The sequence below is a fragment of the Xenopus laevis genome, chromosome 2S (assembly GCF_017654675.1).
Source record: "Xenopus laevis strain J_2021 chromosome 2S, Xenopus_laevis_v10.1, whole genome shotgun sequence".
NCBI lineage: Eukaryota > Metazoa > Chordata > Amphibia > Anura > Pipidae > Xenopus > Xenopus laevis.
Window position 1 is genome coordinate 76,136,230 of NC_054374.1, and position 72,089 is coordinate 76,208,318.

Below are 72,089 nucleotides of genomic sequence, written 5' to 3' on the forward strand. Positions count from 1 at the left end.
ATGAGTGGTGGGAGTATGTCTTCATTCTCCCACAAGAAGTGTTCATAGAACTGACAGGCTGAGTTCTGCTATAGCAGGGAAAACCCTTCCCACACAGCCTGTACATAGCAGTCTTAGGTTGCTGCCAGATGAGCAATGTATAAAGGAAAATCAATTCATACTCACCGAGATTTTCTTTTCCTGGACTGAAGCATGGCAGTGGGCACTAATGGGTTAATCCCTCTCGACACCTGAAGGACAGGAAATGAGCTAATAAATTCCATGCCTCCCCCCCTCACCTCCATTCTCCACACTGTACGAGACGAAGTTCCCCAAAATTTTTAGGGAGGGAAACATGTGCCCACTGCCATGCTTCAGTCCAGGAAAAGAAAATCTCGGTGAGTATGAATTGATTTTCCTTTTTCCTGTACTTCACATGGCAGTGGACACTAATGGGAAATACCCAAGCAATGACAAAAAAGGGTGGGTAATATAAGTTTATTTAATCAGCAAAGCAGCCTGAAGGACCGAATTTCCAAAGGAATCTCGATCAGCAGCATGAAGATCAAGCTGATAATTTTTTACAAAGGTATTGGCAGAAGACCAAACCGCTGCTCTGCAAACTTCATCGGTTGATGTCTGGGCCCGGCATGCCCAAGACGCAGCAATAGCCCTGGTAGAGTGAGCCTTAATAGATTGAGGACAAGGAACTGCACTGACCCTGTAGGCTTCTGAAATACATGATTTGATCCAGGATGAAACTGTTGATTTAGCCACCTGAGAGCCTAATCTTGGACCTGAAGATAGAATCAGTAGATTATCTGATTTTCTTATTGATTCAGTCCTTTCAAGGTAGGTTTTAACACCGCGAACAACATCCAGAGTATGCCATGATCTTTCTTCCTCTGAATTAGGATTCGGATAAAAGGCAGGTAAGGCTATTTCTTGATTGATATGGAATTCAGATATCACTTTTGGGCGAAAGTCTTGAGGTAAACGAAAAATCAATTTATTCTGACAGAAAAACATGCAGTTATGATTAATCTTCAGAGCTTGGATCTCTCCTACTCTGCGGGCTGTTGTGATAGCTAACAAAAAGGCAATCTTCCAAGAAAGGAATTTGAACGAAATTGATTCCAGAGGTTCAAAGGGAGGCTTGGTAAGGGCAAGCAATACCAAATTAAGATCCCATGGAGGAGCTTTAGATATGATCCTAGGTTTTAATTTCTTTAACGCCAAGAAGAATCTTGCCACTAATGGAGAGGATGCCCAAGCAACTCCCGAAATGGCAGAAAGAGCAGAGACTTGGTTCTTCAAAGTTGCTGGACTGAGCTCCTTCTCAAATCCGGACTGCAAAAATTCCACAATATGTTCTTCTGTAATTTCAACAGATGATCTGTTAGATAAAGAACACCATTCCAAAAATTTGTTCCAATATTTGGAGTATTTCAAAGAAGTGGCAGGCTTCCTAGAGGCCAAGAGTGTTTGAACAGTGTTAGAAGATAGACCTCTTCCCATCATCCTCTGCCTTTCAACTTCCAAACAGTCAATTTGAAGTGGCCTGGATCCGGAATAAAATAGACAATCCTGCCTTAGAAGTTGAGGCTGGATTGGGAGTCTGAACGGTCTCCTCACTGCCATCTGGAATAATTGAGGAAACCAAAACCTCCTGGGCCACCAAGGTAGAATTATCAGAACAGATGACTTCTCTTCTCTGATTTTCCTCAGACACCTGGCAATTAAAGGAAAAGGTGGAAACAGGTAAGCCAATTTGAAATTCCATTGGATACTGAAGGCATCCACCTGGTCTGCTAGGGGATCCTGATTCTTGGAACAAAATCTCGGTAACTTCCGATTGTGCCTCATAGCCATGAGATCTATCTGTGGAATCCCGAATTTCTTCACAATTAATCTGTATATTTCTGGATTCAATTCCCATTCCCCTGGATGAGGCTGGAACCTGCTCAAACGATCGGCTAGAACATTCATCACTCCTGGCACATGGACTGCAGTCAGATCCTGCAGATGAAATTCTGCCCATACAAGAATCTCCTCCGTCAACTTCATGAGTTTTATACTCCTTGTTCCTCCTTGCTTCTTTATATATTTGACAGTTGTGGAATTGTCTGATTGAATCATCACCGACTTGGACCTGATCACTTCCAGAAAGTGAATTAGTGCGAGGTGAACAGCCTTCAATTCCTTCCAATTGGAGGACTGACTTGTCTCCCATATATTCCATTTGCCCCATACTGACAGATGAAGTAGATGGGCTCCCCAACCTGAGCCACTTGCATCGGTGGTCAACCTGATCCACTGGGGGGAGAAAAGAGAAATACCTTTCTGAAGATACTGTGTCTGAAGCCACCATCTCAACCTCTCGAGAACCGGAGGACTCACCAGAATGTACTGATCGGGTGAACGTTCTTTGCGCCATTGGGTCAGAAATGACAACTGGAGAGGCCTGATGTGAGCCATGGCCCATGGAAGAGCGTCTATCGTGGCTGTTAGTTTGCCCAGGACTATTTGACAGAATAGAGCTGTAGTTATCGGAAAACTGAGAAGTTTCTGTACATGGTTTTGAACATCTAAGATTCTTTCTCGAGGGAGAAATATTCGAAAAAGAGTTGAATCGAAAGTGACTCCTAGAAAGTTGATAACTTGAGTCGGAGACAGACAAGATTTTGTTATGTTTATGAGCCAACCGTGATCCTGCAAGGACCTCAACACTAACTTGACGTCGTGTTGAATCTTTTCCAAGGAATTCGCCTTTACTAGAATGTCGTCCAGATATGAAAAGATTTCCACTTCCTGTAATCTTAGAGAAGCAATAAGGGGAGCTAGAACTTTCGTAAAAGCTCTTGGAGCAGACGCGAGACCGAATGGCAGGGCTCTGTACTGGTATTGAATCCCCATGGAATAAAACCGAAGATATTTCTGGTGACTTGCTGCGATGGGAATATGTAAATAGGCGTCTTGCAAGTCGATCTTGACCATCCAATCGCCGGGCCTTAATACTTGTGCGATTGATCTTACTGACTCCATACGAAAGGTCTTTTTTATTATGAATTGATTTAGGAACCTTAGATTTAGAATAGCTCTGAAATCTCCCGATTTTTTTCTTACAAGAAATAAAGGAGAAAAAATTCCTTTCCTTCTTTGGGTGGAAGGAACACGGATAATCACTCTCTTCACCAGAAGTTGATTCAGAATACCCTTGAGGGCAAGCAGAGCCTCCTTTGTTTTTGGAACTGCTGACTTTTGGAAGCGAGAAAAAGGAGGAATTTTTATGAATTCTATTTGGTATCCTCTTGAAATTACCTCTGATACCCAGAGGTCTGTCGTAGTTTGAGCCCAAACAGTTTTGAATTGTGAAAGCCTGGCCCCCACAGGAAACTGAAGGGCTCGCAAACCTTCAGAAGGATTTATTTCTATCAGGTTTGGAATCCTTCTTAACCTGAAAGGGCTGAGGCTTAGTCTTCCAGGATTGCCTCTGAAAATTTCTGCCTGGGCGGTAAGCTTTGACATCTTTAAATGAAGGTCTGTTACCCCTGAAAGTTGTTCTTCTCTCTTTCTTATCTTGGGGTAGAAAGGCTGATTTGCCAGCCGACGCCTGAGAGATAATATTCTCCAATTTTGGACCAAAAAGAAGATCTCCTTCAAAGGGGAGGGAGCAAAGGTTATGCTTAGATGGTGTATCAGCAAACCAATGTCTGAGCCATAGAGATCTACGAGCTGCCACCACCAGACTCATATCCTTAGCCGCCAACTTGAGGATATCCATAGAAGCTTCAGCACAAAAATCATTACTAATTGAATCTCATGAAGGGAATTTAGAATTTCCTCTCTGCTGACCTTTTGCTGTAAGGCTTCAACAACGTTATTTAACCAGATCTTATTAGCTCTAGCTAAGGAGGTAATAGCCACACACGGTTTACAAATAGATCCTGAAACACTATAGGCTTTTTTAAGGATGGAGTCCTGCCGTCTTTCCATAGGATCCTTTAGGGAGACCCCTTCATCTACAGGCAAGGTTGTTCTTCTTGCCACCCTGGTGATCGAAGCGTCAACCTTAGGGGGTAATACCCATTGTTTAACTTGATCCTCAGGAAAAGGATACATCTTTTTCATCCTTTTAGACAGAAAAAATCTTTTATCAGAAACATCCCATTCAGATTTAATTGTGGCTTTGACAACATCATGAATATGAAAGACACTGCTTTTTTTGGAAGATTTGAACATCAGGTCTGGTTGGGAAGAAGGTTCACAAGGAACATCCAAATTAAGGGTTTTCCTCATGGCCAGAATTAAAGGCTCTATGAAAGATGTATTAAACAACTCATCATCTGAATCCACTTCCCCTTCCTCTTGTGAATCAGAGGAGACACTATCGTCAGGAATGTGAACAGCTAAATCTGCTGTAGCATATGAAGTGGATGGTTGATTGGCAGAAACTTTAGCAAGTACATTATCTGTAACTTTTTCAACCATGTCAGACATAGATTTATTAAAGGAATCCTTCATCCATGACATGAAATTATTGAATTGCTCAGAAGACTGGGAGGTATTATTTTGATCAAAACAGCTCTGACAAACTTTTTTATCCTGAAGTGCAGGCAAAGAGCAGAAAATACATTCCTTTCTACAAGACTTCTCCCTCCCACGATCATCATCTCTTCTTCTATCAGAATGCCTATGATGTGGACTCCTTAAAATAAACAAAAATATTCATAATGAATACCAAACATATGAAAAGTGCAACAGCACTCAGATAGGGGGAGACCCCTTTGCAACTCACCCACTGGCAGCGGATCTAGATCGTCTAGAACTCATGGGTCAGCTAAAACATAAGCAGAATACACCCATAAGTAAAGGTAATACATACCAAACATCCCCAGTAGGCAGATTACTTACTGCAGTTGTGGAGGCAAATAGTAGCAGGCTCAGGGCATAAACAGCCAAAACAGCGTCTGGATAACAGGCAGCAAGATGGGGAACACAGACGCTGATTTAAAAACGCTGGCGCCAAAACACAGCGTGATGACGTCACCGGCGCGTATCCAAGCAACGCGTCCAGGAAGAGCTCTGCAACCGTCTTACTGCGCATGCGCCTAACGGCTTCACGTCTTACTGCAGCTATGGGCAACGAAAGGCCATTATCTCCTAATGGAGATCTCTCCTAAAGACAAGGCTCCGGAGACTTTGAGGCAAACCCCCTCTGGTGCCAGTAAAAGGTGATAAAACACTTCCTTCACTTCCTTCGTCGAGGACAGGAAAGAGAATGGAGGTGAGGGGGGGAGGCATGGAATTTATTAGCTCATTTCCTGTCCTTCAGGTGTCGAGAGGGATTAACCCATTAGTGTCCACTGCCATGTGAAGTACAGGAAAACAATATATTTTAAATGGTCAGTGTAGCAGGTCAAAGGAGATGAGTGGTATGTATAGGGCAGAGAGGGAGAGAAATGAGCAGTGGAGGGAGAAGGAAAACAACCAGGGCCGGGAGGGGGAGAGAAAACAAGTAGGGCATGCTCATCTGTAGGAGGAATGCTAATGTGAGTGGGACATCACAAACCGCCCTACCCCTCAGTGGATACAGATTCATTAAAAATTAATTGCCGGCGGCTCCTGAGCCAGATATAGAGGATCTTAGACAGGAAATGTGCAAAAGGGGTTGGTCGAGAAGTTTTCAAGCTAATATTGATATTTTTGGCCTGAAAGATATTTCAATAAAAAGGATTCCTTCTATTATACATGGTTTACCGCATTGTGAAATTATATTCTATCCACCATATGTAATAAATGCCGCTAATTTTGCCCAGGAGCAGTAACCCATAGCAACCAATAAGATGTTTGCTTTTAAACAGGTGACCAGTAAATCCTAACTGCTGATTGGTTGCTATGGGTTACTGCTCCTGGGCAAACTTAGTGCCCTTTATTACATAAACCCATATATGTTCTCTTTAAACAATGTTTACTATACTTAATGTATGGAGATACAAATGACAAAGACTCCTTATCTGGCAAACCCAGGTCCTGAACATTCTGCAGAACAGCTCCCATACCTGTACTAAATAATAAAGAACTGTTCAAAAGGTTCTTGCAGCTTACTGTATGTTTTCAGCTTATCACAGTTCTTCAGATATTCACATGGTAACAGTTTCTAATAAAATAGTACAGGGATTTGTATGGTGTTCATCTTTAAGTTAACTTTTAGTACTGTATGTTATGTATTGGCCAGTTATAAGCAACATTTCAATTGATAATTTTTTATTTGTTTTTATAGTTTTTTTTTTAATTATTTGCCATCTTCTTCTGACTCTTTCCAGCTTTCAAATGGGGGTCACTGATCCCACCTATAAAACAAATGCTCTGTAAGGCTACAAATGTATTGTTAGTGGTACTTTTAATAACTCATCTTTCTATTCAGTCTCTTTCCTATTCCAGTCTCTTATTCAAATCAAAGCATGGTTGCTAGGGTAAAATGGACCAATTTATTTGAGGTGTGTAGACCATCACCTCTAGAACAAAAGTAAATAACACTCCTCAAAAGGTGTCTATTCTGGTGTGTGGTTGTCTCTTTAATTCTCCTAACCCAGTTCAGCCAATGTGGTACTCATGTGCACCTCAAAACGTGAAGTATAATCTGATCTACCACAGGCAACAAATCTCCTAAAAATGTTTTCCCACCGGCAATAAAGTAAATCCCCTAAACTGCCAAATCCTCTCTTAAAGGAGAATTCAACAGTAAAGTAAAATATCCCCTACTGTACATAGACCCCCCCACCCCCAGCCTAGCTGCTACCCCGGGCAAATGCCCCTAAATCTTTACTTACCCCGTGTGCAGATTCTGTCCAGCATAGTTCACGGCAGCCATCTTCCGGCTCTTCCAAATGAGAGCGGAGCTTCTGCAATTTTCTTGACTTTCGGAGCATGCGCAGTTGTTGCAAAATGGAAAATTGTTCCAACTGCCCATGCACCGATACGGCACTTACTTCCATAAGATTCTATGTAGGGTACAGGGGTGGTTTTTTTGTTTTTTTTTTTAGTTGAATTCTCCTTTAACGTATTGGTTCACCTTTTGGTCAACTTTTAGTATGCTATAGAATGTCCATTTCTAAAAACGTTATAATTGGTCTTCACGGTTTATTTTTAATATTTTAAATGATTTTGTTTTTATTTGGACTCTTTCTAGCTTTCAAATGGGGGTGACTGACCCCATCTAAAAAAACGAATGCTCTGTAAGGCTACAAATGTATTATTGCTACTCTTTATTACTACTTACTTTTCTATTCAGGCCTCTCCTATTTGTATTCCAGTCTCTGATTCAAATCAATGCATGGTGCTAGGGTGATTTGGACCCTAGCAACCAGATTGCTGAAATTGCAAGCTTGAAATCTACTGAATAAAAAGCTAAATAACTGAAAACAATTGCAAATTGTGCAAAACAATCCGGCGAGCTGAAAGTTAGTCATACCAAGTAAGTAACAAAATGGATTAGCAGCTGGGCAAATGAAATCATTAGGAGAAGCCCTGACTAAAAAAAAAAAAAAAGAAAAAAAAAAAGGGAAAGTCAACAAGGCAATGTCAGACACAGGAAGCAAAACAAGGAGTTAAGAGTGTTTATAAAGTATGGATGCTTATGCTACATCCTTTCTGAACATATCTCAAGATTGTTGCAATTCTATTTGCACAACTTTCAATTGGATCAGACTAGAGTCGCCTCACAAAGATCTTTCCATGTCACATTCCAGCTATAAATATTTCTGTCTGGGTAATGATTAAACACAATTCAACACAGAATATTTAAATCTTAGTCATGTTTTGCTAAGTTCAAAACACGTACTTTATTAATGGAATATTTAGAATGAGAAGATAAAGCGGTATCTGCACAGTCACAGGTTTATGTTTTCCTTGCCCCGTCACATTCTATAAACCAAGAGTGTCAAACATGCCAATCGAAGCTGTTGTGAACAGCAACTTTTCAAAAAAGTTGTAGCTTACAACAGCAGAAAGGCTTTTTATTCGACATCTTTCTACAAAGAAATAAAATACATGGCTTTTACAATTATTTACAATGGTACACAGAAATGTACCTAAAATAAAAAACATAAAATTACAATATGGATGAATGAAGGTTTCACTTTAGTTTCTTGCAGAGCCTTCCAAGTCGACTCTGTAATTAAAAAGAAAAAACTTTTTGAGTTATATCCTTTGAGTCAACAAAAACCACACCTGCAAAATAAACACACACTCTGTAATATTGAGAAAAAATGTGTTGATTTATTCACACACAAAAGTGTGGCACTGTGGGACATATATATATATACATACATACATACATATATACATACACACACACACACAGGTATGGGACCTGTGAATGCTCGGGACCTGGGGTTTTCCGGATAAGGGATCTTTCCGTAATTTAGATCTCGGTGTCTTGAATCTTCTAAAAAATCATTTAAACATTAAACAAGTCACATGACTTGGGGCAGCTGGGAAATTGACAAAATGTCTAGCCCCATGTCAGATTTCAAGATTGAATATAAAACAATCAGTTTGCTCTTTTGAGAAATGGATTTCAGTGCAGAATTCTGCTGGAGCAGCACTATTACCTGATTCATTTTGAAAAAATTTTTTTTCCCATGACAGTATCCCTTTAAATCTTAGTTTGGATCAAGTACAAGCTACTGTTTTATTATTAAAGAGAAAAAGGAAATCACTTTTTAAATTTAAAATAATTTCATTATAATGGAGTCTATGGGAGACAGCCATCCCGTAATTCGGAACTTTCTGGATAACGGGTTTCCGGATAATGGATCCCATACCTGTACTCCGAAAGATCACCATTAATAAACTAAAACTCCACATTTATACAATCCATCAATGAATGTCCAAAAGTTTACAAGACACAAAATAGCATCAGTAGTGAAATACCTCACAAACTATAAAAACATTGTTGCTAATGCGTCATTCTCTGAGTAGGTGATTCAAAGCTACCAATCATGAAGTAGGCTACTCCCCATGGCTCCCCTTTTGTCGAGAGTGACGGTAATATAGTGGAATATGTGTGTGTGTGTGTATGTGTGTGTTCAACGTTTCGGCTCTATAGCAGGGTTTTACATATGGGCTGTTCTATGCAATATATTTTTAGAGACCTGCAATGTTCAGGGGTATAGATTCCATTTAATAATGGGTATTGAAGACAGGTCTCTGAGAACTATTCACGTAAATCAATTTGTCTGAAAGTCAACATCCCCTTTAATTAGAATTCAGCTTTTTTTTGTTTTTGCTTGCTTTCGTTTTTAAACATTACAACTTTAATACTGGAAAACCACACTTACTGAGAGGATTTTAATGTTTTCAAACGTTTGCTGGTCTAAGCGATTAATATCCAAACTATCCACCTCACTGGCCAGAAGACGAATAATCTGTGAAAGATTGAAAGAAAGCAATTCAAATATTAGGTTTGGGCTGAAGAGCTCTCATGACACAAAAAATATACAAAATATCAAATTACTTCAGTTAGGATTAAACTTTGTTTTCATGTATACAGGTGCATTTCCCTCTTGCTTATTTAGCTATCCAATCTGACATTAAGAGACAATTTCTTTTCTTTGAGTTGTAAAAGATTTATCACAACAGCTGGGCCCTTATTTGGAAAAACAGAAAGCCCTTTTTTCCCTAATAAATTCAGAAGTATTTCCCTTGCTTCCATCCACATTAGTGAAAATGAATAGTTAGGGAAAGAGATCAATATGCATGTTTACTGCTGCAAAAGTGCATTTATTCACATGCACACAGGAATAAGTATGTTTGTAGCAGTAAACATTTCCAAAACAAATGTTAGTTAAGGAAAGCTGGAATCATAAGGCTAATCACTTATTTTGTTCTGAAATTTTAATTGTCTACTTTGTAGTGTAAGTCATTATAAGACTGATGTTTGCTATACAGTCCCTTTAATAAAATATGGTTAAGTCAGGTACATTTATTTACTAACAAATAGTCCATTGGGCAGTGCTTTTAAATAAAACATGATTACCTTTCCATCTCCTGCAGGCACATTGATAAACAGCTCATCCATACCAGCCAAAGGGCTACCATTAGCAGAGAATGTATACACGGGTTCCTGCATGCATGGTGTTCGCACAGCTGGGGTTTTAAATATGCTGAAATAGTTATGAGTTAGAAATATTGTTAACAAAAACAGTTACTCAAATGTCATATTTATAAAAGCATGATTACTACAATTTTTAAAATACAAAAACATAAGGTACGAACAATGTTGTCTGCATCAAACAAAGAAACTATAACTTATTGGAGGGTGCCAGTTTGTTAGGAATACTTCAGTAAGCTACAATGCTAATCTTCTGCCCCAGGCCAAACAAACAAATGAATGGGGTATTTGGCTATCAATTTTTTCATCACCTTTGTAGTTCTTGCACAAACTTGGGCTGGGCACGTGTAGTACAGCAAGTCAATCATAAAGAAGTTTGCTTTAAACAGTTGTCCAGCTAATGCTACCTGCTGAGTGGCCACAACAGAATAGATGAGGATTTTGTGGAGGACATAATATACAATGATGCTAAAATTTGCCCTTGTCATGTTAATTTATTTACTGATTACCTGGTATCAAATCTAGTGGTAGCAGCAGGTGTATATCCCAATAAAGAGGTATTAACTTGTTTGCTTGCAGAGGGTGTTGCACGACCTCTCTTACTTGTCCTAAATATAAATTAAGGAGTGATTTTAAACATATGTAGTAACATAAGCAAACTTTTGCTCCAAACCAGAATCCCAATACAACCAATGAGCTTTTATCATTAAAAGGACACTATATTTACTATTTGTTTTTAATCTTCCATTATAACTATCTAAAATAACAAAAGATTAGTTTCCCTCTTGCTTTTGAATCCCACGCTTCTATAAAGGTGCATGAAACTTTTTCCTTGCAACCAACAACAGTGTTCATCCCAGCTTTTTAGTCACATTAGAGGAGTTAGCAAGGTATACATTCATGTTTCCTACTTTTAAATTGCAACCTTCATTCAAACAACTGCCTGGTTACTAGTGCAAATTGCACTAAATAATTCAGAAACCTCAATTAATAAAAGAAATCACATCATACTAAAAGTTAATTTACGGGTGAACAAACCCATTACGATACCCTTATTTTTCAGTTATAAATGCGCCATTCGAAGAAAATCCAGCTGTGGTACACTTTTGACCTGTACTGAAGTTCAGTTTTCGAAAGGGATGTAAACCTCCACCATCTTAAGCGTTGATCCCTACACCTTTATGAAACCTGATTAATGAAGCATCAGTACATCTACTAACATTTCACAAGGATAGCACATTTATATTTTAAACTAAAGAGGCATGACATTTGCATGCTCTATATTATACTATAAAAAACAAAGGAAAAAAAAAAAGCAGAAATAGGACAGATGTAAAATTACTACATCCTAACACAATGTATACAAAAAGTCTAACCAATACCATAGACTCCATTTCCATTCTGGAAAAAACATGTTGCATAGCAACATGTGGTGCTAGTTGTACCCACCAGAAGAACAGTTGTACAGCACTACAGTATAGCCAATAGTATAGGCAATAGGCCACTACAAGTAGTTTTATGTAAACATAATGCTGACCTTTTACTGGTGTTGTTTCCAATGGAAGCTCGAGTTTTTCTTGCAGTAGATGGTTTCTTTGCAGCAACCTTGGCCTAAAAAAAACAAAACTACCTCAGTAAAGAAGAAAAATATTAAGACATTTATGAATACCACATTGCAGTTTCACACAGTGCCTTCTCCATAACAGAAAACAGTTTTAGTATTGATTTACTTGGTCCCTGTAATGGAAAAAAGTACCTTGTATTTAAATTTAACTTGTTCTGTAGAAATGTAAGCTCAATTATTTATACCTATGGTGGGGCATACACTATGCTCTCACCAAGTTCATTACCTGCAAAAAATACATTGCACTTACCTTCGTTTTTGTTCTGATTACACTTTTCAGAGGATTTAGTTCCTCGGTTTCATCATCAGGCTTACATTTTCCCTTGTTTGCTATAAGAACAAATAAAGAACTTACTGTAATTTGTTGTACATTATCAACCCAAAAAATATTTTATCTTAATTGTGATTACTCTGTGCATGAATTTTTATTTAGCTGAAGTATTTATAGCCTGTACACCAGGCAGAATGTAGAGAGACAATAAAAGAATTTAAAACATCAATGACACTACACTATTTTTTAATGTCATGGTGAGGCAATATAAACTTCAATTTAACTATATTTAAAATTATTTAAATCGTACTCGTATTGGAAATTGCAATCAAAGCAAGCAGGCAGCATTTTTGGACACTTAAAATGGAGGACCTCATGTCCATGATAAACAGACGTAAGAAGGGGGAATGTGAGTAGTGCAGTGACATCTAAGAAGTTCAGAATGGAAAGCGAAAGTAAGTGACTGACTTAATTCTGAGGCATAGAGGTGGGGAAGGCAAAGTATCATTGACAGATGATATTCCTAAATAAGTTTTAATAAAAATAATTTGGGGTTTAAGTTTAATATGTAAATGAGTTTTATTATTATTAGAGGTATGGGACCCTTATCGAGAATGCTTGGGACCTGGGGTTTTTTTGCTAAAAAATCTTTTTAACATTAAATAAACCCAATAAGATTTTCTTGCCTCCAATAAGGAGTAATTTTATCTTATATTAGTTGGGATCAAGTAAAAGGTACTTGTTTATAGTTACAGAGAAAAATGTAATAAAGTTTAAAAATGTGATTTGTTTAAAACAAGAGTTTATGGGGCAAATTCATTAATGGGCAAATTTTTGCAAGCGAACGATCTGCCACACTTCGCCAGACAAAAAGAGATCCTCTAATGCCCTAGACATGAAACCACCCTAAAACTTTATAGCATGCCCCTCAAATCATTGGGAAAGAAATGTTAACACAAAAATCTTTAATAGTTAGAACTTCTGAAGGCAATCCCGCTTTAAAAAAATGAAAAAAAGCAAGCGTTTTTTTTTTATATTTTAAATGTTATGATTTTTCGGGATACAGGATATGTCACAGACATAATATTGATGAGGATGTAGTTTCATCTTATCGGTTAGGTAGCGATGGAAACTGTGGCAAGAGGTAAAGCTCTATAAAATTCACACTTAGTGAATTTGCGGAGTAATGATTGTTCGCCTGAGCAAAAGGGCACGAAACTGCGCTAATGACTGGTCTCTTTTGCTAGAAAATTTTTGTCTACGCCCGTTAGTAAATTGGCGATGTCCCTGCAGATGATATTTTGGCCGAATTTTCGGTAGCAACGCCCTTTAGTAAATCTATGGGAGATGTCTTCCCCTATTTCGAAGCTTACTGGATCACGGGTTCCAGATAAACGATTCCATTCCTGTACAGCTTTTATGTCTGTGTAACAAGTCCCCTTTAAGAATAAGGAAGAAAGAAATGCTAATTTTAAGCATTACTGCCTGGTGTCACTATCATTAGGGTATAGAAAAATAGAAGACTAATGTGTATATTTCACTCGTGGTTACTATATAAAGTTATGACAGCTATCTGTTAAAAGCAGTTACTGCTGCAGTATTTCCATGATCCACAGAAAATGAATCACAACCTCTAAAATTATAGAGAATATATTTACACACACAAAACAATTCACACAGCATCCATCCTGGATATTTAAAGGATATGTGCAAATGATTCTTTGAAACAGAAATGCTATTAAAGGTTACCTGAAGAATGCAGAAACAGGTTTAATTTCTGCAAAACGAAAGAAAACTTTCAAACATACATTAGGGTGGGTACATTCACCATGTTGCCATAACTTATGTACAATATCAGATTGAACACAATATACATACTGACCTTTCTTGAATGGTGTTTTGGTTACAGTAGATGTTATTTCATCCATGTCAACCTTCACCTTAAAAGAAAATAATACCAAACTTAGACAACTGGTTTGGGTCAACTCTAGATGCAGGCTTAAACTTAAACTCGAATGCTGTCCAAGGCAAATGCAGGGTTGTCCTTTCCTGATTATGTATCTATATTAAATGGCAGCACAACTATTTCACATAAGCACTTGGCTGGAAAACTCACATCAGCAAACTCTGAGAGCCATATGGGCCCAATTAATTGACATAGGAGAACAACCAATAGGGTGGCTGCTACAAAAGCCTATCAAAAGTGCAAGGGGGACATCCACGCACCCTATCCTGCACAATGTATCACAAATGTGGAAAGCCGATTACAAATAATTAGAGAACAGCAAATGGACCCCGTACTCCCCTTTGGAATAACATGCATTTTCACATTGTGGCACAGATGGGGAATATGAAAACCTGGTCTGACAGGGGTATTACAGAAATTGGGGACCATTTCTGATCAGGGTATATCCTCATTTAGAGTTCTGAGACAATTAAATGGGTTACTGGCAATATATAAGGGTTAAACAAGCTCTTATGATAACATAAATCAAAAGCTATAAAGGTACAAGAGAATAAGCGGCTTATCCTTCTTAATAGGTCATCCACCAAGGGTCTTATCTCCAGTTTATATGCTCTATTGCTGCAAGTAAGCAGAGCTGATCCACTGGAGGTTTCTTTTATCTCAAAAGAGGTTGATTCAACAAGTTTAACAAAATTTGGGGCAAATGGCCTGATAAAACCCCTCAGGCACAGTTCAATAATGATTAGTTATACCACCTAACTCACTGCTTCCGGTTATAAGCTGTATAAAGGGAAAAACCATAATAAAAAAGGCTAATTAATCAGCTCATGTATTTCCAAGGTAACATATTATATATTACTGTAAAATACACATTTAATAAGACCTGTGGCAATTAGTGCAAGGTGGATTGGTATGATTTGACTGTAAATTTCTTTTTCTGAGCACAGAGGCAATCAAAATCCCATGTGAACCACAAGGTTTTCTGATACAGTGAGGTGCTGTGAGAAGATGGGCATAATCTAAAAGTGTGGGTGCCACAGTTCTGACCTTTCATTGAAAGGCCATTTCAGTGAATTATTTGCACGTCTGATGTTCGATTGCTGTCATGCATTATTTGCATATTATGCATTAACTAATCCAGTCATGTCATGCAAACTAAGCAGTGCCCACACATAGAGGCTACCAATAGCCCTTATTTGGCACCACCTGGAACTATTTTCATTCTCTTGTTATTGTCCGACTTTTTACATTTTAATGTGGCTCACAAAAATGCTGGGGAGCCACAAAACCACAAAAAATAGAAATGAAGACCAAACTGCAAAGAATAATAAATATCCATTAATTTGATAATTAATTGGTACCAAGTACAATTATAAAAGTGATTAAGCACAAAGCTCTGCCATCATTTTATCAATAAGAAAAAAAAATGTTTCTTTAATAAATGCTATTAATTTTGGACTATAACTTAGGAGCCCATTTAAGATTACTTGTGCTTTTCGGTTGCCGAAGTTATTGTGTGTTACAAAAGCCTGTGGACAAACTTATGAACATTGCTGTTTTTCCTGCACAAAACACAGCATGATTTGTAAACTCACACATTAAAGTTGGTCAAAAAGTACAAAATCTTAAATGGGACCCCATAAAGAAAATTAAAAACCTTCAGCACAGTTAAAATGACATAGGGGTAGATTTATCAATGAGTGAAGTTAGAGATCTCCACAGTCCGCAGAATGAAATACCGCCTCTCTCCATTCATTTCTATGTGATTTTTAAAGGTGTATATATCAAATGGGGAACTTTCACCATCACCCTTTGATAAATACGCCTTTAAAAATCCCATAGAAATTATTGGAGAGGCGGTATTTCATTCTGCGGACTCTGGAGATCTCTAACTTCACTCTTTGATAAATCTAGCCCATAGAGAGATGGTGTGTACTGGCTACGGAATGGTATATAAAACTCATTACACACTCATTTACAGATTAAGGGGGTGCCTCTGCAAGGAGTCGCTATTATCAGGCCCACTTTTCTCTTTTGACAACTGTTATGTTCCCAGATGTTATGAGCTGTAAAAGTAAACAAACTCTATGGAACTGGAGGGGGTTGCATATAGCACTTTCTATATAAAATAGCAGGCAGGTATTGTTTACTAAAGAATTACATTTGTTTGTCTTCTTTGTCCAACATGACTGATTTATAAATATCTAGCCCCAAGCATAAAAAAGAAAAATGTACACTAAACATGTCACAAAAGCTTTTGTCATATACCAAATCATAACTTAGTAAAATTTGGAAGTTCAGTTTTTCACACCATAAAAGTCACATGACAGTTGGTTTGGTTCAGCTAATCACTAAAGATTTGGCAAAATTTTAGAATTCAGTGTTATAGTGGCCACTTTACTTTACATATTTCCTAGAAGAAAAAATTGCCCTGGGAAAATTAAATAACTGCTGATCCATCGTTTTATAATGCAAAAGCTTTTGTGCAGAGCATATATGATTTTGAGAAATATGTACTTTCATGGAAATAACCCATTTTCTCTGGCAGAAACCAGTAGGCTTAATTACAGATATCTTACCGTGGCAGCTGCCTCCAACGCCTTTTGACTTCCACCTTTTGCTGCAAAAAGAAAAAGGATGATTTGTTACTTATAGGTAGACAATATATTGTACTTTTTTAAATATACAAAGTCTTCTACAGTAGATGTTTACCATATCTATATTAATCTATATCCACACACACACATTAAGGGCTCTGCAAAAATGTATGTTTAATGTGATTTATTGAGTATTACTGTTCATCTGAGATCCTTGAGAATGATGAAAAGTTGGACGCACAGCGATACTCAATCAATTACACTAATCACTTTAAAACGATTAATATATATAACTAACGCACACGCATCTTGGCATGTACAACTAACTTTAAAGGGGACCCGTTGCCCAAAAAAAATATTCAAAAATCCTAATTTATCACATTAGTCAAGCAAAATGAACTTTAATTACACAGTATAAATTATTTGAATATTGTTTCCTTCAGTCTGGGAATTCATAATTATAGCAAGCAGGCAGGAGCCATTTTGTGGACACTCTTGTTTGTGCACCAGAATGGGGGACCCAATGTCCATCCCCATGCCCTGGCTACACAATTAAATGGTGAAGAGAACGGGGAATGTGTGGAGAGCAAGGACATCTAGCAAGTGCTGAATGGAAAGTGAAAGCAATTGTCTGCCCCGCCTCTATGCCTAAGAGGAGGATCAGGCAATATTTGACAGCTGAGATTTTTAAATGAGCTTACAACAGCTATGAATGCTTTATTGGATTTCATGTTTTATTTGAAAGAGAGATTTTTGTACTTACCGTTAAATCTTTTTCTCTTGTCCTATATTGGGGGACACAGGCACCGTGGGGATGAAGATCCTGCAGCTGGAGATGGACACTATGTTGCAAAATAAGACTCCTCCTCCTGCTCTGGGCTTCATCCCCTGCCTCCTCCTACAATCCTCAGTTTCAACCGAAGAAGGAGCAAAGCAGCCCAAAACAGAAGAGAAATCAAAAATAACACCCTCTGAACTAAACATTAGAAAAACCAACGTAATGGAAAAAACGTCACGGTAACCGTGAAAAAACAGTGTCAGAATAGGGAGGGAAAGCCTGTGTCCCTCAATATAGGACAAGAGAAAAAGATTTAACGGTAAGTACAAAAATCTCTCTTTCTCTTGACTAATTGGGGGACACAGGCACCGTGGGGACGTCCCAAAGCTCCCAAAAGGGTGGGACACTGTATGGTAGGTGTCTAACGAACCGCAGCACTGAGCACCTTCCTCCCAAAAGCAGCATCGGCTGAAGCATGCGTGTGGAGCCTGTAGAAGCGAGTGAAGGTATGAAGGGATGCCCATGTGGCCGCTTTACAGATCTGATCCGCTGAAGCTTGGTGACGGAAAGCCTACGAAGTGCTGAGGGAGCGAGTGGAGTGAGCCCTAACCTTGATCGGAGGATCCTTGCCCTTGACAGCGTATGCTCTGGAAATGACGGACCGGATCCACTTGGCTAAAGTCGCCTTGGCGGCCTTGGTGCCCCGTTTGGGGCCATCAGGGAGAATGAAGAGCGCATCAGTCCTACGAACATGCTCTGTGGCTTTCAGATAGAATGAAACGGCTCGAACAACATCCAGAGTGTGGAGCTTGTGCTCAATCGGGCCTTTGGGATTTGGACACAGTGAAGGGACAACAATGTCCTGGTTCAAGTGGAACGCAGATACCACCTTAGGCAAAAAGTCTGGAGTAGGTCGAAGCACCACTTTGTCCATGTGAACGACTGTGAAAGGCGATTTGCAGGAGAGAGCCGCAAGCTCCGAAACTCTCCTAGCGGACGTGATCGCCAACAGGAACAACACCTTCTCAGTGAGGGTAGACAGAGGAAGCTGATCGAGTGGTTCGAAGGGTTCCTCTTGCAAGGCTGAAAGCACCAAATTGAGGTTCCACGGGGGCACAGGGCAGCGATACGGAGGGATGATACGAGTCGCACCTTGAAGAAAAGTCTGGATCTTAGGGTCAAGAGCCAGCTTGCATTGCAGGAGAATAGACAAGGCCGAAACCTGCACCTTGAGGGAGCTGAGGGCTAAGCCCTTTGAAAGACCATCCTGCAAGAAGGAGAGGACCTCCTTGACTCGCGCCTTTTGAGGATTAACGGCTCCGTGCTCACACCATGATATGAAGGTTCTCCCAACACGGTGGTAGATTCTTGCGGAGACAGGCTTACGTGCTCGCAGCATGGTGGGATTTGCATCCGGGGGTGCTCCTGAATCCCGCAGAATCAAGGCCTCAAGAGCCACGCCGTTAAAGCCCAGAGATGAGAATTCGGGTGGACAACCGGACCCTGAGTGAGGAGGTCTGTCCGTTGAGGAAGATGTAAGGGTCTGTCCGCGGCCATGGCGATGAGATCTGCGAACCAAGCCCTGCGGGGCCAGAAGGGCGCCACCAATACGGTCAGGGTTCCCTCTCTTTTTATCTTTTTTATCACCTTTGGTAGGAGTGCCAGAGGGGGGAATATGTAAACTCTGGAGAAGCTCCACGGAATCACTAGGGCGTCTACTGCGTGAGCCAAGGGGTCGAGGCTCCTGCTGACGAAGTACGGAACCTGCCGGTTGGATCTGGACGCCAGAAGGTCGATGTCTGGCAGGCCCCACCTTGCCACAATGAGTTGGAACACTTCGTGGTGGAGGCGCCACTCCCCGTGATCGATCGTTTCTCTGCTCAGGTAGTCTGCCAACCAATTGTCCACCCCGGGTATGTGGACGGCCTAGATGGCGGGGACGTCGTTCTCCGCCCAAGTCAGAATCTCCTGAGCCTCCCTGAGGGCCGCAAGACTTCTGGTGCCGCCTTGATGGGTTATGTAGGCCACGGCCGTCACGTTGTCGGACTGGATTCGCACGGGGTGACCCTGGAGTACAGTCGCCGTGTGTTCCAGGGAGTAGCGTATAGCTCTGAGCTCCAGAAGGTTGATGGGTAACCTCTGTTCCTCCAGAGTCCAGAGACCCTGTACTGTGGTTTGGTCTATGACACCTCCCCACCCGCGAAGACTGGCATCTGTGGTGAGAATCTTCCAGTGATGGGGGGGAAAGGGTTTTCCCCCCGTCGTCCGAATTGGTTGAAGCCACCAATGAAGAGAGAAAAGCACACGACTTGGAATGGAGATCTTGCGATCGAGGTTGACTCGGTCCCTGCGCTGGTGTAGCAGGATGGTGCGTTGAAGTGGTCTGGTGTGGGATTGAGCATACGGGATGGCCGGGAAGGATGCCACCACCGTGCCCAAAGTCTGCATCGCTGATCGAAGGGTAACCTTGTTGGATCCCATGAGATATCTGATCCGAGTCTGGAGGGTCCGGATCTTGTCCTGCGGCAGAAATGCTCTCCCCTGTCTGGAGTCCAGTATCAGGCCGAGGTACTGTATTGATTGAGTCGGGTGGAGGTTCGACTTGTTGAAGTTGATCGTCCAGCCCAGAGATGTCAGGGTCTGGAGAACTTGAGATGTGTGCAGATGAGCCAGAGAGGCGGACTGACCCTTGACGAGGAGATCGTCTAAATAGGGAATGACGGTGGTGCCCTTGAGTCGGAGTTCTTCCAATGCTGCCGCCATGACCTTGGTGAAGGTGCGTGGGGCTGACGAAAGGCCGAATGGCAGCGCCACGAACTGCCAATGACTTCCGTCCACAAAGAATCTGAGGAAGCTGTGGTGAGCTGGATGATGGGTATATGGAGATATGCGTCCTTGATGTCTATCACTGTCATGAACTCGTTCTCCCCCATGGAAGTAAGGACTGATGGTATTGACTCCATTTTGAAATGGCACCGTTTGACGAACGGGTTGAGATCCTTCAGGCCTAGGACAGGTCTGAGCGAGCCGTCTTGTTTGGGAACCATGAAGAGGTTGGAATAGTAGCCCCTTCCCTTGGAGTGTGATGGGACAGGTTGAATGGTGCCCTCCATGGCCAGGTCTTGTATGACGGAAAGGAATTTGGTTCTGTCTGGATACAAAAAATCTGTGAGGGGGCGTGTGTAAAAAGTCTATCAAAAGTCCTTGGGGAACCACCCGAAGGACCCACTGGTCCCGAATTTTGTTGTGCCAAACCTCTCGAAAGGATTTGAGTCGGCCTCCTAAGGGAATCCCTTCGGGAGGGGGCACACCTTCATGCGGTGTGGGGTTTATCTTGTGAAAGCTTGGAGGTGGGCTTGGAGGAAGACCAGGGTTGTCTTTGTTTGCCTTGAAATCGGGAGCGAAAGTTGGAGGTGGACTTATCAGATTGCGTCTTCGACCTTTGTCCTTGTCTGAAGGGCCGAAAAAAAGGGGTCTCCTTTTGAAGGGGGGTCTCTTGGGTCTGGTTTGGGGAAGTAGCGTGCTCTTTCCCCCAGTCGCTTGAGAAATGATTTTATCCAGTTCGGCCCCGAAGAGGAGTTTACCTTGAAAGGGAATGCTGACTAGAGAGCGTTTGGAGGTTAGGTCAGCGGACCATGACTTTAGCCACAAATATCTGCGAGCGGCTACGGAGTGGGCGGAAGCTTGAGCCACCATCCTTACCGCGTCTAGTGCTGCATCCCCGATGTAGGTAGTAGCGTCTGCTATCTTGGAAAGGATGTTGTCGGAAGTTGGATCTTCGGATCCTATGAGCTGTGCCGCCTGTTCCACCCAGACCTCCATGGCCTTAGCCACCCAGGCGATAGCAAAGATGGGCCGGAAGGCCGAGCCCGAGGCGGTGAAGGAGGACTTGCAGAAACCCTCAAGGCGCTTGTCGATGGGATCTTTGAAAGCGGCCGCGTCGGGAACAGGGATGGTGGTATTCCTGGATAATCTGGAAACTGGAGGATCCACCGCAGGAGGTGAAGACCAGAGATCAATGCATTCCTTAGGAAAAGGATATGTCTGGGTGAAACGTTTGGAAAGTTGCACTCTGTGATCAGGGTTTTTCCATTGGGACTTGATGATTTCGTCAAGCTGTTCGTATGCAGGGAAAAGGCATGAGCTTTTCTTGTGACGCTTAAAGATGTTCTTTGCTGGCTCGATAGAGGGAGAATCTTCCTCAATGTTTAGCGTGTTAAGTACTGCTTGAATAAGGCCTTCCACTTCCCCTTGAGTTATGGGAGTGTCTATGTCAGGATCAGGGAGTTCATGGTCGGAGTCCTCGTCTGACGGGACTTGACCTTCCTCTTCAGATGGAGAAGAAGTTCTCCGGGGGAGTCCGGAGGTGAAAGGATTGGGCGTTTTGATTTCCCTGGGTGGTGGGAGAATGAGAAGGTTGGGATAAGTGCTCGAGCACCTTGTCTAGGGTCTCGGGGATGCGGGCCAAATGTTGGATGCCTGCAAGTGAGACGGAAATAGCCCTAAGGAGATCAGGGTCCGAAGTACTAGCCTGAGGTAGAGGAGGTAATTCGGAGTTTCTGCGGTCCCACACAAAGATTCAGACGAGGCTGAAGAAAATTTTGTTTTACAATTTAAGCAGGCTAAAAAGGAGACCTGCGGGTGAGTTAGAGCTGAGGACTTGGAGGTCCTGGGCTCATCTGTCTTGTTAGCCATATTGCTCCTTATTGGAAACTGTAGGAGTAATAGGAAAAGATCCAATAAACAGTGTAAAAACTTTTTTTTTTTTTAAAAAATATGAGGCAGGGGAATCGACCTCCTAGCCGAAGCAGAGGTATGGCTGTGGGCAATTCTCCAGGCAGGTGTGGTCTGTGGAGAAAACAACAGAAGTATGAATGGTAGCCCAGGGGGTCCATTTACCCTGTAATGTAGTAGCCCTTAGTAAGCAGTCATAATATGTAAGCATAGTCATCCACATACACGTAGCCATAATCAGAAGGTATAGAAGGGGTATAAATATGTATTACGTACCCTATCTATCTATACCATATATATGTATATATATAATATCCAGGGAAGTACAATTTTGTGCAGAGCCTCAGACTCAAGCCCAGATCCCAACACACCAGATACCTCAGTGTATGTAAGGGAAAGCCAGAATACGTCAACGGGCTAATAAAGGTATATAATAAGTCTCCCAGCAAAAGAGGGATATTCAATGCGCTGTTGGAAGAAGCGCGCAGCAGTAATGGAATGGCAGCGTGCGTAATGGAGGAGCGGAGATATATTTAGAACCGGCTCTCCGTGTGCCTAGAAGAACTGGGTGCTACCTGGTCGCAGAGGAATCCGGAGCAGACTGTGCAGAGAGAAGGTCCGGGTGCGTCTGGCGGGAAAGAACCGGAAGAGGAAGCGCATGGGGTGGAAGGGAGATGGAACGCTAGTGTGTTCCACCAGAGAAAAAAGGCGCGCGTCCTGCAAGGAGAGAGATGGCGGGAGGGCGGGGCAGGGAGGGAAGGATGGTGGAACGCAATGCGTTCCACCAGGAGAATGGCGGTAAAGGCCAGAAAAAAGGAGCAGCGCATAAAGTAAAAGCGTCGCATTCCACAGCGAGGGTGACAGAGTATAATGAATAAATGAAATTACTCACCTACTAGAAATCAGCCAGCTGAGTTGTGCCCAGTAAATGATGCCCCCTGTGAATAAGAGACACACATATAAATATATATATATGCACAGGTGTGAAATATATATGTATATGTGAGCTATTATGCTGTTATACACCCGGGTGGGTATATATCGCTGATGCAGACCTCCGTAGAGCGGGAAAGCAGCGTAGGGGGTGAGGAGCCAGCCTGCAGACCTCCGGAGAGCGGGAAGGCTAAAGGGCAGTTATTAAGTAGCTGGAGAGGCGCTTGAGTGAATCAGTGGCCCCTTGGTGTGGCGTGATCTTAGACCTGAGGCCCTGATCAGTGCTCCAGCCACTAGACTTGAAAAAGCGCGTCGTCTCCTTCTGAGGACACTAAAAGAAACTGAGGATTGTAGGAGGAGGCAGGGAATGAAGCCCAGAGCAGGAGGAGGAGTCTTATTTTGCAACATAGTGTCCATCTCCAGCTGCAGGATCTTCATCCCCACGGTGCCTGTGTCCCCCAATTAGGCAAGAGAAAAAGACTTTTATTATACAGATTTTTGTGTCTGGTTGACAGGTTTGCTTTAAACACCTAAGTCAATAGATCAGATGGGATAAACGGACATTAAATCACAAACAGAATTTTTTCTTTTTTTCTACACACTAGTTAAGCTTTAGTTCTCCTTTAAAGAAGACAAAGAAGTAGCTGTTGTACATTATGTTTTGGTATTCTGTACAAGCCCAAGTTAACCACTGCCGTTTAGTAAAGATCTGTGCCCCTGTCCGGGTGCTGGAAACTATGGTAAATAGAAAAACATAGTACTACACTCAATGGGAATACTTGTGAAAAATCAGATGTAAAGCAAACTGTAACCAACTGCAACCCTCCCGAAGTGAAAATGGGCAAGTACAGTAGACAAGCAAATGTGACTGTGTTTAGAAAAAAAACTAATACCAGTGCACAACAGAAAAAAAAAAACTTACAAAACAAAAGTAGCAAAATAAAGTGCCTGTGCTGTTTGAACATTGTTCATAAAAATGTATCCAGAATGAAAGTCCTGTTAACTCCCACATATTCTTTAGCCTTCAGAATGGGTGACCGCTAAGTGCATCAGGTTTTAGAAGATTAATAAAACCCAAATTTGTGAACACACCGCTGTTTTATAAGCATTCCAGAGATTTTAGTGCAATATATCTCTGAGATACTTATAAACAGCGATGTGTTCACCAGATCTTAAAAATAAATTGTGATTTTTTTTTGTTCACAAGTATTTCTGTTGAGTGCGATACTATGTCATTGTAACTAGCATCAGGGTTCTTCAGACAGACATTTAATAAATTGCAAAGAAATAATAAAAGTTTAAATTATATGAACTTTTATGCAAGGCTCGTTTCAGATAAGTAGGCTATTTACTCAACATTTTGTGCTGTGGTTCTGCAAAATGCCTTCCAAGTGAGGCACTGCATGTCTAGTGTTATCAGTGTTTAGTATTCCATGAACACACAGCCATACACAGAAAGCAGAATAATTATTATTTGTGGTACCCTAAAGTTAAACCATACAGTATACAAAAAGGGGAACCATAGTACTAGATGTAAATCCCTAAGCTAAAATGTATTTCATAGGGCACAGAGAATAACAGTGGTAGGTGCTGAGACACAGAGTAGCGAAGATATTTTTTTTGGCAAAGCATGCATAAATAAAATGTACAGTATAAAGAGCCTTACCAATATAATCCAGCCAGCTCATTTCTCTTATAGCCATAGGTAACTTGATTATTTCAATATTGTACTGGCTATCCACTTCTTTAAGTATATTTATAACACTTGCCTTCATTTCTTCCGTGATAATCTTGACTAAAAGGAAAAGAAAAGGGTCATGTTACTTCCGAGCACATTGTATAACTTTAAATATGTATATATATTCATATAATCCTGCTAGAAATACTCTTTTAAAAATAAAAAAAAATAACTTGCTAAAATATTGTACAAATAATAGTTTTTCAATATCGGTGTTCCATTAAAATACTTTCAAAAAGCCATTGAGCACTGTAAATCACACAATTGGAGCATCAATAATAGTATCGAATATGCCATTTCTACATAGGGTTTACCATAAAAGGCTATTAAAGAGTACCTTGGCTGTCAAAATCCTTGATGAATGAAGCCAGTTTTTCATTTTTTACTGAGCGATTTTTAGGTTTGCGATTGTTCTTCTTTTTCCCGGGTGCCATGATGAAAAGGTGAAATCTTGAAAATGTTTGACAGAAACAATCATATTTATATTCACAATTCAGTGTCAATAAAATCAGTCAAAACATGCCAAGACTGGCAATCTGTGGGTTCTAGCAAATGCCAAAGAGGTTGTTGTAAGATGCCACAGTCACTATATAGGAGGCTGGTGGAGGTTATTTGGGCCTCTGTGTACCTGCCAGGGCCCATTTTGAATGCCAATCCAGACCTGATCATAAGGATTGTTTAATTTTTAAATGTCTGCAAAAAAAAAAAGTGAGTTGTTCCAGTCGAACTTAAAGGGGAACTATCGTGAAAATGAAAGTTTAATATAAGCTTCAGCATATTGAAATAAGAAGTGTTCTAAATAGAATTGAACATTCTGTACAGTTTCTGAAATAACCAAGTTTATCTTCACTATCCCTTTATCAGCATCTGTTTTTCATCATTCTCTCTTCATGCAGGAGTTGGGTGTCAGATATTCATTGACAGTTAGATCCAATATCACTTTTAGGGGGGGGGGCTCCTTTTGCCTAGAAGATGTATTAGAGCTCACTCTATTAAAATCACCAGAAATCTGGCCTCTCTACATGCAGAATTTGTGCAAAAGGCAGTTATTTTTTTAGATTTTGTTTGTACTGGAATCAGTTGTTTTGAGTGAGCTCTAATACATCTGTAAGGAAAAGAGCCCTCCCCATAAGATATATTGGATGTCAATGAATATCTGACACTCAACTCCTGAATGAAGAGAAACAGATGCTGAGAGAGGGATAGTGAAGATAACCTTCATTATTTCAGAAACAATGCAGAATATTTAATTGTATTTAGTAAGTGTATTATTTCAGTATGATGAACGTTATATTAAATTTTCATTTTCGTGATAGTTCCTCTTCAATCCAAAGATGGCCATACACGGGCAGATTGTAGTTGCCCCTTCAAACAGATTGGGGCGCTCATCTGACTGTATCTTCGATAGATACCGGATAGAAAAAGTCGATCTCAAGAGAAAAGATGTAAGAAAAAAAGAACACTTCCTGATAAATGTCAGTAGATTGTGGAACGATTACGTTTTACAATAACTATGAATGCAAAATACTTCTAGAGATCAGGCCCGGACTGGCAATCTGTGGGTTCTGGCAAATGCCAGAGGAGTTGCCATAAGATGCCATAGAAGTCAGTATTTAGTGGGCTGATCAGGAGCTGATTGGGCCTCTCTGTACTTGTAATACCTGGGCCTATTTTGACTCCCAGTCCAGACCTGCTAGAGACCTAATACGACAGCTCACACGCAGAGGAGAATTCAGGCAAATACAGACATCATTACTCCTAACGTGTGTTATGGCTGCTGCCAAATCCACTCTATTGACTTCCTGTGTGGAAAGGGAGACGTCACGAGACTGTGTTCTTTTCATACAATTTACACTTGGTTTTTAGTAGTGAGTATAATGTAATGGTATATTTTCCTCACAAGCTCCATACAGGAGATGCACAACAACCAACGCGTCTCCCATAGTGCCGTACGTGTGCGACAAAGCGACGTTATATTCTAAATATATTCTATACACGGTGCGTCCCTCAAAATATAACGGCGCCCAGTCCCCCTACATGTATTTTTAATTCGTTTTTGTCATTAAGCGCACCATATAATTCCCACTCACCTCCGCTTTCCAACCTCACCGGCTACGGTACAGATTCAAACTAAAAGCCGCCTTCCGGCGGCAACCAATGGAGAACTAGTATGATGTCACGTGAGTGACACAATCCCGGTGACGCTGACCAATTGCTATCGGATATTCCCAGACATAGCTCAACAGAAATAAAAGGCGTGTCCGGTCATAGAGTGGGCGTTGACGTTGTGTTGTAAGTTCATTAGCTTCGTTCCATGCATTTCCGGTAGTGCAGCTAGTAGTAGCCTTGGCAACGGTACATAGCAACGCAGACGCAGAGTCGCTCGGCTGACTTGTGAGACACCTGTGCTTCGCTCAACATGATTCCCCCGGCTGATTCGCTGCTGAAACACGATAACCCGGTGCTCATAAGCAAGAATACAGAAAGAAAATCCCCCAAAGTGAGCAACTAAGTACCCTATTTTTTTTTCTGTAAACAAAACTCAATTTACTTGCATGTTGGGAGGCAAAAGGGCAGCAATTTCTAAACATGTAATGCAGGATTGCCCATACTTTACTAATGCGAGTTCTACTTTTAAAGATGATGTGATTATGATCTATACCCTTAAGGGTAAGGGCATACGGGGAGATTCAGCAGTATGTCACTTGCGACGCTTCGTTTTCCGCAGTCGCCCAAAGTTTCCTCGTGAGGGCGACTTCGGAAAACGAAGCCCCGCGAGTGCCATATCGCTGCCGTTTTTCATTATAGCCGGCGGGGAGGTAGGGGAAGGCTGATCGGGGAGATTGTCGCCCAGAAGAAGAGGCGATTAGTTGCCAGGCGACTGAATCTCCCTGTGTGCCCTTACCCTAATAGCATTGTTAGCATTATATTCCATGGAAAATGTTACTTAATATACTGATTAATGGGAAAATATATATTGCTATATTTAACAAACAACTATTTTTGATGTGACCTTATAATAAATATCTGAATGAAAAGCATGAAACAGGAGGATGATTTAGACAAAATGTTTGTGGACAGTGTCTTGAGATCTACTGATCACCAGCTAAAGGTCTACTGGTAGATCCCGATATACCTTTTGGGCACCCGAGATATAATGCCTTCTCGCGTCTTTATTGCTTTAATGATACATAGTTAGATGGGGTTCAAAAAATACCAAATTCCATCAAGGACTTACCCCTATATACACTTACGTAAACTATATATACTCATACACTAACTATAGATTTTAGTATCACAATAGCCTTGGATATTATGTGTGTCCAAGAATTCATCCAAGCACTTCTTAAAGGTATTAACAGAATCAGCCATCACAATGTGTGTGGGTTTCTCTCTAAACTCTACCTTTAGAAGCCTCCAGTTTCACAACAATTCACTGTGTTTCTGCCAGCCTCTAAATATTCCTGGTCTGGACCCTGAAACCGACCAGAAAAACTATAGCCGTTAAATGGGTAGTTCACCTTTAACTTAACTTTTAGTATGAAATAGCAATTGGTCTATATATTTTTGTGTGTTGTTTTAATTAACTTTTTTTATTCAGCAGCTCTCCACTTTGTAATCTCAGCAGACATGTGGTTGCTAAGGTCCAATTTGCCCTAGCAACCAGAAAGTGACTTGAATAAGAGGCTAGAGTTATACATTGTTGGGTGGCCTGAATAGAAAGATGAGTGCTAAAAAGTAGCAAACTAGCATTGTAGCCATAAAGAACAGTATTTAAAGGAAGAGTTCAGTGTGTAAATGGATAGCCTGTGCAAAATAAAAAATGTTTCTAATATAGTTAGTTAGCCAAAAATGTAATGTATAAAGGCTGGAGTGACTGGATGTCTAATATAATAGCCAGAACACTACTTCTCAGCTCTATATCTCTGAGCTAGTCAGCGACTTGAAGGGGGGGCCACATGGGACATATCTGTTCAGTGAGTTTGCAATTGATCCTCAGCATTCAGCTCAGATTCAAAAGCAACAGATATGACCCATGTGCCCCCCCCTCAAGTCTCTGATTGGTTACTGCCTGGTAACCAGGGTAACCAGTCAGTGTAAACCAAGAGAGTAGAAAAGCAGGAAGTAGTGTTCTGGCTATTATGTTAGACATCCAGTCACTCCAGCCTTTATACATTACATTTTTGCCTAACTAACTATATTAGAAATATTTTTTTTTTAATTTGCACAGCCTATCTATTTACCTAGTTTTTATTTTTATACTGAACAATTCCTTTAATGCAATATGTAATAATTTAGCAGCTGGGGTCACTTCAATTTGAGACCTGAAAAGAGGATGATAAGGCCATTCTATAACATACTAAAAGTTTACTTAATGAACCATCCATTTATGAAGTATTATTGGGGGGGGGGAGAACCTATAAAAGCTTACCCCCAACATAAGCAGTAGGAATTCATCATAGGAAGGAACCTATGAGCCCATGTTGCAACTGGACCCCTAAGATCTCAAAGCAGCTGTAGATCCTGCACCCCACATTTTAAAGTCACTGGTTGCTCCAATCCACACATCTTATTTTTCATTTTATTCTTAATGGCAGGTCCTGTGTCCACTCATTTTTACCTAAACCTCTGTTTGTGTATTGCTGTACTCTTAAACTTCTAATAAGGAAATAATGTATTATTTGTGCCTGTAGGCCTCCATTGGTCCCTTGCTGTTGCAGACACATCCCTTACACCCACTAGAGATACAGTATGTCCTTGGATCATGTTGATATCAAGTTTCTCTGTTTCATTTTCTAATTGTATTTCATTTAATCGTAAACCATTTGGGGAAGCCAAGCCTTTTACTCTAAATTACACCTGCCCAACTGAAAGTCACTTACCCAGAACCAATATGGTAGAATTCAAAAATACTAAAATGTCTTCCATTAAAATAGAATTACCAGATCACTTGAAATTTAGGGGCATGTCTAAAAAATCCCTCTAGATGGGTGCAGTGCAGCATGCATTAATTAGATGCATAACTTACATTAAATCTATATGTAAGCCTTGACTGGCAGTCTACATAGTCTGGCAAGTGCCAGAGGGATGCTTTAAGGTAGCAGCTCTTTTTATTAGACTTATGGGAACTGTTTGGGCCTTGCTGTTAATGAACACCAGGGTATACCTTGAATTTAAGCCCAGGCAAGCCTATTTACCTAGCAGTTAAATAAAAATCTAACCTTATGTCATAAAATATGGGATAAGTTTGTAATAAATTAGATCGTTTCTAGAACTATAAAGTAGTAATTAGTCATCTCTTTAGTTATATCCCCCTTTTGTCTTATAATTGCTAAATTTAGATTCATAAAATTAAGATTTCAATATACACTACTATTCATGTATAAGGACATTCAAAATCTTATGTGACTGTCAAACAGCCAGCCAAATGACCTGCATTTCTTTTTAGTCTCGTCCTCTGAAAGTCAGCAGTCCTCAGACAGTTTTAACAGCTCCCGTCCCACCACCACCTAAACCAAAGACACCTCTCTTAGATGCAACCAAACCAGCTGAAGAGATTTTGAATGCAATTCTTCCACCTCGGTAAGTTATATTTCAGTTTGCAAAGTAACATCATTGCATTTGTACTTGATATACAAATAGAATAAATAGACCATAAATCAGCACATATTGGGTACACAGGCTTATTTCTGGCATGGTTATTGGTTTTCCACTCACCTCCTGAAGGTATAGTGCAGGGGTGTCCAAACTTTTTGCAAGGAGGGCCAGATTTGGTGAGGTGAAAATGTGTGGGGGCCGACTATTCAGCCTGACATCCATTCCGAGGTAGCTAGCTTGTGATCAGGATCATTCACTCCTGCACAGGGCAGCACTCAGCACACTACAATGAAGGATAAGAACCAATCAGCAGCTAGGCTGACCTGATAAGGAACTGAAGCCTGTCTTTGCTTGTGTGACTGCAAGACTGTGATTGACTATCCCCCCTCCTACTGTGCTTCTGGCAAGGACCGTTAGGACATTCCACCCTTCATTTGAAACAAGGACTAGAGAGGATCTATGGGGAGATCCAATAAAGGGACCACTTTTAAAGACTTTTAGTACCATATATTATTCATTACTACCTACAATATTAGTGAGTGGGTTAATTTATCCTATATGTCTCCTTTAATCTCCGCTGTTAGAATTCTCCACATCCAAGAGAGAACAGACTCCTCTACTGCTGAAGTCTGCCTTCCCATAAAACAAAGTATAACTTAAAAACTACTTCTCATAAACTTCAAAGTCCTTCATTCCTCTGCTTCTTACTACATCTCTGCTCTTGTCCCTTCATACATTCCTCAGCAACTCATCCGCTCCAAAGTAACTGTTCGGTCTCACCCACCACCCACTATATTAAATTTTTCTGCCTTGCTGCTCCTTACATTTGAAATGCCATACCAGATTTCCTCTGGATAGAACCTTCCCTCAGTCTCTTCAAAAATAAACTCAAAACACTAATTTTAGAAGCACTCTCATAACATTTGACCCAGTTTTAATTTTAATACAGTAACAATCATTGTGAACTTTAATATGTAATATCCTACTCTTTCTGCATACATATTTGTATAGACTCCTGTTGATCTTACACTTCCTATTCTCTATAAGGTCATATTCACCTATAGTACACATCATCATCTATCTAATTTATCAATGGGGTACCCCATTTGATATTTAATTAATGATAAATAAAGTATTTGCTGTAAAGAGTCATCACACAGTTATATTACTGTACATGTTTATGTTTACCTGTAATTACACAAGATGTAATAATGCGCAATTAGTTAAAAACCTATAATTATTATGTAGAGAATGGGTAGAGAACAATCAGCTATGGATCCAACAGGTGTCCAGCACACCCAGCACCCGGATGGATGTCGTCCACTTACAGGAAGAGCTGGATATGAAGTTGCAGCAGCGACAGGCGCGGGAGACTGGAATCTGCCCAGTCCGGAGAGAGCTTTATTCACAGTGCTTCGGTAACTTTGTTTGCAAATGCTAGTGCCAGTTTCCTACTTTGTTCCCAATAAAACAGAAGACACCTTGAAATAAATTATTGACTGCATGCTATTACTTATGCTTCACTTTAATCCCAAATATATTTTAGAAATTGTGCCCAGCAGCACTGCTTTGCTATAACCAAAATACCAATTGTTCATAAAATACAATTTGATTTTAAGCTGTGCATTAGAAAAGCAGTATAAAGCAATGTGGACTCAATTGTTCCATAATATAATATACAATTAAAGTGATTCTGTCATGATTTTTATGGTGTAGTTTTTATTCTAAAATTTTACTGTTTACACTGCAAATAATTCAGTGTACCATATAAAATTTCATTTCTAACCCAACAAGTGTAGTTTTTTTAGTTGTAATATTGGTGTGGAGGCAGCCATCTCAAGTAATTTTGCCTGGTCATGTGCTTTCAGAAAAAAACAGTGCTGCACCATGGAACTGCTTTCTGACAGGCTTTTGTTTTTCCTACTCAATGTAGCTGATGTAACTGCTGGGGGGGGGGATGATATCACTCCAACTTGCAGTGCAGCAGTAAAGAGTGACTGAAGTTTATCAGAGCACAAGTCATATGACTGGGGTACCAGGGAAACTGACAATATGTCTAGCCCCATGTTCAAAATTAAATTTTAAAAATCAGTTTGCTCTTTTGAAAAATGGATTTCAGTGCAGAAGTCTACTGGAGCAGCACTATTAAATGATGCATTTTTAAAAAATAATTTTTCCCATGACCGTATCCCTTTAAGCAAAATTTGCGAAAGCTTAATCTGCCCAATAACATTAAAGCTTTAATTTTTCTCACTTTTTACCTTATTCACAATGAAGTCAATTATACTGAAAAAGTAGTCTACCTTGTGATTACCTTTTGGTATGCTATAACAATGATTTTGTAAAACAATATGTAATTGGTCTTATTTTTTTTTTCACTTAAAAAAAAATTGAAATAAAAAAAACCCCCTGCAAATTCTCTCATATTTCTGTAGATATTGTTTAAAGTTAGTTTTAAGGGAAATCTCCTTTCATATTACTTTTTAAATGTTAAACTATTGATGGCAAAACTAAATGAAATGCTGCTTAGTATTGTATAAACTGGGCAAACATTTTATTCTCATTTTGGTGCAACTTTTTCTCCACCATCACAAACGCAATCTTGGCAGATGAACTCATCAGACAGGTGACTATTAACTGCGCAGAGAGGGGATTACTCCTGCTTCGAGTCCGTGATGAAATACATATGACCATCTCTGCCTATCAAACCCTCTACGAAAGTAGTGTTGCTTTTGGCATGAGGAAAGCTTTGCAAGCAGAACAGGGAAAATCAGACATGGAAAAGAGAGTAAGTTCTTTCTAAACTGTATTTATTTAGTACATTGCCATGTGCACATAATATGTATTGTGTAGTCTTCTCAAACTTCTTTCCTAGTGCTTTGCAACAACTGCTAGATAATAAGGACAACTTCTTCATTATTAAACACAACTGCTGCATAACAGCTTTTTGTGTACATTGATGGAATAAAACGTGGTTTAATTAAACTGGGGAATAGTTTTGCTTTTACAGATCTTATTTGCTTATTACTGCACTGTCAAATCTAGTTCCAAATTGTGCTATCTCCTATTGCTATCGTTTCTAGCGAGAAGCATTATAAAAATAACCCGATAATAAAATCACCCACACAGTAATAAAAAGGGAGTTATTACTCCATTTCTTGTGGCAGAGGGGCAGACAAATATATTTCATGGTGGTGTTCTAATTTGCCGTTATCTGATATATAATTACTATTAGAATTATTATACTTTATGTAGTACATACAGTGATTTACAGAGAATCTACATCATTCAGATCAGTCCTTGTCATAGTGGAGCTAAAAAACCAAAGGTCCTTTCCATGCAAACACATTCACTAGGATCGATTTTATCAAGTGCCAGTAAACATCTGTATGTTTAATGTGTGATGGAACCTAGGGTTTTATTTATCAAAATCCAAAAATATCTCATTTATTTCTGAAATATACTTCCCACCAAATCCGCACGAGTAACTTACCAGTACATTTTCCCAACAAATTATTTCACAAAACTCAGGATATCTTTGGGACTTCTCCCATTGACTTTTATATACAACCTCGGCAGATCTGAGATACTGGAATTTCGGATTCTCACTTTTTCAATCCTTGGGGCATAATAATTTAAAAAAAAAAAATTCCCACAAAAATTTTTTTTGGCATTCAGACTTAAATAAATAACCCCACTAGTATATTGGTCGGAGTGGAACACAGGATTTCAGTAATAAAGTGCTAATCCTGCACTGTGCACACTAGCAGCTTTATTTACAAATGCAATAAAATAGATGCAAATTGTGCCCATTGCTTGCATTTCTGTATAGTTGCACTAAGAACCCTCGCATCCATTCAGTCTGTTCTGATTAATTATTCCCAAGTAAGGAACCCTGGAAATATTGCCACCCTGAATGTGTCGCCAATAGAAGGTTGCATCAATTTCTGGGTCTTCCACATATATCCTTAAGAATTATATTTTCATGTACAAAGCATGATTATAAGTAGATTGCAATCAACCAGTTAATTGATCTGAATATTCTATTTTTTTGCTTGAAAAGCCAGTAGCCAAATGAGTGACATTTTATTAAAGATGGCATTTAGAAGAGATACTTGTGGCAGACATTTTTTTCAGAGCTTTATGGAAGAAGCTGGCCAGCATAAGTGAAATTTTGAACCAGTGCATTAACAAGAAAACAATCGGCCATACGCAGTGATAACTAGAGATGTCGCGAACTGTTCGCCAGCGAACTTGTTCGCGCGAACATCGGGTGTTCGCGCTCGCCGGAAGTTCGCGAACGTCGCGCGACGTTCGCCATTTTGGGTTCGCCATTGTTGGCGCTTTTTTTTGCCCTCTCACCCCAGACCAGCAGGTACATGGCAGCCAATCAGGAAGCTCTCCCCTGGACCACTCCCCTTCCCTATAAAAACCGAAGCCCTGCAGCGTTTTTTCACTCTGCCTGTGTGTGCTGAAGAGTGTAGGGAGAGAGCTGCTGCCTGTTAGTGATTTCAGGGACAGTTGAAAGTTTGCTGGCTAGTAATCGTTTTGATACTGCTCTGTTATTGGAGGGACAGAAGTCTGCAGGGGTTTGAGGGACATTTAAGCTTAGGTAGCTTTGCTGGCTAGTAATCTACCTTCTACTGCAGTGCTCTGTATGTAGCTGCAGTGGGCAGCTGTCCTGCTTCTGATCTCATCTGCTGACTGCTGCAATAACAGTAGTCCTTGTAAGGACTGCTTTTATTTATTTTTTTGTTGTTTTACTACTACTACTACTACTACTATAAGAGCCCAGTGCTATTAGTCTAGCAGTGTTGGGGAGTGGGACTGGTGTGCTAATCTGCTGCTCCTAGTAGTTCAGCAGCACCAACTTTAATTTTTTTTTTTTAATATTCATTTTTTTTTTATTTTACTTTTTTTTATTTTACTACCGCTGTAGTAGTGTATAAGTTGACCTTTTAGGCATTATTTGCCCTGTAGGCATTATTTGCACACTGTTTTCTTCAACCCGCCAGCTAGCTGTGTGACCTTGTTCACATTCTGTCTAAATATCCATAATATTACCGTCTCCAGAAAAAACACCGGAGTGACTTTTTTCAAGCAGCATTCATATATTTTACGTAATCCGTATCCACCGCTGTAGTAGTGTATACGTTGACCTTGTAGGCATTATTTGCACACTGTTTTCTTCAACCCGCCATCTAGCTGTGTGACCTTGTTCACATTCTGTCTAAATATCCATAATATTACCGTCTCCAGAAAAAACACCGGAGTGACTTTTTTCAAGCAGCCATAATATATTTTACGTAATCCGTATCCACCGCTGTAGTAGTGTATACGTTGACCTTGTAGGCATTGTTTGCCCAGTTTTTTGGCCGCAGCCACTGAAGCACAGAGGCCAGAAAAAATATGCCATATAAATGCTGAAAATAGTCATTTTTTGCCATACGTTGACTCAACGTATATGGCAAAAAATTACTATTTTCAGCATTTATATGGCATATTTTTTCTGGCAACTGTGCTTCAGTGGCTGCGACCAAAAAAACTGGGCAAACAATGCCTACAAGGTCAACGTATGGCAAAAAATGACTATTTTCAGCATTTATATGGCATATTTTTTCTGGCAACTGTGCTTCAGTGGCTGCAACCAAAAAAACTGGGCAAACAATGTCTACAAGGTCAACGTATGGCGAAAAATGACTATTTTCAGCATTTATATGGCATATTTTTTATGGCAACTGTGCTTCAGTGGCTGCGTCCAAAAAAACTGGGCAAACAATGCCTACAAGGTCAACGTATGGCAGTTGTTTAAAGAGAACAGTAGATTACTAGCCAGCAAAGCTACCTAAGCTAAAATGTCCCTCAAATCCCTGCAGACTTCTGTCCCTCCAATACAGAGCAGTATCAAGCAGATTACTAGCCAGCAAACTTACTATCATCTGTCCCTGAAATCACTAACAGCTCTCCCCCTACACTATCTCTTCCAAGCACACACAGGCAGATTTTTCAGATACATTTTTGCCCTTGATCCCCCTCTGGCATGCCACTGTCCAGGTCGTTGCACCCTTTAAACAACTTTAAAATCATTTTTCTGGCCAGAAATGTCTTTTCTAGATGTTAAAGTTCGCCTTCCCATTGAAGTCTATGGGGTTCGCGAACCGTTCGCGAACCGCTCGCATTTTTGCGCAAGTTCGCGAATATGTTCGCGAACTTTTTTTCCGACGTTCGCTACATCCCTAGTGATAACAGACTAATATACTTATACAAATGACAACTTATTTTGTTGAGCCAGAGTTTAACAAAAAAAACACCATTTTAATTAAAGATATCAGGCAAAATACACCGAAATTCAAAGAAAAACTTGTTTGCACCAAAAAGTGCACTTTTCCAGGATACCCCTGAAAAAACGCTAGTAGAACAAGAATGGGTGAAAGGAAAACTAACTGCATAAAAATGTTTTGTGTTATAATATCCAGTAGATGGCAACAGTAATGCAGCACAATAAGAGATGAATCTCATCAAGCTCTGTTACATTGTTACATTAACCACGTTTAACAGAAAAAGAGATAAAATATATATAGTGAATAAAGTACCCCCTCTTGTAAAATATAAGGATATTATAAGTTACTGAGGAGTTTCATGACCATATAAAAACACGAGGCCGAAGGCCGAGTGTTTTTATACAGGTCATGGAACTCCGAGGTAACTTCTAATATCCTCATATTTTACAACTGGGGGTACTTTATTTATTATAATACACAAATTTTAGTAAGTCATGTGACAGAAATGACATCACTACTCACCGTTTATAACTGATGACATCACTACTCACCGTTTATAAGGATATAATTTACAGGATATTCATGGCTTTTGTGTATTATATATATATATATTTTTTTTTACTTGAAAGTCTGTTTTGTATTCTAAAAACTAGTGGTGTAATGAATAATATCACATTCTTTTACACTTATGTTATTAAAAATGTTTTAAATATGTTTTGATAATAACCATAATTGGTTGTATTGTTATTGCTGCTCATTTCTATAAACCCTCTTTTTGTGTTCCTATATAAGAAATGATTTGCAATTTAGTGGATTATTTTTCTTATATCAAATGCTACCTATAATTTCTCATTCAATGTGCTAATAATTGCTGTTTCTGTGTTATTTTACAAAAACTGATCAGTAGAAAAGCAGTTTCTTCCATCAGTGAATTCTTGTGTATTAGAAAACCACTCCATAATGTACAGGTGCTTATCCTGGGGTATGGGGATATCAATCCACAAGTTTGAATAAATGATATCTGTTACATAATGTATATGACATAAGCTTGTTGCCATTTGGAAACTGTACAGCAGTCATGTGTATTAACATCATAATGATTTGTTATTCAGTTGTTTACAGGGGCATTTTCCTTTAAAGAACATGTAAAGAACTGAGCATGCTCATGAGCCAACAGCCAAAGCAAGAGTGGGTTACATTAGGAGAAAGAATCCTAAAGGATTAAGGGGATGCTGCAGCCTTACTGTTAACCTTTGAACAATCATAGTGACAGTTATATAGAGGTTTCAAAGAGGCATGTCCTTTAAGATACCTATTACTTCTATTTGTGATAGTCTGGATACACCAATGGATAAACCCATTCCCCTGAAAACAAACAGCAGGAATCCTTTTAAAGGGGTGGCTCAGCTTTAAGTTAACTTTCAGTATGTTATATTCTAGGTCAATTCTAAGCAACTTTAAATTGGTCTTCATTTTTTTTTATATATATATATATAATTTTGTATTCATTTGACAGATTTTAAATGGGGGTCACTGTCCCCATCTAAAACCATAAAAAAATAAATGACAACCAATTGCATATTGTCTCAGAATATCACTTTCTACATCATACAGGAGGCCTATTTATCAAAGTCCGAATTTATATCATTATTTTCTAAAAATGACTCCAACAAATCCACAAGGCTTTTTCGCCTTATTTATCAAAACATTTTCCTGAAAATTTCCTGTGTGGGGAAAAAACACAAAAAATTTGTGAAAAAATCGAATTGTATTGATTTTTTAGGATTTTCCACATGAAAACTCTGACTTTTTCATATATTTTGCCTGAAAATCATGAAATCTTCAGATTATTGCACGAAACCCAGCGCAGATCAAGATATCTCCGGGACTTCTCCCATTGATTTATATGCAAACTCGTCATTTCTGTAATGCTGGATTTTCGGATTCTGACTTTTTCCACCCTCGGGGTATAAAAAATACCTAAAAATTCAGGGGTTTTCTTCCACTAAAAATTTGGATCTTATAGTAAAAAACACCACAAATGTTCAGGTTTTTGGCAATCGGACTTTAATAAATAACCCCCTACAACCCCTTTAAAAGTGAAAAGTCTGTGTGAGCAGCTAGTCCAGTAAAAAGCAATAATTATGATCTTGACTTAAGCATCAGCTTTGGCATACAAGCATCCATAGTGCTGACTGCTGAGAAGCCTTTTTATGATTGGACCTTGTTGTCCAAATCTCTCTGCATTGTGTTTTGTAGATGGCAGATCTAGAGATGGAAAAGAAAGATCTAGAAAGACAAGTGAATGAACAGAAAGCCAAGTGTGAGGCTATAGAGAAACGTGAGGCAGAGAGACGCCAAGTGGAAGAGAAGAAGCATGCGGAGGAGATACAGTTCCTCAAGAGAACTAACCAGCAGCTGAAGGTAAGGAGTCCACAAGCAGATATCAAAGATGTCCAACTTACCTTCTTCCCCTTACAGTTACTGATGTATTTCTATAATTGCTGGAAGTTTGCTGAATAAACCAATGTCCACCGATCTAAATGGAAATCACTGGTGCTCTCATGTGCTTTGACTAACATACAAAGACAATCACAAAAAGGAAAAGCTGAGAAACATTACATTATTTCAGCTACAGTATAATAACATTGTGCTTACCATCTAAAGTAAAGCTTTGGACATATCAAGGAAACCTCTTAAACATATATGTTAATTTATTCAGTGTAGAAGGGTCATATTAACCATATAGACACTAGAGGGTCTGTGCCTAGGGAGGCAGCTTTAAAGGAATTGTTCTTTTGAAAAAAAAACTGGCTAAATAGTTATCCCATGCAAGATAAAAAAAAAAAAATCAATATGGTTAGTTAGCCAAAAATGTAATGTATAAAGGCTGGAGTGACTGGATGTCTAACATAATAGCCAGAACACTACTTCCTGCTTTTTAGCTTCTTTGGTTTCCACTGATTGGTTACCAGGCAGTAACCAATCAGTGACTTGAGGGAGTACCACATGTGACATAACTGTTGCTTTTGAATCTGCAAACTCATTGAGCACTTATGTCCCATGTGGCCCCCCTTAAAGTCGCTGACTGACTCAGAGATAGAGAGCTGAAAAGCAAGAAGTTGTGTTCTATTATATTAGACATCCAGTCACTCCAGCCTTTATACATTACATTTTTGTCTAACTAACTATATTAGAAACATTTTTTATAGGCTATCTATTTACGCAGTTTTTATTTTTACACTGAACAGTTCCTTTAAGGGGCAGCCATCAGAAACCTATATGGTGAATCATTTTTGGTATTTTTTTATTGAAAATTTCTTCCCCTGCTGCAGGATATATTCCCATGAAATCTGGTGGCAGAGGGGGGGGGGGGGTAGGGGGTATCGGGTCTGGGTTGAGGCGAACGTGAAGACAGAAACATGAGTGGTAAGTCGTGACTTCCACCAACGTCACACACATGCATGATGGGCAAGAAGCTTTGCTCCAGTTTGAAAACAAGCGTTTGCATCTATAAAACAACTATAGATGTCTAAGTGGCAATCTCAATGTGAACCTATACAAAAAATCTTATACCTCTATGTGCAATTCTAGGTATAGGAAATCTATGGTCTGTGATAAGAGCAGTAGGAGGCAAAGTCAAGTATTTTTTTTTTTTCGAAAATGTCTTGCACGGGCAGATTTGTTTAAATTTAGTTTAGTTATAAAAGGCCATAGCACCACTGCAGTTACATGGTTGATTTGTCTCACTACTGCTTATGTCCAGGTTACAGTAATAAGACAAAACTTCAGAAGTTTAAAGACATACTTAATGACTAGTCCACATTTTACAATATTAAATACTATATAGAATATTATGATATATGGAAATGCTGCAGCTCTTACTGTAACAGGAAGTTTGGAAGCAAAAGACAGAACTTTGTCTGCTAATTGGTTCATGTGACCTAACATGTAGGTGTGTGCCATGAATTGTATGATCCCAGGGTGCCAATTTTAGGATTACCCAATGTCACATACTACTACTACTACTACTACTAAAAGTAAATTTTTATGAAGATGGTTTATTTAGATAAAGCAGGGCTTTACATTTAATAATCAGCCCTGTGGCATCAGCTTATATTACAGGCCAACCTCATTTTCTTCTTGATAATTTGCAGCGACCCCTAAGATTAACTTTTCAACAGCTGCTCAGAGCCCACTGAGCATGTGAGTGTCACAGACACTTTCCAAGATGGTGACCCCCTGTGATAAGTTTAAATTTCTGGATCATTGCTGCTATTGAGAAGCTGAAACTTTAGGCTGGTGCAATAAGTTCAGTATATAAAATATTGCATTTTTAGCCCTATTAATTGTTAGGATTTATTTTTCCTTTAAGGGGATGCAACTAGGGTGCACATCAAATAAAACATAAGAACATTTTTTCTTCCTAAAATAACATCTACTACTACTACTACTAATACAAAAAAAAAATAATTCAGCATCAAGGAACTAACTTGGGCACTTTAATAAATAGAGCCATTCTGTATTCCAGGCACAGCTAGAAGGAATTATTGCACCCAAGAAGTAAGAAGACAGGAGTAACATCTGTGGACAGGATGTCTGTGATTCGGATTCTGCTGAAGAGCAAATGCCAAGAAACCAATATTTCTAACTTAAGGACATTTTTAATTATATTTGGTTGTTGTTTATATTATAGCCTCAGTTGACACAAGAAATATTAAAAGGTTGCTCATTATGCTGAAATGAAACACCTCAATATTTTTAATATCAAAAATTCTTTTGAAGCTCCACTTGCAGTCCCATCCAAGTCTCTGTATTACTTGTGGAGTGATTATTAACAGGGAATCCTTTTTACACCACGTATCAAAGCATTGCTGAAAGGCCATGTGTGCAATAATGCAAGTCTGGTCTGTCCAATTGGCAGCTGTCAGTCTCAGTGTGATGCTTATGTGACATTTTATAGGAGCAATACATAACTATAGTTCTCAAGATTTTCAAAAACATCTTTATAGGGTTAGATCTGGTTGCACACAGGTATTACGATAAAATATGCTACTGGCACACACAATAGCAGAAATTAATAAAAGAGCTTCTACCTTTTTACATAAAGCCATTCATTTCCACCATTATTATTTTTTTAATATATTGTATAGAAATCTAAACTATAATTGGTATCTTTTTCTTTTCTTGTTACCCAGTGCCGGCACTCCTCCTCTCCAAAAAATGCACCAGATTGTGGTAGTAAATGCCATGTTACTATGCACCATATTGTTCCACTGTCCCAGGCATCCCCTGCACTACCCTGGGCAATTTTGCACATCTGCTCAGGTTCAATTGGTGCAAGGGATGCCTGGGACACCAGAACAAAATGGTAGCATGGCACTCACTGTAAGGGGCATATTTATCAAAGGGTCGATTTTCGAATTGAAAAAACTTTGAAATTTGAATTCAAAAAGACCAACCGAAATTAAGTTGAAGTTTTTTTTTGGTCGAATAGCTCCGTTTTCAACTGAATAGGTCTTTATTTGGCCGAATTAGAATCGTATGAATATCGCATTCGATTCAGGTCTGTATTTGGCCGAATTAGAATCGTACGAATATCGCATTCGATTCAAAGTTTCCAAATTTGTTTTTGATTTTTCAGTCCACCAATTGACTACAAATATGTTCTTGGAGGCCCCCCCATAGGCTAAAACAGCAATTTGGCAGGTTTTAGATGGCGAATGGTCAAATTTTAAAGAGACAGTACAAATTCAAATCGAATTTGGACTGTTCCCTAGTCGAAGTACACAATAAATAGCTCGAAATTCACCTCGACCTTTGATAAACCTGCCCCTAAATGTACTCAAGCCAACAGGGGTCTGGGTATTTGTCCTGTTAAAACCATAGGTGTAGCATTTTTTTTTTGTTCTAATTTTATATTGAGCTTTATTTCTCCTTTAAAAAGTCACACGTTTTCAGGTTAAAGGGGAACTATTGCGGAAATGAAAATTTAATATAAGCGATCTCATACTGAAGTATGAAACTTTCTGAATACAATCAATTAAAAATTCTGCATTGTTACTGAAATAATCAAGTTTATATTTACAATTCTTCTCTCTCTGCATGTAGAGAGACATGATTTCTAGTGGTTTTAATAGCGTGAGCTCTAATACATCTTCTAGGCAAAAATAAAGAAAAATAGAATTTTTATTTTCACAATAGCTCCCCTTTAAAAAGCCCTTTCCAAACAAATCCTCAGCTAAATTATGAGCAATGGTGGCCATACATACAGATATCTGCTTGTTTGATGAGGTCATCTTGAGATGGACGATATCAGGCTTATCTGTTTGTGGGCCCAAGGGCCACAACATGAATAATATGGTATTTTAGAACCAAACAGAAGGGAATTTAAACCTGCCCGATCGACTGTCAGAGGGCCCCATACACTGTCCAATTATGGATGGACTCCATGTAACACAGATGTGCAGCAGTTCTTAGAAACACTGGTTATACAGCTAAATATTAGCTCAGCGATTCAAAGGAAAGCAAAATCTTAAAGCATTTTTATACAGTGAATGCATGAGTTTGTAAACGGAAGCAACACTTAATAGAAAAGGGAATAGCATTCTGTCTACTGCCCTGCATGTGTCAAAAACCCAGCACAAACAACGTTCATAGAATAAATCCTTTAGCTAGCGGTGGAGTGATCAGAGTAACGAGTGAGTAAAGTGCCAATAATCCACGTATATACTACAAATAAGGGTCACAGACCCACACACAGTCCACCTATGGCGCACTTTCCAGCCGCCGGCATGTGCCATCCCTTCACCCTCAAACAAACCCTCCCAGTTACATAAGGGAGACAGCAGAGTTGGGTGGCGTCAAAATTTGACCCACTGTATGCTTAAACAAGACACGTTGTGTTGCACGTAATATGCTCACAAGTATAGCAAATTCAACCCCAAAAAAGGCTCAGTTCATCGCCCTCCCCTTCACCCACAGAGCTTCCCTCCCGGTACAGCTGTAGAGCGAAGGCCTATAGTAAGCTGTATTGGTTTAGTCCTCCTGCCTAACTAATCTAAAAAGCATCTAAAGCATAGGCCCTTATTTGTAGTATATACGTGGATTATTGGCACTTTGCTCACTCGTTTCTCTTTCCTATAAATTGGGAGGGTTAAACTGAGGGTGAAGGGGTGGCTGTTGGACTGAGAAAGTAAATCAGCGAGGATTGGGTTTGACACCCACTTTTTTCAGGTTACTGGTTAATTGCCCCTCTTCCTACCCCGTGGTTATTCCAATGCTCCATCACAGACCCAATTGATTGGTCTAAATTTTACCTCACGGCCTGTACACATCGCATAAACTAATTGCAGTCCGTTTATCTCCTTGCTCTTAACAATAATTTTAACGATTTCCTGGACTCATGGTTTTTATGCAATTTATTAGTAAAAGTAAAATTGTTCTTTGAATTATCAGATCTTATGATGGGGAGGTGCAATCTTTAGGGTTAGCTTACTTTTTCTATTTTTTCAACTACAAGTTAAAAATGTTTACAGACACAATGGTTACCCAGTCCAACAGTACCTTTCACTATGGCAATTGGCTCATAGTTGTATGAGTGTCTTGACTGTCAGTCATATTGGGCTTGGAAGTAAAGAGTTTTTATAGGCTGGTAACTTGTTCTTCAGCTCAACATCTTTCTGAGTAACATGTAATTCTTACAATTTAAAAGTGTCCGTACCACTCAGATGGCTAATGGGCACCTCCCTATGAGTGACAGCTAAGGCAAGATGCTCGCATTGCATCAGGACTGAAATACTTTGAGTTTCATAATCAGGTTATTTTTATTCAAATGGGCTAGCTCTGAGAATTCTGAGAATTATGCTTTCAAGAAAAATTATGGAAACGTGACAAAATTCCAGAAACAGAAACCTGTAAGCTGCTTGTTTGCATTGAAGTACATGCCAGGCCAATTTGGAGCACATATGATGCACGCTAACAGAAAATTAGCTAGGGTGTAGGCTCCTCACTTCTGCCTCTGGTATACAGAGCTGCACATTTTCTTTCTCAGTAACCAATATTGAATCATGTGCCAGGAAACAATAACCAGGCAATGAGTGAACGACAAAACACAGATGGCAACCATTATATACTACTACAGACAAAAACTTTCAAATAAAAGCTGTCCAATTTTATCTCCAGGGACTTATCTGTCTATTGTTAATATCATTTTATTATATAGTATCAACATATTAAGCAGTGCTAATAGTAGACATATAGCATGTGCAGCTGCACAGATGCAGTCCAAACAAATTGAGATCCTTTTAACAAAAATATATTTAGACAGAGTAATATTAGATAATGAATTGTGGCTCACCAGCACCCTCCAACATCTACCTGATCTTGTGCTTATGATGGGTTTTAGGGCTTAGTGGATGCAGCCCTTAAGGTAGTGTGGCAAGCTGGCGGTTTGAACACGTAACTTTGGGGGGAATTTAGCAAATGGTAGGGCAGGCAGCATAGGAAAAGGAGCAGTTAGACAGGGACACACAGGCTCTTCAAAGGAACATTGGTTTATTTTCCCAAACAGTAAGTCATTCACAAACAAGGGTGACCATTTCGGTATTTATAACAAACCATAAAAATAAATCCTTTCCCACTGGGCGCTACCTTCATATGAAGTGTTCCCTCACTATACTGGGCCCCTTGTGGACTACCAGTCAAAACAGAGGTTGGGGTCACCCCTGTACTCATAGTCTTTGAGGGAATTTCTCAACCTCCTGGCTTTTCCTCAATGTCCCACACTGACTCTTAGTCACAGCGACGGGCTCCCTCTGCTTCTTGCAGTAGCAGGCGGCACCCCCAGCTCCACTGGGAGTTCCTAATACAACCAGGTCTCCTACCTGCTGTGCCCTGCTTAGAGACACTCTCTAAACTTCCAATTAAGTTTAAATACCCTTTCCACGGGATAGCCTTCCTGTGGAAGGTGAGCTCCAAAATGTGAACTGGACAACTGGAATGGATTGCCTGTTCCTTCCAGAACACTATAGCATCCAGGGCCAGATAGCAATATCCATTAAACAGGGAGACTATGCTCTGATTAGTAACATCTCCCTTGCAGCTTTTATCTCCTATTGTAAAGTAAAACACACATTTTTACTAGGGATGCACTGAATCCACTATTTTGGATTCGGCTGAACCCCCGAATCCTTCCTGAAAGATTAGGCCGAATACCGAACCGAATCCAAAACCTAATTTGCATATGAAGTGGAAAACCTTTTTTACTTCCGTGTTTTGTGACAAAAAATCCCTCCCTGTCCCTTTGTATGGCCAGCTTTACACTGATGCTGCACAATTTCTGCAGAGTTCCATTTTCCTGCCAACTTAGACCTAGACAATTCCCATACTGGTGGGAACAGAACTCAAGACATTCTGGTTAGAGTAAATTGCAATTCAAATAAGGCTTACAAATAATTGAGTATTATCTGTAATGCACTGACTGTGTAGAAAACAGTATCTGCCGCCAATGATGGCAAAGTCCAACATAATGGACTAGTGTCTTTTTCCCAACCCAAATTAAAGTAACTATGTAAAACTTCTACTCTAAAAACACTTTTTTTAAATGGGATGCAGTTTAAATCTTGGGAACCAAGATCTGGAATGGGATTAATTCCATATAGCATTGTCATTTCTTTTATAGAACAAGTGTCACTGTATTACAAGGATCATGGGGCCCCAGTTTTGGGTCTAGAACTATTGTTTCAAAATCACTAGGTTGAAAAGAAAAACAACCAAAAGAAAACCCCAACAAAAAACCCACTGCATTCATTCATTAGATCAATTTGAGCTTACCACCCTACCAAGATATTTGAACATGGGAGGACTTCAGCTGCTATAACTCTTCAACATTGACCAAGATCTGTTTGTTGAGATTTTCAATGCAGACCAGCTAATAGTCAGACAGGCTTCTTACAAGTGTTTGCTCATTAATGCAGACAAACAAAAAATGTCTACCTCCTTTACAGACACAAAGCCACACAGAACAGGAAACAACACTATTATTTACAGTGTCAGTAGCTACAATGGAAAAATTTACTTAGAAGAAAACTTATGCATGATCAATTCACTTGCGTTATGCAAGGGGGAAACTTTTTCTTTTCATCAGATGAAATTAGCCATGGCCTTCAGAGTAGACACAGTAATGGCACTTCCCAGAGGGCTATAAAATTGTGGAATTCACTGGTAAGGAAAGTTGTGTTGGCAGATACAATAATTAGTCTCAAAAAAGGTTTGGATATGTTCTCGGAAAAATAAAATACTCAGTCTACACTAAATCTCACAATGTGGATCCATAAAGAAAAGCAGACTGCCATCCAAGAGTCAAGATTTCTTTAAAATAGTTTGGGGAAATTTCAAAGGGGTTATAGTTTTCTTTTTTTTTTATCACCATAAACAGAAAGGTTTGCAAAAGTTCAGCCTTTTCTTTACATGATGTTAGACAGATTTATTAAAAACTCAAATTGGAATCACTATCCCAAAACTGAGCAGAAAGAACCTGATAAAGCAAAAGTAGATTGATTTAGAAGATTTGTTTCAATTTGATCTAATTCAATTGGATATATTTCCAGTGATTAAGCCCAAAACTGGTATTCATTAATCAGAATTGATTGTAAGAATGTTTGACCCCAGGGTACAGTTCAGTTGCTTACTTTATTCATTCACTTGCTAAAAATGAAGGGTCAATAATGAGTAGGTACTGAGAATACACTAGAGGGTGGTTGTCTGGGAAGAGGATCCTAGATGTGCCCATGGCAGATTATTGTGTGCCATTTTTTGTTAATTTACTCACATTTTATATGTTCTGTTTAGGACTTGGAAAAAAAATCAGCTGACTTCTGATTCAAAGGAAAGATTCATGCTTGTCTTTTGCGGGTTTCAAATACATAGGTGCTCAGAAACCATAAAGCTCAGAGAGCCATTGATTCTTTCTATCAATCCTTTAAAAGCTTTGGGGTTAAATGGAGGTAGTTAATATTGGCCTTTACTTGCATATTAGTTATTCAGTACTTTTCTATACAACTTCATTGCCTTCACATATGGTTTTATTACTGTATGCTCTTCTGTTAACTTTAATATTTGTCTATTTGTCAGGTAATATTTTCCTGTTATGCACTTTGAATTCACCACAATTCTCCACTCCTTTTTATATGTTTCCAGATACTACCTTGAGCCTCAATTTTTCCCTACCACTTTCCTATATTCTCTTTACTGTTTCCCCTTTTCCAGATTCCTGTTACAGCAGGGAAAATAAGTATTGAACATATCAACATTTTTCTCAGTAAATATATTTCTAATGGGGCTATTGACATGGAATTTACTCCAGTATGTTGGTAACAACCCAAGTAATCCACACATACAAAGAAACAAATAAGTCTATATATTAAGTTATGTGCAATAAAGTGCAATGACACAGGGACATTTATTTAATACTTCGTAGAAAAGTCTTGTTGGTAATGAAAGCTTTAAGACGTTTCCTGTATGAAGAAACTAGTCGAATACATTGCTCAGGTGTGATTTTGGCCCATTCTTCCACACAAACAGTCTCCAAATCTTGAAGGTTCCGGGGGCTTCTTCTATGAACTCTGATCTTCAGATCTTTCCGCAGATTTTCAATTGGATTCAAGTCGGGTGATTGACTGGGCCAATCCTGCAGCTTTATTTTCATTCTCTGAAACCAGCTGAGAGTTTCCTTGGCTGTGTGTTTGAAATAATTGTCTTGCTGAAAATTTCCACCCTCTTCAACATCCTGGTAGATGGCAGCAGATTCTTATCAAGAATGTCCTGTTATATTTCTCGATTCCTCCTTCCTTCAATTATATGAAGTATGCCAGTACCCTATGATGAAAAATAGCCCCGCACCATGATCTTCCCACCTCTAAACGTCACAGTTGGTATGGTGTTTTTGGGGTGATGTGGAGTTCCATTTCTCCAACATGGTATGTGCAATGACATCTAAAGAGTTCAATTTTGTTTTCATCTGGCCAGACTATATTCTCCCAGAATTTCATTGGCTTGTCCAAATAATGTGCAGCAAACTTTAAACGAGTTTCAACATGCTTTTTCTTCAGCAGTGGAGCATGCATAGAGGCCATGTCGGTTGAGTGCATTACATTTTCTTTAAAGCAACGGTGCCTGCTAATTCAAGGTCTTTCTAAAGCTTCTGCAAGTGATCTTTGACTCTTGGACAACTCTTATTATTATTCTCATCTCCTCTGTCAGAAATCTTGCAAGGAACACCTGGTCGTGGCCTGTTTAGGGTGAAAAGAAGTTCTTTCCACTTCAGTATTATGACCCCAACCAGGCCCGGACTGGCCATCTGCGAATTCGGGCAAATGCCCGTAGGGCCGCTGCCTGTGCAGTGTAATGGGCTGCATGGGCAGTGTGCGCCGCGCCATTGTAAATCAAGGAGCTTACTTCCTCCCACACTGAACGATCCGATCCCGTGTGCGCGCAGTAACAGTGATCCAAACAGATCACTATCTTCAGTCTGAAGCCACGCAAGGGCCGTGTATGTTTTCTTTTTTTTCTGTCCCGACAGTGTTTAGCTTTAGCAGACTGAGGGGGGTGGGGTTTCAACAAGTATGCGGCGGAGAGGTGGGACTGGAAGAAAGAGCGTACCTTACATCCCCTATGTGTGCTCTCAGCTATAGGACAGATGGCAGCCAATCGCAGGCAGGGGAAAAGGCGCCAGTGTACGTCTGTGTTGTCCAGTATTCAGCTGACAGGCAGGATGGATGGCAGACGCTGGTGCTGCAGATTCATCCTCTTCCCCCCCACCCCCCCACCCCCCCAGACGCAGAAAGAATGCTGGGCAAGTAAGGATACAAATCATTTTTATTACACTGCCTTGTGATCTTTAACCCTTTCCTTGTTAGCAAAAATTGCATTTGTGCCATTTCTGGGGGGTATTTATTCACAGAATTATCACTGTGTTCATCCTGCTTTTAATTCTAAGGTATTATACATGGAATTGCAATCGTGTCTTTTGGGTTTTATAAATTACATTTCTTCAGTGTCTTTTTTTAAAAAAAAAAAGTTTAGTTATCTATATTCAAGATTTCTTCCATACTGGGCATGGTCAGATAGTCACAGCACAATTCAGCAGGAACAGTCCCTAAGTTTGCTCATAGTCGTCTGTACAGAGAGATCCCATAAAACTATGGCAGCATAGGTATTCCCCTGTACTAAGCACAATTCAGCAGGAACAGTCCCTAAGTTTGCTCATAGTCTGTACAGAGAGATACCATAAAACTATGGCAGCATAGGTATTCCCCTGTACTAAGCACAATTCAGCAGGAACAGTCTCAGTGGGACATGGGTTTTTACGATTGAGTGTTGTTCTTAGATCTACCAGGCAGCTGTTATCTTGAGTTAGGGAGCTGTTATCTGGTTACCTTCCCATTGTTCTTTTGTTTGGCTGCTGGGGGGAAAAGGGAGGGGGTGATAATCACTCCAACTTGCAGTACAGCAGTAAAGAGTGATTGAAGTTTATCAGAGCACAAGTCACATGACATGGGGCAGCTGGGAAATTGACAAAATGTCTAGCCCCATGTCAGATTTCAAAATTGAATATAAAAAAATCTGTTTGCTCTTTTGAGAAATGGATTTCAGTGCAGAATTCTGCTGGAGCAGCACTATTAACTGATTCATTTTGAAAAAAATTTTTTTTCCCATGACAGTATCCCTTAAGCACAATTCAGCAGGAACAGTCCCTAAGTTTGCTCATAGTCTGTACAGAGAGATACCATAAAACTATGGCAGCATAGGTATTCCCCTGTACTAAGCACAATTCAGCAGGAACAGTCCCCTAAGTTTGCTCATAGTCTGTACAGAGAGATCCCATAAAACTATGGCAGCATAGGTATTCCCTGTACTAAGCACAATTCAGCAGGAACATACCCCTGAGCTAATAGTCTCTACAGAGAGATATAAGAAGACCATGCCAACATAGGTATTCCCCATGTACTATTTAACATACAACAGGAAGGTTTGAGGGCAGTTCACATATTTTGTGAAAATTTAATTCCTGTGTTATGTATGCAGTTGAACTCTATAGAAATAAATAAGTGAAATATAGTGAGTAATTATCATGGGACAAAAGGAAAGGCAGTCACTTTTCGTCACCCCAGCCCTGGAACCCTGTGCCAGATGAAAAAACTCAATTTAGGGGGCCCCGCCAAAATGGTTCAAATTGGGCCCGCAGTTGGTAAGACCAGCCCTGAACACGGGCCTCTCTGCACAGCCTGCTGTCCCAATATTTATTTTTACTTTTTATCGTAGGTCCTGACCACCTTTTTTTCCCCTAATTTTATTGGGGGGTCCTGACCACCAATGTTTTATTTTTAGCTTGTGTGGGTGGGGGAGCTTGGTTGTCAATGTCGCACATGTATACAGGTATGGGATCTGTTATCCAGAATGCTCGAGACCTGGGGTTTTCCGGCTAATTGATCTTGGATATTCGTATTTTAAGTCTACTAGAAAATCATGTAAACATTAAATAAACAATAATTTGATTTTGCTCCCAAAAAAGACTAATTATATCTTAGTTTGGATCAAGTACAAGCTACTGTTTTATTATTACAGAGAAAATGAAATCAATTTTAAACATTTGGATTGTTTGATTATAATGGAGTCTATGGGAGATGGCATTTCCGTAATTTGAAGCTTTCTGGATAATGGTTTTCCAGATAACCAATCTCATACCTGAAGTGGGCTGCTTTGATTTTTTTGCCAGGGCTGCTTTTTTCTCCCAGTCCGGCCCTGACCCCAACAGTGCTCATTGGAACATTGAGTAGCTTAGAAATGTAACCAATGCCATCAGTATGTTTTGCAACAATAAGGTTGCAAAGGTCTTGCTCTTTGCTTTAACCCATCATGAGATGTTTATTATGTGATACCTTGGTAAAGAGAAACCTTTTTATAGGCCATTAATTTGGACTAAAAAAGCTGATATTCATTTGCACCGATACGGGGCAAGATTGCTTTCTGAATACTAAACAGATTTCAGCAGGTTTCTTGGCTTTCCATGCCTTTTTGCACCTCCTTTTCTTCATGTGTTCAATACTTATTCCCTGTGTCATTCCACTTTACTACACATAATGTATGTACTTATTTGTTTTGAGTTCTTTGTATGTGCGTATTAATTGGGTTATTATCGACATCTGGTGTAAATTTTGTGTCAATAGCCCCATTAGAAATATTTTTACTGAGAAAACCGTTGGCGTGTTCTGTAATCTCTTTCCTCCCTCACTTTCTTGACCACACCTCTCTATTTCTGTGTTCTCATTTGCCTCACTGTCTTTTATGCACGTTATATCACTTCTTATTAATATAAGGAGAGGATGTTGTTCATGTGAAATCACATCTCTGACTCCCTGCATCAGAAAACCCTGTATTACATTGATGAGCCCCAATACGGGTGAAGCCAGTCTGTAGTTGGAATATGATAAGCAACTGCCCTGGCTGTGTTTAAAAACCAAAACAAGTTGTTGAGCTATAGCCTATAAGACATACCATTGAATGGAAATTTTAGATGGAAAATTTCCTTCCCAGGATTCCTAAGTTGGTTTTAACTTACAATGAAGAATTTACATTTAAATGATACAGATGTGGTCCTGTGGTATGGTATACATATTCTTGATTACAATTGAAGTATTTGTCTATTGAGCACTCCCTATGGCAACTATTATTTTGATTGATTGACTGATTTTTTTATTCATTAATGGAAATATAGAACTCACTATTAAAGAACTGTCTCACACTGGACAATAAAACTGTTCTAGCAGTGATGATTTATAGTATACCATACTGCAACCTAAATAAATCTTGCTCGAACTTTTTCTTTAATGAGTCTGTGATCCTAATTCAGTTTAGCTAATACAAGTTCCTTTTACAGAACTTTTCAGCAGAAGGGGAAAACCTACTTGGAATTGCAGCTTTGCTACGGAGTTCATGCTATTTAGCTTTTCATATAAAAGGGTTGTGAATCAGCAGACAGTTTAGCAAGATTTAAAGGAATTCTGTCATGATTTTTATTTCTAAAATACACTGTTTACATACATTCTACCAAATAAAATGTTATTCCAGAAGCAAAAAGTGTATTTTTTTATTGAAATATTGGTTTGTAGCTAGCCATCTCAAGTCATTTCTCTGGTTATGTGCTTTCAGAAAGCGCTCCAACTCAACTCAACTCACTGAAGGAGTAGCAGTGGGACTTTTTACTATGGAGTGCTATTCTTATGTGTACCAAGGAACTGTTATCTTGTTTAAGAAAGCTGTTATCTGGTTTCCCTCCCAATGTTCTACTGATGGGCTGATGGAGGTAGGGGGTGATATCGCTCCTTCTTACATACCCTTTCTCAAGTGAGAAAGGGTATGTAATGACCCGAAATATCGTGTAGTAGCACTAAATAAACACAACCACGGCGTTTTTTGCTATTGAGAAGTGCTCTCCTCATTCTTTTATTTCTTTTGTATGTGACTATTTCAGTGATTATATTGCAATTTTGGTGATTTTGGTGCATTTTTAGCCATTTTTTGCATTTTCAGCTCTGTGTAGGTGTTGTTCGCTTGTTTCTGTCCATAAAACCTATTTGCCAGTGCTAAAATATTCAAACTGTGATTCTGACTGCTGATTGCACTAGGTGAAAAAAAACCAGAAAGATTTTTGTTTGGGGGACTCTGTATGCCACATAGTTTGGTAATCCTATGCACAATGAGCATCAAACCGTTCAGTGAACCCCTGGCATTCATATGTTGGATGTAGGATCTTCTTGGTACTTAATGCTATGTGGCAGATGAGATGCTCAAAAGTGGAAGCTTTGAGGCGATTTTCAGATATTTCATTAAAACCAACAAAGGTTGGAACTGTATTTTTGGTGAATCCACCCCAAACATCACAAATTTTGCAACCTTTTGGGACTCTGTGTGCGTGCGTGGAATGCATTCGCTGAAGTACAGCGAGCGCCATCTTGGATTGGAAGAGTGTGCCGTCCTTAAGCAGAGATACCACTGGGCAGTTAGGTGGACTGACACGAACTGAACTGAACTGACACAAAGGGAATGTGCCTGACTTGATTCTAAGGAGAAACCGGAATGCAGGACCTGGTGAGATCAGTTCATTATTTGGGGGGGCGTGTGTGTGGAAAGAGAAGGGTTGTGGAGGACACCCCATTAGGGATGTAGCCAACTGCCGATTTGGTGTTCGCGAACGCCGTTCGCGAACACCGGCAAAAAATGCGAACGTTCGCGAACAGTTTGCGAACTTCGAACACCCGCTAAAATCGTTCGATTCGAACGATCGAAGGATTTTAATCGATTTTCATTCGAACGATTTTCATTCGAATCGAACGATCAAAGCATTCGATCGAATGCTTTTCATTCGATCGAATGCTTACAATCGTTCGAACGAATGGAAATCGTTCGATTTTTAGCGGTCGAAGGAATTCGAATGGTCGAATGGTCGAACGATTTGTATTCGAATCGAACGCGAACTCAAAATGCGAACGTCGCGCGACGTTCGCGAACATTCGGCGGACACGAACGGTCGAAGTTCGCGCGAACAAGTTCGCCGGCGAACAGTTCGCTACATCCCTACACCCCATTATACCCCTTTTTAGTTTATTAAAGCAAAGAAGTGGAATATTCTTGAATGGCCAAGTCAGTCACCTGATCTGAACCCAATTGAGCATGCATTTCACTTGTTGAAGACTAAACTTCGGACAGAAAGGCCCACAAACAAACAGCTGCTGGAAAATCATTTCCATTAAGCTATAACTCATTTCTAGACAAATTAGTATGGGGAAAACGTAAAGAATTATGATTTTAACAACCTGTTTAACTTTCCATCAGTTGTTTCTAAACGTAGCCTTCTGCACGAGTCCATAAAAATGTATTTTTGTTTACTGTACAACCTACTGTTATGATTTCATTTACAAAAAAAAAGAAAAGTTTTATTTGATCGTAATTACTTTATAGTCATGCAGGTTTTTAGCACCCATTCTACAAAATGTATGATTAACTTTGCAAAATCTTAGTCTTGTTCAGGATTAAAGGTTTCATAGAATATTTTATTTTCTTGTGCCTTAAACAACATTGTTCTCATTTCCTGCTGAAACGAACAACATGTTCCATACTTTGTTCACCAGTGTTAATATCTTAATTACACTTTTCATATAACATGGATTATATAAAGAGCGCCAACACAACAATATTTCATTAGCGAATATCACAAAGCAGATCCAGTGGCAAGTGTCCCAAATCATCACATGTGGCACAGATTTTATTCTCTTGCACAACAAGTGCTAACGAGACAATGTTACGTACCCATTTGAAAACTGGAAAGTCTTCAATCAGAAAACATTCAGTGAATCATTAGATTTAATAAGTAACCAACTAGCCCCACCAATCTGTTCCACTTCCTACTGCATCCTTTCCCAGGCTGTGCAAGGGAAGCGGCAGGACTCAGCACAAGGCACTGTAGGAAGGAACCAATTAACAGCTAGATTGACCTGATTATGGAACTCAAGCCTTTCTTTGCCTGTATGACTGCAGAAGTGTGATTGCCCTCTGCCCCTACTGTGCTTCTGGCAGGGATCGTTAGAACATGACCACCTCTCATTTAAACCAGGGACCAGTGAACATCTATAGGGAGTTCAATAAAGGGGCTATTTTTAACGAGCCCAATGTGAAGCCAATTTATTATACTCAATTGCCTACAAAATTAGTTTTTTTTTTTAAATTTATTCTACGTCTCCTTTAACACGGTTCTATAACTTATCTATAAATTAATATTTATTGTGAAGAAAGACCAGGGAAAGTAAACTACATGACCCTAGTGGTAGGGAAAGGAATTAGAAAAAGATGATAAAGGTAAAATAGGTCCCTTGTGAAAGCGCACTTGCACAAAATGTCCCGTTTTTAGAGGGACAGTCCCTCTTTTGACAGCTCAACCCGCAGTCCCTCGTTTGTACTGGAAAGTCCCATTATTCTCTGTACTGAACAGCCAGAAAAAAAAAAGTTTTGGCAGAGAGTCCAGAACAGCCACAGCAGCAGAGAAGATATTTTTGTAACAATTTCGAGATAAGCAAATAAGTAATTGTAACAATATAAGATAACAGGTTCCTTGAGAAAAGTTAGACTCACAGCTTAAAGGGCAATTCACCTTCATTAGCACAACTGTAATAACTGGAAAAAAAACATAGAAATATGTTCAAACTTTCAGAACCAGACATATTTTGTAAAATGGACATGGTAATTAGGGGGTGTGGTCACACAAATGGGCGTGGTCAAAGAATATCACCGCACTTCACGCACCAACTTTTTGTCTCTCTTTTTATTTCCAAAATGTTGGGAGGTATGCAGTAGAGACAAAGTAAGGTAAAGCACAACACAGAGACACGTTGAACCGTTACTTTTACCTTACTTTGTATGGGGTGCCGTTTGTCCCAAATACATTCTGTATACAAAACTATCCCTAATACACAGAATTCATGTCTCTCATGGTATATAAGTATTTGTGACCATACACAGATAAAAAATATACAAAAGACTTATTTCTATTAAAGAATGAGAACAAAATCTGGTTAGTGCACAAACGGGTATCATTATATCACAAACTCCATTCTGTACATTTTAACAAGCAATCTGTCTCACAAATGTATAACCTCCATTTAACAGACACACTTACAGTATGTGCAAAGTGACTTACAGAATGAATTATGTAAAAAAAAACTTGGACATAATACATAATAGTGTAACTAACTAGTGCATGTCAAGCTAGATTTGAATGACAAAATAGATATTTGTGACAGAAAGCAAGATTTTATAGTACAGGATTCATTCTTTCCACAAAATGAAAGCTCCGTTTCACAAAACAGATAAAATATCTATTCTGTGAAGCAATACTGTCAGTCACATTCCTGAACCAATACGAACAAAGCTTATTGGCATTTAATAAACAAGATGAAAAGTTGCCAACTCTGCTCCACATGACTGCATCATCCCTAAGGTATATTATCTGGCCTGCTATAGAGGGTGCCCTCTAATGTCCCCTGTGCTGCATAGTAATAAACGTTTCCTTAAACACTATAGGCTCATAATTGGAAGTTTTTACAAATGGCTGAGAAGTATAATGCTGCACTTATAATGATTGTAGTGAAAGAAAAGTATGCAAAACATAAATATAATCATTTTAGGTGATATGGCTATTCTTATTGTAGTAACCTGCTTGTGTGGCCATTTTGATTAAGGGCATTCCTGCTGTTTTGCCATTGTCTTCATTCATTCCTGTTCCCCTCTTCCTGTCTAAGCTGAGAGCAATAATGGGATAGGCCACACCTACCTGCCATGTTGTAATAAATGTAGCAGAAGCAGGGGTGTAACTACAGAGGAAGCAGACCCTGTAACTACAGGGGGGCCCAGGGGTAATAGGGGCCCCATGAGGCCCTAATTCATATACAGTTTCAATAAATATTGTTAAAACAAGTCAACTTCTAAACATTTTGGGGACCTGAAAAATAATTTGCTGTGGGGCCCAGTAATATCTAGTTACACCACTGAGTCCAGAAGTTACTGTGCTTGTCTGGCATGGTAACTTCTGGACTCAGTAGTGTAACTAGATATTACTGGGCCCCACAGCAAATTATTTTTCAGCCCCCCAAAATGTTTAGAGTTTGACCAGTTTTAGCAATATTTATTGAAACTGTATATGAATTAGGGCCTCATGGGGCCCCTATACCTTCTGGGCCCACCTGCAGCTGCAGGGTCTGCTTCCTCTGTAGTTACACCCCTGCTTCTGCTACATTGATTACAACATGGTAGGTAGGTGTGGCCTGCCCCATTATTGCTCTCAGCTTAGACAGGAAGAGGGAAACAGGAATGAATCATAAGAAAACGGCAAAATAGCAGGAATGCCCTTCATCAAAATGGCCACACAAACAAGTTACTACAATAAGAATAGCCATATCACCTAAAATGATCATATTTATGTTTTGCTTACTTTTCTTTCTCTACAATCATTATTAGTGCAGCATTATATTTCTCATCCATTTGTAAAAACTTCCAATTATGAACATGTAGAACAGCAGCCCTTTTAGGAAATGTTTGTTCATGTTTATTACTATGCAGCAGAGGGGACATTATAGGGTGCGCCCTCTATAGCAGGCCACATACTATACCTTAGGGATGATGCCGCCATGTGGAGCAGAGCTGGCAACTTCTTATCTTGTTTGTTATATGGCAATAAGCTTTGTTCTTATTGGTTCAGGAATGTGACTGACAGTATTGCTTCACAGAATGGTTATTTTATCTGTTTTGTGAAACTGAGCTTTCATTTTGTGGAAAGAATGAATCCTGTACAATAAAATCTTGCTTTCTGTCACAAATATCTATTTTGTCATTCAAATCTAGCTTGAAATGCACTAGTTAGTTACACTATTATGTATTATGTCCAAGTTTTTTTTTACATAATACATCCACTCTTTGGGGGATACAATAAAATACACACACATTCTTGTGTAAAATGGGCCAACAACAAACAACTTTTATGCACATTCTAAAAAAATGTTCTCCTGGGCTGCACATGTAACGATGATGTATGTACTCTACATTTCTTATCATTTTTAATAGACAGTTTGCAGGATGGTTTGAGGGTTTTATTTTAGTTTTTTTTTTCTTGGTAGTGTTTAACGATTTACTTTTACAAACACCATGTCATTAATTTCAGTCTAGACACCTAAAAATGAAAATATGCTATAAATTTGGAAAACCATGTGTGCATAATTTAGGTGCGTGCAGCCTGTAGGTCTTTACTCTGGGGTCACTACTTGAATTATGATGTCCCTGATTACCTTTGGCTAAAGTATTTCTCTTAATATCTGTACCTCTCTTTCTTTACACAGATTTTGTGGATTGAAAATCCACAAAAATAAAATAGTTACAGTATGTAAACATAGCAACAAGATGTATATCTCAGGGCTACAAAAACCCAAAGGGAATATCAATGTCCTGATAACTGGGGAATTAAAAATTAGGATCTTGGTTTAAAAAGATTGCTCCTCGCTGGGTTTGAACAGACAAGAGGCAATGAAAAAAAGGAAAGCTGCAACTTTAATGGCAGATGTAGTGAACATCAGCAAAGCTTTGCTCTATTATCAATTACACAAAGTTTCCACATATTTTCGTCCATTAATTTTTTTTTAATGGTAATTGAAAATGATTTCCTACAGGCTTGGGATATTCACTAACAACCCACAAAGGTGAAGATAACTAAGCCAAGCAGGAATTATTTCCAAAAAGAGAATAGCAGAAGACATATTATTCTGATGGAATCAATGTTTCTCCCCCTCCACCCCTTACCCCCTGAGGTTCTTCCAAGTACCCAATATCTGCTTTCCAGTTAAAGCAGTCCAATTAGTTTAATATAACAAAAACCAGACTATGAGTAAAACGTATGCCATGAAGGCCAGCCAACTGTTACAACCTTTTACAAAAAGACCACTCAGTTTGTTGGAAGGAATGTGCACTCCTGCAGTGAAGGCAAATAACCAAAATGTAATTGGTAGAATTAATATAAATTAAAAAGTGTAGATTACTGGTATTTAAAGTTCATGTTAAACGCTTTGTCTTCTTACAATGCAATGCTAGTGCATCTGGTCACAGGTCTAATTTGAGAGGGAGGTAGGTTCAATGAACTTAAGCTTTAAGCAATTTACACAGAGGACAACAAGTTAATTAACCAATGTTTCTACAAAGATCGTTACAGAATTAACAATCCTAGTTTCTGTGGCAAATCAGAATAGAGTATTATTTAAATATTTTCTGAACAGTTTGTGGTTTGTTGGTGATTAATTTAATATTTGGCATTAAGTATTATTTTGAATTTTTACATGCCATCTTCTCAAGAATGCAATGCTGAAACAACTCTACATTCCTCTGCTGGCAGACATTCAAAACTTGTAAACATTCTATAGCAAATAAAGAAAATCTGATTTCTAGACTCGCATTTCTTGTGCTCAGACATTCTCCATGCTGCTAAATATTCAATAAGGGATCATAAAGAATAAAGACGTGCTGTTTGCAATGTCTTATGGTTATGTTAACTACAAGTTTGGATAAAACAGTGGCATATATTAGGTTGTGAGAGATCTTATTGTAGCCCATGCAGGGACCAAGTCACAGTTGTTGAGGACAAAAATGAGAAGCTTCCAAGGGTTTCCTTCTTGAGATAGGATTCAATATGGGGTGATCGAGTACCCACGGGACCTCTGGAATCCAAGACTTGCACAATTACATCAGAAGAATCTATCACCTAAAACACAAACATAGGATTATTAAAGGAAAACACAAAACAAAACAAACATACAATTTGTAGAACCCTTGATTTTAAGTTTCCCCTTAATTCATACAGTTATTTGGTCCCGCCAATATATAACGCATGAAGCATTTAGCTGATTTTACATTTTATCAGATTTTTAACCATTTTTATGCAAAATGGGCGTTCAACTGTAGTATTTCACAAAGCATTGTTTTTAACTTGTTAAGCTCTGTGCAAGGTTACAGCTGTCCCCATTAAGGTTGATCACTAGGTAGGTGTAGTAAACACATTTAATTTTCCTTCTCAACATACTGCATTATAAACAGACCTTAAAAATCCACTGTTGGCAAAATACACAATGGAGTTTTAAGCAAAAATTGGGCTGCTCAATTTGTTGCATATCAACATTATCCATCCATTTTCGTCCAGCCATTTTAAATAGATTTAGCTTTCATAGGCTTAAAAAAATTAATTCTTTGTAATACAGGTATAGCCTTCCTAATCCGGAAGCCAGTTATTAAAAAAGTTCCAAATTAGTGGAAGGCCATCTTTCATAAAATTCTTTGCAAATAATTCTAATTTTAAAAAAAAGATTTCCATTTTATCTGTAATAATTAAACATTACCTTGTACTTGATCCTAAGATGTATGAATCTATGCTTTGACAAAACAAACCCACTGAGTTTTTTTTAATGTTAATATTTTTTTACAGACTTAAATATATGACGATCTAAATTACAGAAAAGGTCCCAAGCATCACCGATAACAAATCATTTATCTGTACAGATACTAAGGCCTAAAAATGAATATGGTTAAAAATGCCATACAATTTACTAATTGAACTTATTGCACCAGCCTAAAGTTTCAGCTTGTCAATAGCAGCAATGATCCAGGCCTTCCAACACAGGAAGGGTTGCCACCTTTGTTGAGCAGCTGTTGAGAAGCTTAGCATAGGGGTCAATGCAAATTATCAAGCAGAAAATTAGGTTGGCCTGTAATATTCCAAAATTTTGTAGAGCAGACACTCGAATGAGGGCAATCTTCCACCAGGCAATAAATATATACGTAAAATGATTTATTATGTCACATAAATAGCCTTACATAGTAGTAACATAGTAAGTTAGGTTGAAAAAAAGACACACGTCCATCAAGTTCAACCTTTTAAATTTTTTTAACCTGCCTAACTGCCAGTTGATCCAGAGGAAGGCAAAAAACCCCCATTTGAAGCCTCTCCACTTTGCCTCAGAGGTGGCAAAAAGTCCTTCCTGACTCCAAAATGTCAATTGGACTAGTACCTGGATCAACTTGTACTATGAGCTATCTCCCATAACCCTGTATTCTCTCACTTGCTAAAAAGCCATCCAACCCCTTTTTAAAGCAATTTAATATATCAGCCTGTACAACCGATTCAGGGAGAGAATTCCACATCTTCACAGCTCTCACTGTAAAAAACCCTTCCAAATATTTAGGCTGAACCTCTTTTCTTCTGATCGGAATGGGTGACCTTGTGTCGGCTGGAAAGACCTTCTGGTAAATAAAACATTAGAGAGATTATTATATGATCCCCTTATATATTTATACATAGTTATCATATCATCCCTTAAGCACTGTTCTTCTGCATGAACAACCCCTTGGTCAGTCTTTCCTCATAGCTAAGATTTTCCATACCTTTGACCAGCTTAAAGAAAATTGAGTGAAGGCTGCGCTGTTGCACAAATAGTCGGGTCGGGGAAAGCAGCACCAAAAAATAGTGGATCCACACTTCCACTGTGAGTAATATAAGTCAGCAAGAGAGGTGCGCTATTAACCTTATAAATCCTTAAATACAGGCACCTAAAATGAAAAGAAACTACACATAGAGTAGTACGTTCGGCTCTTTCTAGAAATAACTTTGATGTTAGAACTACTCACAATCGTGATCCTCAAACAAGAGCGTGTAGAGTGTTCTTTTTTTAGCAGGGTATATACGATGTTGAAGCGTGCGATGTTTCTGAAGGAAAGAGACGCTACAGATGGTGAAGAATCGTTAGAGATCCGACTTAGACCCTGCGGGTCCTAAGGACTTACCGGACTGCCGTCAGAAGAGAGCGTTGGAAGACTCGCAAAGAGATCGCTCGATGCCGACGTGTTTCCCAGGCGCTGTTTGGACACCGTTCCCTGAGTTCAGGCAGCCTCGCTCACCCGCTGCGCGTCCGCAAACACTGCTGTTTCTCGTTCCACAGTCAGTCAGCTCGCCTCCGGTGCCGTGCAAAGGTTAAATAAGTGATTCGGAAGGGGATTAATTCTATAACAAACTTTTATTTCATTTAATACAAAGGCCCAACGCGTTTCATATCCTACGATACTTCCTCAGGGGCATCACGTGTGTAACATCACGTCCAAGATTATATAGGGTAGATCATTTCATTAGCCTAATTGGTAATTGGCTACAAGGTTTCGTTTCCACAATTAACACTTTCGTTTAAGAATACATCCATTATAATAAATTACATTAAAATAATTAATTTAAACATACTTAAATAGTAATAAAACATTATTAAGTTAAAAAGCACTTCAAATCAATTTCTATATTTAAACCTTTGGGAGCGAGTGTTTTAAGTTTATGTATCCAGTATGTTTCTTCTCTCGATATTATTTGTATAATATCACTTCCTCGCCAGTGATTTTTCTTTTGTACTATTCCCATGAATTTTAAAAGTGAGGGGTCTGAGTTGTGATGAGTTTTAAAATGGGCTGAGACACTATGTGTCAATAGTCCCTTTCTTATATTATTCATATGCTCCCTTATTCTGATCTTCAGAGTTCTATTTGTACGTCCAATATATTGGAGATTACAGGGACATTCTAATAAATAAATTACGTTGTTGCTATTGCATGTTAACAGCGACTTAATAGTAAATTCTTCTTTTGTTACTTTTGAATCAAATGTTTTATAATTTCTATCATTGTTTGTACTTGTTTTACAGCCTTTACAGGTTCTGCATGTGAAAAATCCGTTTATTTTTTCTTTAGAGAAATGGTTACTTATTGATTTTTGATCTACAGGAGGTAGACAACTTGGTGCTAATAGTTGTTTAATTATTTGTGGTTTTTTGTATAGAATATATGGTTTTTCAGGTAAGACATCTTTTAGATCTTTGTCTTTTTTCAGAATATGCCAATGTTTTTTTATAATTGCTTCTAATTTTTTGTTTGAATTATTATAAGTTGTAATGAATGAAATAGGGTTACTTAATTTAGTTTTTCTTTCGGTGTTATTAATTAATCCAATTCTCTCTTTTTTATCACATTTGAGTTTGGCTTCCTTAATCGTATGGTCCTTATATCCTTTTTCTCGTAAATGAGTACTCAGAATTTCACATTCTTTTTCGTAGTCACTGGGTTTGCTGCAATTTCGTTTAATGCGGTTAAATTGTCCATAAGGTATGTTGTTTAACCATTTGTTGTAGTGGCAGCTACTATTAAGAATAAATCCGTTGCAGTCAGTTGGTTTCCTATAGATGCTGGTTTCAAAACGTCCATTTTCCACAAAAATTGTAAGGTCTAGAAAATTCACATTTTTTGTACTGTAATTACTAGTGAGATGGATATTGTAGTTATTAATATTCAAGTTGTTTAAAAAGTCCCTTAATTCATTTTCTGGTCCATCCCATATGAAAAGGCAATCATCTATATAGCGTTTCCAGAAAATTAGGCCTTTATTTTCTTCGTTATTGTTTTCTGTATTGAGTAAAGGGTGTATATGTTGTTCCTCCCAATCTCCCATAAACAAATTAGCATAACTGGGTGCGAAACGTGTTCCCATGGCTGTTCCTTTGATTTGTAAAAAATAATTGTTTTCGAACCAAAAATAATTTTTTGTGAGAATAAATTTGATGCTGTCAATTAAAAATTTTTTTTGAAGATCAGTAAGTGATAAATCCGTTTCTAAATATTTTCTTATTGCTGAAATCCCCAGTTCATGGTCAATAATTGTATATAAGGATGTGACATCACATGTTCCTAATATATAGCTTCTTTTCCAGGGTGTGTCATTGATGAGTTTAATTGTTTCAATGGTATCTTTGAGATAAGAGGGTAAATTTATAACGTATTTTTGTAAAAATGTATCTATATATTCTGAGAGGTTGGAAGTGAGGGACCCACACCCTGATATGATAGGGCGTCCTGGGGGATTCTTTAAATCTTTATGGATTTTTGGTAAAATGTATATTATGGGAATTTTTGGATGGTTTATCTTGAGATAATTATATTCATTCGTGTTAAGGATTCCTTCGTCTTTAGCTTCATTTAACAACTGGAACAATTCATTCTTATATTCTATAGTTGGGTTATTTGATAATTTTTGATACGTCCCTGTATCTGAAAGTTGTCTGTTAATTTCATTAATGTAGTTTTCTCTTGTTAGGATTACAATCCCACCTCCTTTGTCAGCCGGTTTAATTACTATTTCTTTATCTTTTTGTAGGTTTTTCATTGCTATTCGTTCTTTATGTGTCAAATTTTGTTTCCCACGATTTTTAGTGTCAATATTTTCAATATCTTCTAATACTAGTTCTTTAAATGTATTGATGAAGTGACTATTTGCATGAGCTGGATTAAAGGCGGATTTAGGTTTTAAATCAGTGTGTTTGTATTCAGTATTTTTTGTAGCTTGGGTAATGTCCTTTTTTATAAAAAACTTTTTTAAACTTAATTTTCTAATGAATTTATGAGTGTCTATATATGTACTGAATTTGTTAATGGTGTTTGTAGGAGCAAATTTTAATCCTTTCTGTAGGACTTTTATTTGGTCTGGGTCTAATGTTCTTGATGTTAGGTTGTATATTCCTAAAAGGGGATCCACATCTTTCGTCTGTCGTGCCGTTCCTGATGTTGTTGATTTTTTTCCCCCTCTCTTTCCTCGTTTTGTTCTTCTTGAGTTTTCCGTTTTTTGTGTGGGGTTCCGATTCTGGTGTCTTCTCCCGTTTGTCCATAGGTTCTCTTCTCTCTGTCTTTTTGTCTCAAACGTTGAAAATCCTTATAAGTTTCCCTTACATCATAATGGTAATTTTGACCAGCTTAGTTGCCGTTCTCTGTACCCTCTCTTATTCAATAATGTTTTATTTGATCACTGGAGAACAAAACTGTTCAGCATATTCTAGATGGGGCCTTAAAGGAGAAGGAAATTCCCTGGGCGCAAAAGTCCCTCCCCCCTCCCCTGTGTTGCCCCCCCTCCCTCCTCCCCCCTGGCCTACCTGTCCCGCCGGGTAAATGCCCCTAACTTGTTACTCACCCCTCTGCGCAGGTCCAGTCCACGGAGTTCACAGGTGCCATCTTCTCCCAAGCCGTCTTCTTCCTGCTTTGACCGGCGTTTTTGGCGCATGTGCTGTAGGAGAATTTCATCGGTACGGATCTACTGCGCATGCGCCAAAAGTCACGAAGTGAAATCATAAAACTTAGTGTCTTTTGGCGAATGCGCAGTAGATCCGTACCGGTGCAATGCGTCTACTGTGCATGCGCCAAAAACTCCGGTCAAAGCAGGAAGAAGATGACTTGGGAGAAGATGGCGCCTGTGAACTCCGTGGACTGGACCTGCGCAGAGGGATGAGTAACAAGTTAGGGGCATTTGCCCGGCGGGACAGGTAGGCCAGGGGGGATGAGGGAGGGGGGGGCAACACAGGGGAAGGGGGAGGGTTTTTTCGCCCAGGGAATTTCCTTCTCCTTTAACAGTGCTCTGTACAGTGGAAGAATCTATGTCCCTTTTAATACAGCTCAAGACCTTATTTGCCCTTGATGCTGCTGACTGGCATTGCTTGCTACAGCCAAGTTTATCTACAAGGACTCCAAGGTCCTTTTCCATTACAACTTGTTGTAATTGTATACACATCTTTATTAGGTAAATAGATACATTTATATAATATAGATAATGTGCTTGCTGTCCTATTTTTAGCCACATTTGTAAATAGCACTTAACTGGATTGAAAGGGGTGGCGAATCAATGTTTAAAGGAGAACTAAAACCCCCCTACCAAAAGCCCCCATCCCCCCAGTCTTGCAGACATTGCCCCCTCCCCCCACACGTCCATCAAGTTCAACCTTTTAAAATTTTTTAATCTGCCTAACTGCCAGTTGATCCAGAGGAAGGCAAAACACCCCATTTAAAGCCTCTCCACTTTGCCTCAGAGGGGGCAAAAAGTCCTTCCTGACTCCAAAATGTCAATTGGACTAGTACCTGGATCAACTTGTACTATGAGCTATCTCCCATAACCCTGTATTCCCTCACTTGCTAAAAAGCCATCCAACCTTTTTCACTGTTTAAAGGAGAACTAAAACCCCCCTACCAAAAGCCCCCCTCCCCCCAGTTTTGCAGGCATTGCCCCCTCCCCCCAATTTGGACACACGGACATACATTTCTGATTGATTAACTGATTGATTAATTCATTGGAAAAGTATGTTATTAACTGACTGATTGTGGCTGATTTGTTAATTGATTAATTGGAAGTGTTATTGGATTGGTGTATTTGTGTTTAAATACTGCGTTTAGAACTGTTTGTAGTTAGCCTATAAGTGTTTGTAACACAAAACGCGTGAGGCTATGTATGTGACATAAATAATTGTACTTATATTTATTGCCTGGTGGAAGATTCCCTTCATTTATTGCCTGCTCAAAAAAACTTTGGTTTTGAACCGCACCCCTCACTAAAGGCTTAAGGCAGTGCACCTGGGCCTCTTCTATTACCTGGTAAGTTACCATTTAGTAGTACATTTGTTAACTGTGTGATAACTATAGAAGTAGGAGACCAGGGAACCACTACTACTAAAAGTACAGCTAATGTGTGTATTATACTGTTGGCGTTACCATTTGATGTTGGACTACCATATTTTGTAAATATGGCCTGTAATATAAGCTGATGCTACAAGGCTGATTATTAAATTCTGACACTAGTTACACTGGTTTATGTGCTGCCATGTAGTAATTATCTGTATTAATTTCTACCTTCTAATTCTACCTGTACTGTATATGGCGAGTTGGTCCCTACAGAAGCAATAGCACAACAGCACAGAGCATGTACAGTGAATTAGCAGAAAAGAAGATGAGGAGCAATTAGGGCATCTTCAGAGACATAGATATTCCCTGCTAAGGAGCTTAAGTGACATTGGGCTGGTACAAAACCCAAAAATAAATGTATAACATTTTTAGCCTACTTCTTTACTTAAGCTTTAGTTTCAAAAATCACAGCACAATTCAATTAGGCTCTGGAGCAAATATGTATGTGTTTTGATGCATGATTAGATGTTCTGGTACACTTTATTCCTTGTATTGTGACATAAAGATCAGATTGCATAATGAATTAATAAATAATTTGCAAAATATTCTGGGTCTAACAAATTTAAGTAATGTATTTATTCCATGAACAAATTAGTATTTGATCCATTCAAATCTAATTATGATAATTGTTTCTTTAAAATGTGCTTTGTTTTTTTTTTGCAGCTTCACAATTAAGCTTGGTGAGAAATACATTGCAAAAGAGAGCAACAAAGCACAATACATCAAAGCAAAAATAAAAAAGGAAAGACAAAGGGCATCCTTCAAGTTAAAACAGTAAGTTTAATGAGCATACCTTTTATTTTGTGACCACAAGACCTTTACACAACAGCTTAGAATAATTTACTTTGCACTGTGGAAAAATAAGCAAAAAGAAAATGGCACAGTTTTTTTTCTGGCTGAACACAGTTTAAAACGCCAGAACTGGGTCTCATTACAGTGAACTCAATATGCACTAAAAAGACAACATTTAAATGCAAGTTTTCAGGGAAGACCTGTTATAAAACTGGAATGCAGTTCTGACATATTGCCCCTTCCTGTGCCATGCAAAATATTTTCAGGTAATCAGGCACAACCCCGTCTGGGGACATTGGCAATGAAACTGTGCATAAAAACACGGCTAAAAACACGGCAGCAACCAATAACAACAATAAGATGCTTTTAAAAAGGTGACCAATAAATGCTACCTGCTGATAGGTTGCTATGTGTTAACGCAGATGGACATTACATAACCCCTTTTTTGTCTCATATTTGAATGGTAAAGTGAGATACTTGCCGCAAAATCTGTGTGATGCAGACTTATATTTAATATATGATCCTAATGATAATGGTCATCCCAAATAAATAAATGGAACGGACAGTTCACTTCCTGCTGAGGTTAAGATGTCTTACAAAGATGTCTTAACTTCAGAACTAGAGAGCCTGTACCTGTCTCGTGTATGAAGATGAATAACTACGGAAAGTTTGTCACCGAAGAGACGAAAGAGTATCAGAATGGACAGAAGATGGTGACTGGGAACTCCCCTCTGTTCCTCTGCATTTTTATCTCAGGTTTTCAAATAGGGGCATTTTTTAACATAATAGACTGTGTGGGAAGGGAGAGATGGGGGGGGAGATGGAGGGAAGTGGAATGGGGCTTATGTAGACCCTTTCATATTCCTGTCCCTCGTTCCAACAACTGACTGGCTCCTAGGGTACATAAAACTGGCCATAGATGCAAAGAAACAACCATACGAAAGGAAGATTTGTAAGTTTTTTTGGATCTTCACATGTGTGAAGTGGCACGACATTTTGCAGACTGTGGCAATCGGCCGTTTAGTCGACCGGACAGTTTTAAAGATCTCTACATATATTGTCTACTATTTGTCAACATAACTTTTGTCCAATTGTTGTCTATCGATGCCAGACCATTGTCCGATTTGTTATTTTTCCTACTTATTTAATCTGAATGGTTAATGGTAGATTGTTAAAACAGAAACAAACATGCCCAGTTCCATCATATCTGACAACACCCTAAGGGCACTCGCCATAGCTGGATCAGCCCCAGTAAGTTGGCTAACATCAAAGGTGGCACGCTGAACTGCATTTTGACCCACTGTCGTGCTCACATGTTTGACTGATGTACAAGCCTGTACCTCTTAAACACCACGATTACTACGCTAACTGGGTCCTTTCACATTTGATTTATATACTATCATTGTCGACATACTTTGTCATTGCAAAGTATACTCAGGAATACACTTCTCTCTACTAGCCACCTACAACATTGCGGCTATTACGCCAGACCACCAAATATAATACTTGGCGTATCATACGTCTCCTGGACTTTACTCTGTCTATATAATCCACTTGCTCCTAGCTATATACAGTTTTGGATATATCTGCACCATCATTGTTCTTTATTTACAAGTGTACAGGCAGACAGAAGATCACGCAACCCTACCCAATTGAATGTGATGGGACCCTAAAGATCTAGACTTTCTTATCTTGCCCACAAAGAGGAAATAAACGCATCATTCGGAACGACAGAGAATTCATCCCAATTCCGAACCAATAGACACTTGATAAATTTCTGACCACAACTATCTGCTTTGCGTCCTTCCAATCTCCAACCATGGACAAATTCCTTGGCCATTCCACCACCAAGCCACATAAACAACCAAAATCAAAAATCAAAAAAAATACTCAAGAGGCTGATCCGACTGATTCCGAGCCTGAATCAGCCATGGATAAATCTTTGGGCCACCCCACCTCTAAACCACAGAGGCAGGCGAAAACAAAAATCAAGAAAGCAGCCCAAGAAAATGACCCTACCGACTCGGAACCGGAATCGAATCAAGCGGAAGATTTGATGAAAATACTGGGCCCATGGCTGGATCAAAGGTTGGACACTATAAAGGAATCGGTGGCAGAAGTACTTCAACAACTCACTAACCAAAATCAAAGGATGACAGACGCTGAACAGAGGATTGCTACACTGGAAGATGAGCTAGAAAAAACACAACAGCTGACTGATACACAGCAGAGGGAAATCACAATCTTGGCCGATAAAGTCGATGATCTCGAAAATAGAAGTAGGAGAAACAATCTCCGTATAGTCGGCATACCGGAATCAATCAAAGGCAACGAGCTAGATCTGTTTTTACACTCTACTCTTCCAACCCTCATACAAATGGAGGAAGCTCAATCTCAATTCCTAATCGAAAGATTCCATAGAATCGGTCCATCACCGCCTGCTGATGCTAAGAGACCGAGACAAGTCATATTTAAACTCCTCAACTATGCTGACAAAACTAACATCCTCTCTGCCTATAGAAAAGCGAAAAACATTTCGTACGAATCCAACGCATATTGATTTTTCAGGACTTCTCTGCCTCTGTCACTGCAAAAAGGAAGGAATTCTCTCCAATCTGCACTACCCTTTTCAACTCTGGATACAGATTTTCCCTATTATTCCCAGCAAAACTCAAAATCATTGACAAAGACAATGGGAAACCTCTGTTTTTTGAAAGTCCGCTACTGGCCAAAGAATATTACGAAACCAAATGTAGAGACACCAGAGACACTTGATCTGACAGCTTGAGTACTGTTCTTTGTGCCCTGTGCGAATGGGAACCACGTATCACTCGCTGCAGCACTTCTGTCTTCCGAGGACTATGTTCCGAGTGATTACACATATTCGACCTTTGAGACCATTCTCCTCTTCATGAACGAATTACCACGACCGAATTGTACTGCTATGGGCAAGATGTGAAATGTTTCTTTTTCAATGTTTTTCTATATTTTCTTGACTATTCTATTTTTTGACAGGTTAAATAGTTACTGTTTATGTCAGCTCACCATACCCTCTACTACGAATCTAATGTATACATTTTGGTTCCCTCTCCGATCCTATGAGATTTTCATTACAGGACTTAGGTCTGCTCGCTGGGACAGACCACTCCTGAAATACACTCATATCCCACAAATAACCCACTCCAAAGTGGGAATAGGTTAAAACATGCAGTCTACACATATATAGGTCCCGACACCATTCCGGACAAACCAATTGACCGCTTTAAGATAATCTCTTGGAATGTGGGGGGCTTGAACTCCCCAATTAAAAGACGGAAGGTGCTAGACAAATTACACAAGGAGAAAGCTCACATAGTGCTTTTACAAGAAACACACTGGAAACGTACTGACACCCGAAAACTCCATGATAAATGGATACAGACTAGTGATGGGCGAATTTATTCGCCAGGCGCGAATTTGCGGTGAATTTGCGCGATTCGTTGCCAGCGAATAAATTCGCGAAACGCCCGCGAAAATTCCGAAAAAACAGACGCCGGCGCCAAAAACAGGCGCCGGCGTAGAAAAAACGGGCTCCGGCGTCAAAAACGGGCGCCGGCGTCAAAAAACGATTTCGCACATTTTTCGGCGTTTCGCGAATTTCGCTAATTTTTCGGCAAAGCGAAACGGCGCAAATTCGCCCATCACTAATACAGACGACACTAGATGCCTCTTATAAAACCAAATCTAGAGGGGTAGCGATACTACTCAGCAAAAGCCTACACTGTCATATTGTACGAACCTATAAGGACAAAAATGGTAGATTCCTGATCGTAGACTTAGACATTGCGGGTACCAAATATACAATAATGAATATCTATGCACCTAATGATACTAACAAATCTTTCTTTACAGATGTGCTTCAGAAATTGACTTCCTGGGAGGCTTCAAACATTATATTGGGTGGAGACTTCAATGCAGTTTGGCATGATTTCATGGACAAATCAGGCAAGCCTACCACACACTCTCGTAACAGAGCAAAACCCATACATACAACATGTGATACTCTCCTACTCTGCGACACTTACAGACATATTCACCCTACAACTAAAGACTACACTTTCTATTCAGGTGTCCATGGCACACACTCCAGAATTGACTATCTTTTCTTATCGCAAACATTACTACCCATGTTGTACACAGCCAACATCAATAGCATAGATATTTCGGATCATGCACTGATCTCCATCACATTAAAATTGCCTACGCCCCAACCTTTTTCCTATAACTGGAGATTCCCAACGTATCTGTGCACTAGTGAGGACTTCCAGACCTTTTTAAAAACAAGTTGGGCTAATTATTTAGATGATAACATAGATCATTGGGACAACCCACAGCTCTTATGGGCGGCAGCGAAACCGGTATTGAGAGGACAGATTATCTCTTATCTGATTAAACAAAGGCAAAACTATAATGTAAAATACAACTTTCTGCAGAAACCACTCATTACAAGACTTTTAAGAGAACTAATACCCAAGAA

The 72,089-nt window shown here is 39.2% G+C and overlaps 2 protein-coding genes across 3 annotated transcripts; one reads left to right on the plus strand and one right to left on the minus strand.

The window, feature by feature from the left end:
• Positions 1 to 7,784: 7,784 nt before the first annotated feature.
• cdca8.S (cell division cycle associated 8 S homeolog) lies at positions 7,785 to 26,961 on the minus strand. 2 transcript variants are annotated; one of them, XM_018249548.2, is made up of 11 exons: positions 26,828 to 26,961; positions 25,075 to 25,188; positions 24,666 to 24,794; positions 16,537 to 16,577; positions 13,874 to 13,931; positions 11,971 to 12,050; positions 11,634 to 11,707; positions 10,606 to 10,704; positions 10,022 to 10,148; positions 9,324 to 9,410; positions 7,785 to 8,152 (listed from the first exon to the last, which is right to left on the minus strand). In XM_018249548.2, exons 2-11 carry the CDS (start codon positions 25,169 to 25,171, stop codon positions 8,117 to 8,119), a joined length of 828 nt encoding a protein of 275 aa, XP_018105037.1. In that variant the 5' UTR covers positions 25,172 to 25,188; positions 26,828 to 26,961; the 3' UTR covers positions 7,785 to 8,116. The 2 variants fall into 2 exon arrangements, with proteins under 2 accessions (XP_018105037.1, XP_018105038.1); XM_018249549.2 differs by lacking the exon at positions 10,606 to 10,704.
• A 181-nt stretch (positions 26,962 to 27,142) lies between these two features.
• dnali1.S (dynein axonemal light intermediate chain 1 S homeolog) lies at positions 27,143 to 41,351 on the plus strand. Its single transcript, NM_001092504.1, has 6 exons — positions 27,143 to 27,237; positions 30,187 to 30,320; positions 31,584 to 31,753; positions 32,945 to 33,123; positions 38,876 to 39,040; positions 41,148 to 41,351. Exons 1-6 carry the CDS (start codon positions 27,157 to 27,159, stop codon positions 41,181 to 41,183), a joined length of 765 nt encoding a protein of 254 aa, NP_001085973.1. The 5' UTR covers positions 27,143 to 27,156; the 3' UTR covers positions 41,184 to 41,351.
• The last annotated feature ends 30,738 nt before the right edge of the window (positions 41,352 to 72,089 follow it).

Bases quoted from the DNA above. Each gene is read 5' to 3' on its own strand.
- cdca8.S (XM_018249548.2), bottom strand. From the start codon at position 25,171: ATGGCACCCGGGAAAAAGAAGAACAATCGCAAACCTAAAAATCGCTCA. The intron at 11,708-11,970 runs GTAAGTGCAATG...TGTTTTTTTTAG, and splicing joins TAATCAGAACAAAAACGAAG to GCCAAGGTTGCTGCAAAGAA. The intron at 10,149-10,605 runs GTAATCAGTAAA...TAACTATTTCAG, and splicing joins ACCACTAGATTTGATACCAG to CATATTTAAAACCCCAGCTG.
- dnali1.S (NM_001092504.1), top strand. From the start codon at position 27,157: ATGATTCCCCCGGCTGATTCGCTGCTGAAACACGATAACCCGGTGCTC. The intron at 27,238-30,186 runs GTGAGCAACTAA...ATTTCTTTTTAG, and splicing joins CAGAAAGAAAATCCCCCAAA to TCTCGTCCTCTGAAAGTCAG. The intron at 31,754-32,944 runs GTAACTTTGTTT...CAATCTTGGCAG, and splicing joins GCTTTATTCACAGTGCTTCG to ATGAACTCATCAGACAGGTG.